The 72089-nt window shown below is 42.7% G+C and overlaps 1 protein-coding gene across 1 annotated transcript; it reads right to left on the bottom strand.

Annotated features, from left to right (window-relative positions):
• Positions 1-2320: 2320 nt before the first annotated feature.
• On the bottom strand, positions 2321-52962 carry si:ch211-214p13.7 (uncharacterized). The gene is made up of 4 exons (XM_067992823.1): positions 52814-52962; positions 26845-26867; positions 17209-17234; positions 2321-5095 (listed from the first exon to the last, which is right to left on the bottom strand). Exons 1-4 carry the CDS (start codon positions 52840-52842, stop codon positions 4919-4921), a joined length of 255 nt encoding a protein of 84 aa, XP_067848924.1. The 5' UTR covers positions 52843-52962; the 3' UTR covers positions 2321-4918.
• Between the last annotated feature and the right edge of the window lie 19127 nt (positions 52963-72089).

The following is a 72089-nucleotide window of genomic DNA, read 5'->3' on the forward strand; positions in this document are numbered from 1 at the left end:
AACTAGAGGGCACAATTCCAAAAGGGGTACAGGAACAGAGAGATCTGGGGGTATATGTGCACAAATCATTGAAGGTGGCGGGGCAGGTTGAGAAAGCGGTTAAAAAAGCTTATGGGGTCCTGAGCTTTATAAATAGAGGCACAGAGTACAAAAGTAAGGAAGTCATGATGAACCTTTATAAAACACTGGTTTCAGCCACCACTGGAATATTGTGTCCAGTTCTGGGCACCGCACTTTAGGGAAGATGTGAAGGCCTTAGGGAGAGTGCAGAAGAGTTTTACTAGAATGATTCCAGGGATGAGGGAATTTAGTTACGTGGATAGACTGGGGAAGCTGGGGTTGTTCTCCTTGGAACAGAGAAGGTTGAGGGGAGATTTGATAGAGGTATTCAAAATCATGAAAGGTCTAGACTGAGTAGATAGTGCGAAACTGTTCCCATTGACGGAAGGGTCAAGAACCTGAGGACATAGATTTAAGGTGATTGGCAAAAGAACCAAAGATGACATGAGGAAAAACTTTTTTACACAGCGAGTGGTTAGGATCTGGAATGCACTGCCCGAGTGGGTGGTGAAGGCAGATTCAAAAGGGAACCAGATAAGCACTTGAAAGGAAAAAAATTTGCAGGGCTACGGGGAAAGGGCGCAGGAGTGGGACTAGCTGGATTGCTCTTACATAGAGCTGGTGTGGACTCGATGGACCGAATGGCCTCCTTCCATGCTGTAGCCTTTCTATGAATCTATGGGCTCAATTTTAAACTTAAATTGCGGGTGCGTTGGGGCTGCAAAAATTACAAAAAAGCAGAGTGGGTTCGGAAGCCGGCTTCAACCCACCGACTTCCAAGTTTCCCACAGACGTACCTGTGTGCACGTGGGCTTCCCGAATCCGGAAGTCCCGCCAGCAATTAAAGCCAGCAGGATGATAGTTAAAGAATCAAATAACTTAAGGCACTTTATTTGTGACATATTAGGTAGTTAGAACGATTTTTAACTTACCTGGGTGGCTTTCCCACGGTTTCTGATTCATGCCTGGTTTCACCAGGCGTGAAGGGCCAGATCAGTCAAAAATAAACAAAATAAATTAAATAAAAAACCATTGCACAAAGTTAAAACACAAAATCAACCTACCTTTCCACCCTGGTCCTATGTCCCTCTCAGCCCCCAATATCTCCCTCTCCGATCTCCCCCTTTTCCTCCCCCCGATCTTCCCCTCTCCACCCCCCCTCGATCGTCCATTCCAGCGCCAGTTGACATCTCACCCTCTCTCTTTCTCTTCCCCCCTCCCTCAGCGTTGCAGCTCCTACCGGCAGCTAGCCTATCAATCAGAGGCTGCCCAACATGAAACCCTGAAACTTTAATCACCATCAATTACATTGCGATCAAGTCGGAAATGGGAAGTTTTTTTTTAAATTCGGGTTTGCCACGCGCACCTTCACCCCCCACCCCACCCGCTGCCAACTCGCCGCCATTTCAAAATTGAGCCCTATGATTCATTTCACATCTCCACCCTCAACCAGACCTTGGGACCCTATGGCCCTTATAGCAGCCAGGTCATGATCACACTCTCCAATTCTCACAGATTCAGACACTACCTACTAAAACTGAGACCTTTCCACAGTGGAACCACAACCCTGCCCTCCTTCCACACCCCACTACCCCTTTTCAATTGCTGTTGGCTCTAAGGATACTTTGCCAATTTCTGACTCACTCTAGGACTCCGCTCAATATTTCAGACCTTAGCACCCTCCCCAATGCTGCTACATCCTGGGATCCTCCACTCCCACTGTGGCCAAACCCTGACATTGCTTCCCAACCCCTCCCCCCCAATGCCGCATGCCAGGAATCTTCCCATATTCCAAACTACAGGGCTACGGGGCTAGCTGGCTTTCTCTTGCATAGAGCTGGTGCAGAACTCGATGGGCCGAATGGCCTCATTCCATGCTGTAACCTTTCTATGATTCAATCCTGTATTTAGCCAATGTCTACAGCTGCACTTTCTAGCTAGTTTCACTGGATTGTGATTAGGATCAGGAATTCAATTATCATCATTGTTGGCTCATAATCCTGGTATTCCCTACCGAACACCATCATGTGAGCACCATCACCACAGGGACTACAGCAGCTCAAGAAGGCCCACCACCACCTTCTATGAGCAAATAGGGATGGGCAATAAATGAGGACTTCCCAGCACGGCCGCATACTCAGAACAAATATATAAAACAATCAATAGCTTTGTGCCACTGAAGCCAATTGTTGTACTTCTACCACCTTTCTGGATGAGATAAGCTCACAATACACAGGACATGAATCAAACCTAGTCAATATAGCCAAGTACCGCACTACACAGCACATTTATTCACTGAGCCATCAGGGAAGCCTATAGAATATATCAGCTACATTAAAACATATTTAGCTAATGAATGTCCGCCTATATACATGTAACAAATTTTAAAAAGACTTCCAGAAGCCGGGCATATTACCAATGTCATATCACATTGGTGCTATTAGATGTTTTTTTTGTAGAGAGTCATGCTCAAAAGTACACGAGTCAGGAATTACTGCTACATGGTTGCAGTCCTATCTTCAACCTGCATTCCCTTTGAGCATGGCTCCCTGCTGGAAGGGTTGAATTGGTGAATTGTAGCGTCTGCTGCTCTATTGGACGTAGACATACTTGCTGCGATAGAGTGGATAAAAGGCCCTTTGACCCAAGATAGCAGATCTAATAAAATCCATTCTTCACATCCATTTGTAAATAAAATCTACTGTTTTCAAACTAAAATAAAACTATTACCATAACTAGTTTACATGTATGGAACATTTTTGAAAGCCTGCTCTGAACAAATAGGGCACTTTTTAAAAATGACATTCCCTTCAATTATTTTTCAAAACAAGGGTCACATTTATCAGCAGTCCAATCTTAGTTTATTTCCAGCCAGGCAGGTTGATTAATTGGACACTTCCTAATCATGTGGTTTGGTCAAAATCTTTTGATTACAGTAGTTACCTGAACAAGCCACTTTTAATAACCTATTAGAGCTGTATTGCCACTCATCGGTCCATAAATAAGTATTCCTCGCATAGGTAGCAGCTAATCATATCTACCTCTGAAGATTACGAGGGATGATTTTCAACTGCCGCCTTCCTATTTCTTGCCTGAAAAACAGGTGACCGGCAATGGAAAACAGGAGGTGGGGCAGGGGGCACTTCGACCACCCCTTGGACTCCCAAGGCCCAACTGAAGCAATTTTGAAATGGGAGCACATGCCCGCCCAAAACAGACAGGAGGCTGCTTATATATACAAATCAGGGTCTTCTGCTGGTTGTAGGAGCTGGTTTACAATATTACGGTGCAAAATGAGTGGAGTGAGCAATGCTCAAGCTCCGTCCACTTGCACCAGGCGACGGGCGGCCTAACCAGAGGTCCAGAAAGGGCATGGAATTTTCTCTGGGGGCCAGGAATGTTCCTTCTGGCCCCACAAAATACTGCAGTCCGCTGTCGGCCGCTGGGTGCAGTCCAATATGCTTCCCTGCCCCCTCCCCTTTAGCTCGCTCATGAAGCCGCTAGATTTTTGGCCCCCTGGTGTGTCCAGAATGAAGTGTGCAGGGAATGGAAGATGTAGTCTGCCATGACAAATATGGAATGAACACCATGATAGATAGGTTGCATCGTTCTTGTATATTAGCTTAAAAATACATTTACTATTTCAGCTGTTGAAATACAAGAAGTCTGTGACTTAAAAAAAAATACAAATCTTTGTATTTTCAGTGTTTGCACATCTGCACAGAAAATTCCCAAAAAACTATTTCTGGTTTAAAAATGATTTTAAATCATTAACATTGTCACCTCTTCATTTAGAGACTAGGATATCACGAGAAAATTTTGTGTAAAAATTATTTTAGAGAACCGTTCACATTTTTTAAATTCATACCTTCACTTGAATGAAGGGCAACAGATATTTTCTTTTTTAAAATCAAGAACACCTGAATCCTAATAAATCTACAGGAGGTGAAATCAGTCTTGGGTGGTAGGGCTAAACAGGCAACAGCGCAATGGCAGCTCGTTTTACATTTTGCTTCAATGACTTTAATGGAAAAGAAAATCGGCCAGGGTGCAAAATGGCTGCCGATTCACTATCGTCCATTTTGTTCTATTGCTCAAGACTAATTTCACCCCCATAATTTCCTTGCCAAGAACTGTCAGGATTTCTATAAACTTCAGGCAAAAAAAAATCACTTTACCAATCTTTGTAGCTTACCCCATTTAGATCAAAACAAAAACAGAAAACATTGAGATTTAAAAAAAAGCTTTCACTAAATTGCACCAGTGTCTCTAGGTAAAATGCAACCGGGGTTGACTACATTGAGTGTGTTAAGCATTAAAAAGTGAGATGGTGGGAAACATTTTATGCTTGAAACAGGAATTCTATACAACATGAATGAGTAGGAAGTGGATGTATTGTCAAATCTATCCTTGGATCACTTATGCATCTGTCTGAAGTCCACTGCAAAAATGAAGTTAGTTTTCAATATCCTAGATTTCTCTCAGTTTGGCTCAATTCAATGTCATCTGGAATCAAGCAATATGTCAGAATAGTCAACTTATTGTGTTGACTGATGTCTGCTTATCAGCAGAAATGGGAGGCAGAGGTGAGGGGGAGAATGGGGAGCACTACTCCTCCCCGATAAAATATCAATCGCAGTCCAAATCAACAAAAAAACATCAGGAACAATTCTCATTTTTTGAATTCTTCCTCTCGCAAAACAACATAATAAAACAATTTTTATATGCCCTTAATGGACAAAGTCACTAAACAGCATCTGTAGTTTCTACAATCACCAGCAAAGCTGAGCAGACTGCACCATTAGAACGCAGCTGACTAAGCTGTAACCATATGGGACTGTTTCTCTTTTGCAATCCATTAGTTGGGGCTAACTTCTTCATACTCTTGAGTGTCTTGTTCTGAAGTGGTGGTTTCTTGCTTGCAATTGTAGTTAATCACTGCATATTCACAAGTGTTGTCATTCCTTGGATTCTCTTCATTAGAAGCACTTGGGTTGGTGTGTTCTATTGTGGCATACAAGATTTCTTCATTTTTCTGCATTATAAACATAACAAAAATGAATACTGTATGCAGTACATCCACCTAGTATGAAACCTGGGTATTAACAATGAACACTTCAACCAGTGAATTTCACACAAGTTGCAAGTTTGAATGTGGTTTTGCACATTTAAAGCTACCTTTTGATGTGGCGCCAGCTCTCAAGAGTCACTGCAATATTTTCCAACATTTTCATGGTCAGTATAAAACAGTTGATCACAAGTGGATTTACTGTATACACAGTTGCAACTCTGACCATTTTGCCTGTGAGGCAAAAAAATTATTATTATGCTGCTCTTTTCCTTTGCAACAACTCTTGTGGGATGGAAAGTGACTTAGGCAGAACGAAGGCAATTCTATTTATTTAAAACCGAAGCTACTGAAAGTATGAGAGCAAGTGGATAAAGCCATAAAAAGGCCAACAGCATTTATAAATAGCGCCATGATAAATTAGTACAAAACACTGGTTAGAGTTAGAGTATTTTGCACAGTTTTGGGTGTCCCCTTATAGAAAAGACATTCAAGGCTTGATTCAGCAGGATGATAGCAGAGATGGGAAACTTAGTTAAGAGGAGAGACTGGAGATACTGAAACTATCTCCACAGAGAAAGAAGACTAAAAAGAGATTTAGAAGAGGTTTTTAAAATTATGAAGGGTCAGTGACAATTTAAGATTGATAGTATGACTGAGGAGAAGATTAGGAGAAATTTCTTTACACAGATGGTTGTCACAGCACGGACTGCTTTGCCACAGGGAGTAGATGTGACAGAGACCATTGCATCCTTTTAGGAGAAAGTGGATAAATATTTGAAGCAGAGGAATGTACAGGGCTATGGGGAGAGAGCAGAATAATGGAATTAGTTTTTGTTTGTTCTAACAAAGAGCCAGCACTGACACAATGAACTTCTGAGTTTCTATCACAAAATGTTTTGCTGCTTCATGGAATATTGCCAGTGCATTAATAAAATTGCAACTTAACAAAAAAATTGAATTTACAATTTTAAAGTTTAATTACAATATGAGATACTAGGGCTTGTAGTTGAATCTAAATTAAATCTTTTTTTACTGCAATTGACAAAAAGGCATTGTTTTTACCACAGGGATGAAAAAGCTGTAGCATATGTGCTGCTTAACACAGGCCATCCTGGCTAATGTCTATCTGTAATTCTGGGTGACTTACTGGAGAGATATTGAATGTTTGTTCAGAATGAGTAAGTTATGCCTATGCGGTGGTGCTTAATACTAATCAGAGGAATTGCCCAGACAGCATCTCATGGAAAACTATTAAGTGATTAATGTAGCCCTTCACTGCTTGTGCATTAGTCTGTTGAGCTGCTTATTAAATAAAGTCAGCACACTGGCAGCATTTAGCTATTCTTTACTGATAAGGTATTTGTACTATACTCATTCTTTTTGTTTCTGTTCTTGAGATCTCCCCACCTCATAGATCATACTGTGAACTAGAATTTGGGAAGGAGACACACTCCCATGCCTCTATCAATGCTGATTTGCAGCCAATAAATAGGAGATGGAGATAGCAGCTTGGGTGACTCCCTCTGTAATTTCCCCTCCATTCCTCTGGGAGGCGCTTAGCCTTTGCTTGGCACCTCCCCTTAGCAGCATCATTGAGATTGAACACTCAATTTGCAGGGGGGGCATAAATTCACAATTTACCTCAAGACATAGGTATCCAACCACCACCATCACCACCCCCACCCTCCCAAACCCCCACCCCATCCCTTCACCCACCACCACCCCCCCAACAACTCCCAACACCCACCCCAAACCTCCCACCCCACCACTATCAACCACACCCCCAAACCAACCCACCCCAGCCTCTCACCAACCATCACCCCCCACACTCCCAACCCCCACCCCAATCCACCTCACCCCCACCACCCCCCAACCCCCACCCCAATCCACCTCACCCCCACCACCCCCCAACCCCCACCCCAATCCACCTCACCCCCACCACCCCCCAAACAACACACCCCAAACCCCCCAACCCCCACACCCACCTCCCACAACCCACCCCCCCCCACACAACCCAACCCCTCCCCTCACACCACCCCAATAACACCACCCCCCCCCCCCCCACCACCAACCGATAAGCCAAGAGACAGTGCTGCTTCTTCCTTGGTATTGAATAGGGGATTTATATTTGGTCTCACTCTAGTGGTATATTTTAACTCCTTTTATATCAAGGCATCTGTACAATCAGACAATTAAACTAAAAAGGGGGGGAGGGGTTAGGTGTGGGGAAATTTAGAAATCTAATGACAAAAGTCAAGGCAACAGAGCAATGTAGTTTTTTGGGTAAAGATCAGCAGAGTGTGACAGGAAGGGAAAGAGAGTTTACCAATAACAGAGCATCAACAAGTAAGGTCAAAGCAGGAAAAAATGGTAGAAAGTCAAAATTAAAGGCTCTTTATCGGAATGCAAGGAGCATACGTAACATTAGTTGCACAAATAGAGATAAATGGATTAGTTGCACAAATAGAGATAAATGGGTTTGATCTAATAGCCATTATTGAGACATGGTTACAAAGTGACCAAGATTGGGAACTAACTATTCCAGGGTACATGACGTTTAGAAATGACAGGCAGAATGGAAAAGGAGGGGGTGTAGCCCTAATAATAAAGGATGACGTAAGGACAGTGGTGAGAAAGGATCTTGGTTCAGAAGATCAGGAAGTAGAATCAGTATGGGTGGAAATTTGAAATAACAAGGGGCAGAAAACATTGGTGGGAGTAGTTTATAGGTCCCCTAATAGTAGCTATACTATTGGTCAGAGTATTAATCATGAAATAGGTGCTTGTAACAAAAGTAATGCAGTAATCATGGGGGACTTTAATCTTCATATAGACTGGGCAAATCAAATTGGCAAAGGTAGTTTGGAGGACGAGTTCATGGAATGCATTCAAGACGGTTTCCTAGAGCAGTATGTCCTGGAACCGGCTATTTTAGATCTTGTATTGTATAATAAGACAGGGTTAATTAGTAATTTCATAGTAAAGGATCCTCTGGGGAAGAGTGATCATAATATGACAGAATTTCACATTGAGCTTGAGAGTGACGTAGTTAAGTCCAAAACTAGAGTCTTAAACTTCAATAAAGCCAATTAAATAGGTATGAGGGGTCAGTTGGTTCAGGTAGATTGGGAAATTAAAGGGTATGATGGTTGAAAAGCAATGGCAAACATTTAAAGAAATATTTCAATATTCTCAACAAATATATATTCCACTGAGAAATAAAAACTCCACGGGAAAAATGATCCACCCATGGCTAACTAAAGAAGGATAGTATTAGCTTAAAAGAGGCCTATAATGCTGTCACGAAGAGTAGTAAGGCTGAGGATTGGGAGAGTTTTAGAAACCAGCAAAGGACGACCAAAAACTTGATAAAAAGGGAGAAAATAGAATGTGAAAGTAAACTAGCAAGAAATGTAAAAATGTATTCTAAGAGCTTCTACAAGTATGTAAAAAGGAAGAGAGTAGCAAAAGTAAATGTTGGTCCCTTAGAGGCTGAGACAGGAGAAATTATAATGGAGAATCAGGAAATGGCAGATGCGTTAAACAAATATTTTGTATCTGTCTTCAAAGTAAAGGCCACACAAGCATACCGGAAATAATGGTGAACCAAGGGGCTAATGAGAGTGAGGAACTTAAAGTAATTATTAACAGTAGAGAAAAAGCAGTGAAGAAACTAATGGGACTAAAAGCCGATAAATCCCCAGGACCTGATGGCCTAAATCCGAGGGTTCTAAAAGAGGTGTCTACAGAAATAATGGATGCATTGGTTGTGATCTTCCAAAATTCCCTAGATTCTAGAACAGTTGCAGCGGATTGGAAGGTAGAAAACATAACGCTGCTGTTCAAGAAGGGAGGGAGAGAGAAAACAGGGAATTACAGGCCAGTTAGCCCGACATCAGTCATCAGGAAAATGCTGGAATCCATTATTAAGGAAGTGTAACAGGGCATTTAGACAACCATAATATGATTAGGCAGAGTCAACATGGTTTTATGAAAGGGAAATTGTGTTTGACAAATCTATTAGAGTTTTTGAGGATGTAACTAGCAGGGTAGATAAAGGGGAATCAGTGGATGTAGTATATTTGGATTTTCAAAAAGCATTCGATGGGGTGCCATATGGGGACTTGTTGCACAGGATGGGAGTTCATGTAGTTGGTGTTGGTGTAATGGCATGGATGGAGGATTGGTTGATAGACAGAGGACGGGGAGTGGGGATGGACGGGTCATTTTCAGGTTGGTAGGCTGTGGCTAGTGGGGTGCTGCAGGGATTGGTGCTTAGGCCTCAGCTATTTACAATTTATATTGATGACTTGGATGAGGGGACCGAGTGTGGTCTATCCAAGTTTGCTGGCGATGCAAGGCTGGGTGGGAAAGTGGGTAGTGAGGGGTGTCTGCTGGGGGATGTGGACAGATTGGGTGGGTGGGCGGGCAAGAAGGTGGCAGATGGTGTATAATGTGAAGAAATGTAAGATTATTCACTTTGGTAGGAAGAACAGAAAAACAGTGTTTTTTGAACGGTAAGAAACTATTGAATGTTAGTGTCCAGAGAGACTTGGGTGTCCTGGTACAGGAGGCACGAAGGGTTGGCATGCAGGTGCAGAGGGCAATTGGGAGAGCAAATGGCATGTTGGCCTTTAGTGCAAGGGGGTTGGAGTACAAAAGAAAGGAAGTCTTACTTCAATTGTACAGAGCTTTGGTGAGACCTCACCTGGAGTGCTGCAAGCAGTTTTGGTCTCCTGATCTAAGGAGACATGTGCTTGCCTTGGAGGCGGTGCAGTGGAGGTTCAATGGATTGATTCCTGGGATGAGAGGGCTGTCCTATGAGGAGAGGTTGAGTAGGGTGGACCTATGATCTCTGGAGTTTAGAAGAGTGAGAGCTGATCTTGTTGGGGTTTGACAGGTTTTTTTTTATTCGTTCATGGGATGTGGGCGTCGCTGGCAAGGCCAGCATTTATTGCCCATCTCTAATTGCCCTTGAGAAGGTGGTGGTGAGCCGCCTTCTTGAACCGCTGCAGTCCGTGTGAAGGTTCTCCCACAGTGCTGTTAGGAAGGGAGTTCCAGGATTTTGACCCAGTGACGATGAAGGAACGGCGATATATTTCCAAGTTGGGATGGTGTGTGACTTGGAGGGGAAGGTGCAGGTGTTGTTGTTCCCATGTGCCTACTGCCCTTGTCCTTCTAGGTGGTAGAGGTCGCAGGTTTGGGAAGTGCTGTTGAGGAACCCTTGGAGAGTTGCTGCAGTGCATCCTGTGGATGGTACACACTGCAGCCATGATGCGCCGGTAGTGAAGGGAGTGAATGTTTAGGATGGTGGATGGGGTGCCAATCAAGCGGGCTGCTTTTTCCTGGACGGTGTTGAGCATCTTGAGTGTTGTTGGAGCTGTACTCATCCAGGCAAGTGGAGAGTATTCCATCACACTCCTGACTTGTGCCTTGTAGATGATGTCAAGAGCAGTCACTCTCACCTCATCTCTGGAATTCAGCTCTTTTGTCCATGTTTGGACCAAGGCTGTAATGAGGTCTGGAGCCGAGTGGTCCTGGTGGAACCCAAACTGAGCATCATTGAGCAGGTTATTGATGAGTAAGTGCCGCTTGATAGCACTGTCGACGACACCTTCCATCACTTTGCTGATTGAGAGTAGACTGATGGGGCGGTAATTGGCCAGATTGGATTTGTCCTGCTTTTTGTGGATAGGACACACCTGGGCAATTTTCCACATTGTCGGGTAGATGCCAGTGTTGTACCTGTACTGGAACAGTTTGGCTAGAGGCGCAGCTAGTTCTGGAGCACAAGTCTTCAGCAATACAGCCGGGATGTTATCAGGGCCCATAGCCTTTGCTGTATCCAGTGCACTTGGCCGTTTCTTGATATCAGGTGGAGTGAATCGAATCGTCTGAAGACTGGCTTCTGTGATGGTGGGGATATCGGGAGGAGGCCGAGATGGGTCATCCACTTGGCACTACTGGCTGAAGATGGTTGCAAACGCTTCAGCCTTGTCTTTTGCACTCACGTGCCGGACTCCGCCATCATTGAGGATGGGGATGTTTACAGAGTCTCCTCCTCCCGTTAGTTATTTAATTGTCCACCACCATTCATGACTGGATGTGGCAAGTCTGCAGAGCTTCGATCTGATCCGTTGATTATGGAATTGCTTAGCTCTGTCTATAGCATGTTGCTTCCGCTGTTTAGCATGCATGTAGTCCTGAGTTGTAGCTTCACCAGGTTGGCACCTCATTTTTAGGTACACCTGGTGCTGCTCCTGGCATGCTTTTCTACACTCCTCATTGAACCAGGGTTGATCCCCTGGCTTGTTGGTAATGGTGAAGTGAGGAATATGCCAGGCCACGAGGTTACAGATTGTGCTGGAATACAATTCTGCTGCTGCTGATGGCCCACAGCACCTCATGAATGCCAAGTTTTGAGCTGCTAGATTTGTTCTGAATCTAACCCATTTAGCACGGTGATAGTGCCAACAACACGTTGGGTGGTGTCCTCAGTGCGAAGACGGGACTTCGTCTCCACGAGGACCGTGCAGTGGTTACTCCTACCAATACTGTCATGGGCAGATGCATTTGCAACAGGTAGATTGGTGAGGACGAGGTCAAGTAGGTTTATTCCCTCATGTTGGTTCGCTCACCACCTGCCGCAGGCCCAGTCTGGCAGCTATGTCCTTCAGGACTCGGCCAGCTCGGTCAGTAGTGGTGCTACCGAGCCACTCTTGGTGATGGACATTGAAGTCCCCCACCCAGAGTACATTCTGTGCCCTTGCTACCCTCAGTGCTTCCTCCAAGTTGTGCTCAACATGGAGGAGGACTGATTCATCAGCTGAGGGAGGGCGGCAGGTTGTAATCAGCAGGAGGTTTCCTTGCCCATGTTTAACCTGATGCCATGAGATTTCATGGGGTCCAGAGTCAATGTTGAGGACTCCCAGGACCACTCCCTCCTGACTGTATATCACTGTACCGCCACCTCTGGTGAGTCTGTCCTGCCGGTGGGATGGTGATGGAAGAGTCTGGGACGTTGGCTGAAAGGTATGATTCTGTGAGTATGGCTATGTCAGGCTGTTGCTTAACTAGTCTGTGGGACAGCTCTCCCAATTTTGGCACAAGTCCCCAGCTGTTAGTGAGGAGGACTTTGCAGGGTTGACTGGGCTTAGTTTGCCTTTGTCGTGTCCAGTGCCTAGTGATCCAATGCCGGGTGGTCCGTCCGGTTTTATTCTTATTATGTCTTTTTTTTAAAGCGAGATTGTACAACTGAGTGACTTGCTAGGTCATTTCAGAGGTCAATTAAGAATGAACCACATTGCGGTGGGGTCTGGAGTCACATATAGGCCAGACCGGGTAAGGACAGCAGGTTTCCTTCCCTAAAAGGACATTAGTGAACCAGATGGGTTTTTACAACAATCCGGTAGTTTCATGGCCACCATTACTAATACTAGTATTTTTAATTCCAGATTTTATTTAATTAATTAAATTTAAATTCCCCAGCTGCTGTGGTGGGATTTGAACTCATAACTCCGGATTATTAGTCCAGGCCTACATGGATTACTAGTCCAGTAACATAACCACTATGCTACCATACCGATACGGAGAGGTTGTTTCCCCTGGCTGGAGAGTCTAGAGCAGGAGGGCGTGGTCGCAGGATAAGGGGTCAGCCATTGAAGACTGAGATGAGGAGGAATTTCTTCGCTCGGGGCGGGGGAGGAGAGGGGGGTTGTGGGTCTTTGGAATTCTCTACCCCAGAGGGATGTGGATGCTGAGTCATTGATTATATTCAGGGCTGAGGTCAATAGGTTTTTGGATTCTGGGAAAATCAAGAGATGTGGAGATCGAACGGGAATGTAGCCGTGATCTGATTGAATGGCGGAGCAGGCTCAAGGGGCCGTACGGCCTACTCCTGCTTCTATTTCTTATGTTCTTATCAGTAACTTCCTATTTCGATGTACTTCTTTAAATCTTTCTTCAGATGAACTTAACTTGACTCTGAGCAAGAGGCTTATGTGGAGCAAAGTGGGATGGCGGCCAAATGAATAAAATACATTTTGAATTTATTCAAATTTACTAATTTGTAAGATAAAGATGCAACATTTAACAGTTTATAAAGAAACACACATGAGCAAGGGGACAAAGGTGAGCACTGCACATTAAATAACCGATCACTTTCAGTATTTTTCAATCTGGGTCTTAGAAATGGCTGATATATATTCTAAATTTAAACGCTTCAATATTATTATGACACATATAGAAAAGTATCATGCACAATTCTAGAATCGAATCATTTCATTCCTTCAGTGACATGCTGTGGCAGACAGAGGTCTACAGCTCTTGAGAAAATAATGACCAAATGTATTTAATTTTATTAGCTGCTGGTTGCAGAATATATTAAATATATCCAAATAAAACAGGATTTTATGTCCATGTAAACACCACTGCTGTCGTCACCAGAAAAGATGAAAATAAAAGTAAAATAGAAATCAATAGTTCTGCACTCAGCTACCAAGTAACGGGTGGAATTATTCTTGAGTATTTTGGAGGAATCGATTTATTTTGCTTGTTTGTTTTTCATTTTGATATTTTTTTTAAAAATCAATGCTAAGAATTCCAAATACTCAGTCAGAAATAGTATAATAAAGTCATTTTGTGCCTATCTGTTTCACTCTCCCTCCCTGAGCCAGTTAAAGAGCCACTTTTTAAATGAAAAAGTATTTGGCAAAACTTAAAACAAAATACTGCAGATGCAGGAAATCTGAAATAAAAAACAAAAATGCAGGTCAGGCAGCATCTGTGGAGAAAGAAACAGAGTTAACGTTTCAGGTCGATGACCTTTTATCAGAAAACCTTACCTTCCACTTTCCACAGATGCTGCTTGATCTGCTGAGTGTGTCCAGCATTTTCAGTTTTTATTTGGTAAAACTTGTAAGAACATAAGAAATAGGAGCAGGAGAAGGCCATACGGCCCCTTGAGCCTGCTTCGCCATTCGATACGATCATGGCTGATCTTCGACCTCAACTCCACTTTCCCCTCCGATCCCCATCTCCCTTGATTCCCTTAGAGTCCAAAAATCTATCGATCTCAGCCTTGAATATACTCAACGACTGAGCATCCACAGTCCTCTGAGGTAGAGAATTCCAAATATTCACCACACTCTGAGGGAAGAAATTCTTCCTCATCTCAGTCCTAAATGTCTGACTTCTTATCTTGAGACTACGTCCCCTAGACTTAGACTCTCCAGCCAGGGGAAACATTCTCTCAGTATCTACCCTGTCAAGCCCTCTTGGAATCTTATATGTTTTAATGAGATCACCTCTCATCCTTCGGAACTCGAGAGTATAGGCCCAATCTACTCAATCTTTCCTCATAGGACAACCCTCTCATCCCAGGAATCAATCTAGTGAACCTTCGTTGCACCACCTCTAAGACATGTATATCCTTCCTTAGGTAAAGAGACCAAAACAGTACACAGTACTCCAGGTGTAGTCTCACCAAAACCCTGTACAATTGCAGCAAGACCTCCTTATTCTGATACTCCAACCCCCTTGCAATAAAGGCCAACGTACCATTTGCCTTCCTAATTGCTTGCTGCACCTCCATGTTAACTTTGTGTTTCATGTATAAGGACATCTAAATCCCTCTGAACACCAGCATTTAATAGTTTCTCACCATCTAAAAAATATTCTGTTTTTCTATTTTTCCTACCTCACATTTCTCCACATTATACTCCATCTGCCACCTTCTTGCCTACTCACTCAACCTTTGCAGACTCTTTGCGTCCTCCTCACAGCTTACTTTCCCACCTAGCTTTGTATCGTCAGCAAACGTGGGTACATTACACTCGGTCCCTTCATCTAAGTCATTAATATAGATTGTAAATAGCTGACTCCCAAGCACCAATCCTTGCGGCACTCCAGTACTTACAGCCTGCCAACCTGAAAATGATCCTTTTATTCCTACTCTTTGTTTTCTGTCTGTTAACCAATCCTCTATCCATGCTAATATATTACCCCCAACCCCACAAGCACTTATCTTGTGTAACAACCTTTTGTGTGGCACCTTATCAAATGCCTTTTGAAAATCCAAATATACTACATCCACTGGTTCCCACTTATCTATCCTGCCTCAAAAAAACTCTAATAAATTTGTTAAACACGATTTCCCTTTCATAAAACATGTTGACTCTGCCTAATCATGTTATGATTTTCTAAATGCCTTGTTACCACTTCTTTAATAATGGATTCCAGCATTTTTCCAATGATCACTGTCAGGCTAACTAGCATGTAATTCCCTGTTTTCTCTCTCCCTCCTTTCTTGAATAGTAGTGTTACATTTGCTACCTTCCAATCCATTGGGACCGCTCTAGAATCTATGGAATTTTGGAAGATCACAACCAATGCATCCATTATCTCTGCTGTCACCTTTTTTAGAGCCCTAGGATGTAGGCCATCAGGTCCAGGCGATTTGCTTTATTCCCATTAATTTCTCCAATATCTTTCCTAATATTACTTAAAGTTCCTCACTCTCATTAGACCCTTGGTTCTCCACAATTACTGGTATTTTTTTGTGTCTTCTACTGTGAAGATAGATACAAAATATTTGTTTAACATCTCTGCCATTTCCTTATTCCCCATTATAATTTCCCCTGTCTCAGCCTCTATGGGTCCCATGTTTACTTTCACTACTCTGTTTCTTTTTACATACTCGTAGAAGCTCTTACAATCTGTTTTTATATTTCTTGTTAGAATATGAGAGTAAACTATTTGCTCACTTTTTAAAATCAATTTTTTGGTCATCCTTTACTGGTTTCTCAATCTCTCCCAATCCTCAGACTTACTACTCTCCTTGGCAACATTGTTGACCTCCTCTTAACTTCTCTGGATCACTTTTCCCATGGAGTTTTTATTTCTCAATGGAATGTATGTTTGTTGACAATTTTGAAATATTTCTTTAAATGCTTGACATTGCTTATCTACTGTCATATGTTTTAATCTAATTTACCAATCTGCCTTAGCCAATTCAACCTTCATATCTATGTAATTGGTTTTATTTCAGTTTAAGACTAGTTTTGGACTTAAGTACATCACTCTCAAACTCAATGTGAAATTCTATCATATTATGATCACTCTTCCCTAGAGGATCCTTTACTATGAGATTATACTAATTAACCCTGTCTCATTACACAAGACAAGATCTAAAATAACCTGTTCCATGGTTGGTTCCACAACATATTATTCTAGGAAACTGTCTCAAATGCATTCCAAGAACTTGTCCTCCAAACTACCTTTGCCTATTTGATTTATCCAGTCTGTATGAAGATTAAAGTCTCCCACAATTATTGCATTACCTTTGAAACAAGCTCCTATTATTTCTTGATTAATGCTCTGTTCAACATTCTAGCTACAGTTAGGGGGTCAATAAACTACTCCCACCAGTGTTTTCTGCCCATTGTTATTTCTTATCTCCACCCATACTGATCTACTTCCTGATCTCCCCAGCCAAGATCCTTTCTCACTACTGTCCTTATGTCATCCTTTATTATCAGGGCTACCCTCCACCCCTCCTTTTCCATTTTGTCTGTCTTTTCGAAACATCAAGTATCCTGGAATATTTAGTTCCCAACCTTTGTTACCTTGCAACCATGTCTCTGTAATTGCTACTAGATTAAAGCCATTTATCTCTATCTATCTCCATTAATTTGTCCATCTTATTACAGAAGTTTCGTGCATTCAGATAAAGCACCTTTAATTTTTTACAATTTTCCCTGCTTTGACCTTATTTGCTGATGCTCTTTAACCATTAAACTCTCTGTCCCTAGAGTCTTATTTTGTTATGGAGGGAATCTTATCGCAATGATATATTATGCAAGAAATTCAATGGCGCGTTACGACACAATCTGCTTCATTGGTCATGAAAAAGGTTCATCAAGCACTTTCAGGAAGACCGTGCCCCTTTAATCAACTGCCTGGCATAAAAGAGAGAAGGGAAAAAGAACTGCATGCTGTAAATTTCAGATGACGAAAGCACTAAGTGGGGGAAAAAAAGCACACAGAAATAAAGCACACAAAAGTATGTTCATACTTACTCTTGGTTTGTTATCCTCCAGTTCACCTAGAATTGATAATATGATTTATTAAACCGCTGAACATGCAATTGCTTATATAAAAAACTAACACAAAAAACTACCGATAAAAATCAAAGAGACTGACTAAAAGCATACAAAGACAATGCATGAAAGTCACAATGTTCCACTGTAAATCACATTACCTCTTTTAAAAACATAAATGTTTAAAAACAAAAAGTAGCATCATGTTACGTGGAATTATTTTTAGAACTTTAAATAGATTGTGCTGAGGCATAAGCAGCAAATTAGAGACATCATGACAGCAGTTTATTAGAAATGCTTCCTTATTGACAATTCTAAAATCTGTTCTTCCGTTAATAGGGCAGATTATTTGATTTTCTTAATTCTCACCTTCATTTAGATGGTCAGACCAACCCTCCCACATTCAATGGGAGGCTCGCATGAGATTTTGATCTCTTACGCTCCCGCCTCTAGGCCATGATCGCACAGGTCTATGTCAGTAAATTCCAATATTTCAAATGGACAGCAAGAGAATGCTATGGAGATAGGGCTCCCTCAGCATTCATAGCTGTAGTGGAAGCTCTCGATTAAAACTACAGACACCAAGACTGCGCCCTGAACACCTATCTATCTAAATATACAGATAAAAAAGTCTTGCATCCAGCAAGTACCACATTTCAAAGTATCACACTTCAAGGTGTCACACATGGAAGGCATGTCATACTTGCATCTGATTGGCTCAAATGAATTCATTAAAAAAATTATTCATTCATGGGATGTGGGTGTCGCTGGCAAGGCCAGTGTTTATTGCCCATCCCTAATTGCCCTGGAGGAGGTGGTAGTGAGCTGCCTTCTTGGACCGCTAGGTTCTGTGTGGTGAAGGTTTTCCCTGTTAGGGAGTTCCAGGATTTTGACCCAGCGAAAGTTGGGATGGTGTGTGACTTAGAGGTGAATGTGCAGGTGGTGTTGTTCTCATCCGCCTATTGCCTTTGTCCTTCTAGGTGGTAGGGGTCGCGGGTTTGGGAGGTGCTTTTGAAGAAGCATTGGCAAGCTGCTGCAGTACATTGCTACCTTCAGTGCTTCCTTCAAGTGGTGCTCAACATGGAGGAATACTGATTCATCAGTTGAGGGAAGGCAGTAGGTGGTAATCAGCAGGAGGTTTCCTTGCCCATGTTTGACCTGATACCATGAGACTTAATGGGCCACTTCCTCTCGACTGTATACCACTGTGCTGCCACCTCTGGTGCGTATGTCCTGTCCCACCAGGGATGGTGATGGAGGAGTCTGGGACATTGGCTGAAAGGTATGATTCTGTGAGTATGGCTATATCAGGCTGTTGCTTGACCAGTCTGTGGGACAGCTCTCCCAATTTTGGCACAAGTCCCCAGATATTAGCGAGGAGGACTTTGCAAGGTCGACTGGGCTTGATTTGCCTTTGTTATGTCCGGTGTCTATTAGTCCAGTGGTTTTATTCTTGTTGTGACTTTCTGTAGCGGGATTGTATAACCAAATGGCTTGCTAGGCCATTCCAGAGGGCAGTTAAGAATCAACCACATTGCTGTGGGTCTGGAGTCACATATAGGCCAGACCAGGTAAGGACGGCATGTTTCCTTCCCTAAAGTGCATTAGTGAACCAGATAGGTTTTTACAACAAACCGGTAGTTCCATGGTCACCATTACGGATACTAGCTTTTATTAAATATTTTATTTAATTAACTTAATTTAAATTCCCCAGAGCAGGATTTGAACTCATGTCTCTGGATTACTAGTCCAGTAATATAACCACTATGCTACCGTATGACAATAGATAAAGAGGAGGTACTTAAAAGGTTGGCAGCACTCAAAAGTAGAAAAGTCACCGGGTCCAGATGGGATGCATCCTAGGTTACTGAGGGATGTAAGGGCAGAAATTGCAGAGGCTCTGACCACATTTCATGGTGCATATGATAGGGAGAATAAGGAGGCTACATACTGCTTGGATAATAAGAGTGTAAATGGGATAGAGGAGCAAAGGGACCTAGGGGTACAGATTTACAAATCACTAAAAGTAGCAATGCTGGTTAATAAGGCCATAAAAAAGGCAAATCAAGCACTAGGGTTCATTTCTAGAGGGATGGTGCTGAAAAGCAAAGAAGTTATGTTAAACTTCTATAGAACCGTGGTTAGGTCACACTTGGAGTTTTGTGCACAGTTCTGGTCTCCATATTATAGAAAGGATATAGAGGCACTGGAGAGGGTGCAAGAAAGATTTACAAGGATGACACCAGAACTGAGAGGATATCCTCATCAGGAAAGGCTGAACAGGCAGGGGCTCTTTTCTCTAGAAAAAAGAGAAGGCTGAGGGGTGACCTGATAGAGGTCTTTAAGATAATGAAAGGGTTTGGTAGGGTAGAGGTAGAGAAAATGTTTTCAATTGTGGGGGAGTCTAAAACTAGAGGTCATAAATATAAAATAATCGCTAATAAATCCAATAACGAATTCAGGACAAACTTCTTTACCCAGAGTGGTTAGAATGTGGAACGTGCTACCACCAGGAGTATTTGAGGCAAATAACATAGATGTATTTAAGGGAAAGCTAGATAAGCACATGACGAAGAAAGGCATAGAAGGGAATCGTCATAGGGTTAGATGAAGTAGGGAGGGAGGAGGCTCATGTGGAGCATAAATGCCGGCATCGACCAGTTGGGCCAAATGACCTGTTTCTGTGCAAGATGCAACTCGATGTAAGCAAAATTAAAGCCCATGGGATCAAAGGGACAGTGGCAGCGTGGATACAAAATTGGCTACGGGACAGAAAGCAGAGAGAAGCGGCGAACAGTTGTTTTTCAGACTGGAGGGAAGACAGTGGTGTTCCCCAGGGGTCGGTATTAGGACCACTGCTCTTTTTGATATATATTAAAGACCTGGACTTGGGTATAGAGGGTATAATTTCAAAGTTTGCAGATGACATGAAACTCAGAAATGTAGCAAACAATGTGGAGGATCGTAACAGACTTCAGGAGGACACAGACAGACTGGTGAAACGAGCAGACACGTGGCAGATGAAATTTAACAGAGAAATGTGAAGTGATACATTTTGGTAGGAAGAATGAGGAGAGGCAATATAAACTAAATGGTACAATTTTAAAGGGGGTATGGGAACAGAAAGACCAGGGGGTGTATGAATACAAATCTTTGAAGGTCGCAGGACAAGTTGAGAAGGCTGTTAAAAAAGCATATGGGATTCTTGGCTTTATTAATAGAAGCATAGAGTACCAAAGCAAGGAAGTTATGCTAAACCTTTATAAACACTGGTTAGGCCTCAACTGGAGTACTGTGTTCAATTCTGGGCACCACACTTTAGGAAGGATGTCAAGGCCTGAGAGAGGGTATAGAAGAGATTTACTTGAATGGTGTCAGGGACGAGGGACTTCGGTTACATGGAGAACACTGGAGAGCTGAGGTTGTTCTCATTAGAGCAGAGAAGGTTAAGAGGATATTTGATAGAGGTGTTCAAAATCATCAACAATTTCGATAGTGTAAACTATTTCCAGTGGCAGAAGGGTCGGTAACCAGAGGACGCAGATTTAAGGTGATTGGCAAAAGAACCAGAGGCAACATGAGGAAACAATTTTTTTAACTCAGAGTTGTGATGATCTGGAATGCACCGCCTGAAAGATTAAACACAGTTTTGCTTTAGCAGCAGATACCTTCCTGAAGCCAGTCCCTTTACATCTATTAGGAAAGAGGTATCAAGATGTAACTATTTTGTTACTTATTATATAATGTTACATTTTCTGCCAAAAGTGGAAAAATGTCACTGGTACAGAGATTCACGCACGTCCACTAGACTGTAAAGACGACCATTCAAGTGATCAAAATTCAACACTGGGTACAGTGAAACATGGGCAAAAATTGTTGCAGCCTTCACAATAGCTTTAAGTATTTTATAAACATATTTAGCCTTTAAAAAGGCTGCAAGGGGCAAAAAAAGTAAATGTGGAGGTAGGAATTGAAGTCTATGGACAAGTGATGGAACAGTGAAGCACCCAGTTTGTTGGCTGAAGTGAATGTGTTGCTGCATGAGGTGGGGGGTAAGGAGTGTTCCCCTGTTTGACATTCCAGATCACCCTTCCCAGAGCAGAACATCTGGCAGGAAGTGACAACAAGGATCAACACTGCGTACGGTACTGACATGATCTGGAAACATACGTGGAAGAATGTAGCACATCTTAAGCACTATCTCTGCTATTTATCAGGTGGCCTAAGTATGTATGTCACAAAGTGTTGCCCGTCAAACTATTCCACACTTATTACTGACCTATAGCAAGCCCTCACCAACCTGACAATTCTTTCTTTGGTTAAGATGCAACCAGCAGGCCACACATTCAAGCTGAAACTTACAGTAGACACCCTAATCACACCCACATCTTTCAAAATGCTTCACACATTAAATTGTTGCAGCAAAACTTGCCTGTACGAGGCACTTACAGGGTTGCAGGGTAACCACATGGTTGCCATCAATGACCCCTCTACTTTGGGAAATGCAGCAATGTGGTTACATTGAGCAGTCATGTCATGTTGCTGTTGTTATTCAGAGAGCGTGCTAGCCTTGCTGACCAATGTATCATTTACCTGTTGGATACATGTGTGTGCAACACATTGGCTGATACTACAGGTAATCACCATGCTAACCTAGAAGGAGGCAGAGACAAAATGTTGAACAGGGTGGCCTTGATGTCTATCAGCAGTGCTGTCCCTATGATGCAGGTTGGCTTATAGTGCTCTTACAGCACATGGCACAGGTCAATAGCTGGCACCATGTTGCCCCAGAGCTTGTGGAGCCAGCTCCTCATAGTCATTGCCAAATAGCTGTGCCAGGACTTGCAGATATGGTTAATTAAATAATGTCCTAATCGCTGCTGATCTCCCTAGCACGTCTCTTTCATCTTGTAGAATTTCAACCCTTACACGCTATAAATCTTATGCTTCAAAACCAACCCCAAGATATATGTTATAATAAGCTTGACTTGCTGACCACCAAGGGATTCTTTACTTAGATACCTTGTTTCTCCCTGAGCTCCCATAAAAGCTTGCATTGTAAAAGTTCCTGTTCATGTCCTATTTTAGCTCTTACTAAACATAACATATGAAACAGGAGCAGGAGTAGGCTATACGGCCCCTCGAGCCCGCTCTGCCATTCAATAAGATCATGGCTGATCTTCGACCTCAACTCCACTTTCCCGTCCAATCCCCATATCCCCGATTCCCTTAGAATCCAAAAATCTATCAATTTCAATCTTGAATATACTCAATGGGGCCGATTTTCGGATGGCCGAGCGGGTATGTGGGGGGCTCGTAAAATGGGGGAATTGCAGAGTGGGTCCGGAGCCTGGCTCCAACCCGTCCACTTCCGGGTTCCCCAATTCCCCAATTAAAGCCGGCGGGATGGCAATTCACATACTTATTTAGATAGTTGAGGTCCTTGACAGACCTCATTGACAGGAGATTTTGGCAAGGGTGCAATTTTCAAGTATCCTCAGCGTGTTTCCCGTGCTGTGGGAAACACTCCCTGTTGAAGCAGACGTGTTTCAGCAGCAGCCAGCGGGAGATGCAAAGGATTATTTGACAGGTTGGGGGAAAACCTCATTTATTGCAGCAGGGCACTCTGTCACTTCAGACAAAGTTTTGGCCGCAACACCTTTGTCTTTCCACTCAAAATTATTAATTTATACCCTAAACTCTGCTGTGCAAACAAATTTACCGACTTTGCGGACCCCCTCAAACTCACACTGTCAGAATGGGGGCGCCATAGCTGCATTCATCACTTCATCAGAGGACGAGCAACATCACCAGCCTCGCCAGTCAAGCCGTCCGCCTTCTTCACGTGGAGCTCCACAACACAGTGCTGCGCCACAGACACCTGCACAAGAGCACAGAGGGCAACAACAGAGAGAGCGGCGTCGCAGGAGGCACTACCCTCGCCACAGTGTCTACAGACCCAGGCTCAGCTTCCTGGACCTCTCTGAGGAGCAGTGCATACGGAGGCTCAGAGTCAGTCGCCAGGTAGTCGTGGACATCTGCAGTCTCCTTCATGCAGAGCTGCTCCCGGCTGGCCCGAGCAGCATCTTCTTACCTATCGCTGTCAAAATCACCACTGCCCTCAACTTTTTCGCCTCCAGATCCTTCCAAGATGCCACTGGGGACATCGCCGGGGTCTCTCAGTCGTCTGCACACAAGTGCATAAGGCAGGTCACCGAAGGCTTGTTTTGCAGGGCCTCGCACTATATCAACTTCCCCATGGATGACCTCAGCCAGACGGAGAGTGCAGTTGGATTCCATGCTGTGGCTGGCTTCCCACGGGTGCAGGGTGTAATCGATTGCACAATAATCATTGGTATAACGACAGCCACATCGCTACCAGGTCTACAACTGAGCAGGCTATAGGGCTGCTTAAGATGTGCTTCAGGTGCCTTGATCGTTCTGGGGGAGCGCTTCAATACGCGCCACACAGAGTTGGACGCATTATAGTCGTCTGTTGTGCCCTGCAGAGAGCAACAGAGAGAGGTGCTGCTGGAGGAGGCCCCATCCACATCTGCCACCCATATTGAGGAGGAGGAGGAGGAGAAGCAACCCATGAGCAGAACAGCGGCTCACCTGGCTGCTCGTGAGGCCAGGGAGTCACTGATACGTGAACAGTTCTCCTAACATCAGACTGTGTGAAGAGTCCAGTCCTCACCACCTGGACAGAGGAGCGGCCACACCAGCCCCCTCCCCCGCCCCCTGTACAGTGGTGCAACTACACATACACCCACTGTAGAGTGACCCAATGGGTGGCATCAAGTGTGGGTGTTCATGGTGAACCTCATGAAAGGGATTTATGGCACAAGCCAGTCAAGAATGGGCAAGACATGGCAGTAGTGGTGATAATAAGATTTATTGTGAGTGGAAAAAAAATTAAATATAAATAAAAAACATGACAAAGCGTCAAACACCCTTATGCATCCCCTTTGTCCTCACACAACCTTTGCCTTACGCTTCCAGCTACTCCTACGTGGTACTTCCCCTGTGGCTGCAGCAGAGGTAGTGGCAGGTTGCTCTTGTTCATGCCCTGATAATTAGATGCTTTGGGCCGACGCCCTCTGGGTTTCGGTGCCTGTGAGGGCCCCTCCAAAGACTGTTCCACTTGCACCTGCAGACTCGACCACCTGGAGAGGAAACAGCATTGTGGGTACTGGTTGAGAGGGGGGAAATGGGTGAGACGTGGAAGCGCTTTGAGTGGCGTCCCTGCTTCCATGTCCCCTTTCGCCATCATCCCTCTCCTGGGCCAGGCCCACATCACTCCTACCACTCTGCTGGATGACAGTTTGGAGGACATGTGTGAAGCCTTGTAAGGCCAGTGCTCGTGTACCTGTCTGCCTGTTTAAGGCGGCAGAAAGTTGCTCACCCTGAGTCCGAACGGCCGTTGGGGATGGTGATGTGGCCAACTGCTGAATGCATTGGTTTGGGTGAGGCTGACCATGAAAGAGATACATCAGAGGGTGAGTATGAGACATTGCCATGACACACTATGAGGATTGGGTTGAATGGTAGTGGTGGGATGAGTACTGGGGAGGTGAGTAAGTGCAGGTAAGTTGAGGATGAGGTTTGAGTGAGTGGGTGTGAGGGGTGATGTGACAGAGTTGGCAGTGCAGAAGGAGTTGTGGGGTGGGGGCGGTGATGTGGAAGACGGAGTGTAATAGAATGAGTAAGTGTACTCACTTTGGCTGACCTAGTTAGGTCATTGAAGCGCTTCCTGCACTGGATCCAGCTGCGGGATAGGTTGCTGCTGCTGCTGACCTCCTCTGCCACCTTGAGCCAGGCCTTCTTGGTGGCAGAGGCAGGCCACTTCCTCCCGTCCGCAGGGTAGAATATCTCTCTCCTCCTCCTCACCCCATCCAGTAACACCTGGAGTGAGGCATCATTAAACTTGGGAGCAGCCTTTCCCCTGGGCTGTTCCATGCTGCTCTTTTGGTTCTTTGCTGCAAGAGCAGCACTGGAGAACTGCCCCTTTAAACAGGGCTCCTCCAGCTGACAGCCTGCGATGCGGGTGCGCAGTCTGCCTGTTGCGCTGGAAACCCAGAAGCCAACTAAGTGGCTTCAATTTACCCGCGATTGCGTGCGGAACACACCGATTTTACTGGGCGCGTTACCCACGCGTCCAGTCGCCGCCCCCCCGCTGCCAACCCGCCTCCCTGGTAATATTGGGGCCAATGACTCAGCATCCACAGCCCTCTCGGGTAGAGAATTCCAAATAGTCACAACTCTCCGAGTGAAGAAATTGCTTCTCATCTCAGTCCTAAATGTCCGACCCCTGTTCTGCTGAAATCTTTCCGGTGAATTAGCAGCCTGCATTTGGCTATTTTAGAATCCACATAAGCATTATATACTGTTATGAGAAAGAAAACAAAACTCCCCAATATTTTATAAAAAACAGATGAAGAAAATCATTAAAATGCCAAAAATGAACGTAAGCAAGTACTAAAATGTATAGTAAAACTGGAAAGTAAATAAAGGCTAAAAGGCCTCAGACCCTTGAAAAGTTACAATGCCTTAAGAACCTTCACTTAGTACACTTCAGGAGGGTAAGCAAGAGCACCCAGCCTAACTCCAACCCAACTCCAACCCACATAAATGGAATATCACATTAGGCTTCGCCTCAACGCATTACAATATTTAGAAGGAGATATGTCTAATTTAAAAAAAGCCTGGTTTAAGCCTGTCTAAAAGATCTACTAGAAAATTGCACTTGTGATTAAGGTTGCACAGATCTGTCTATGAATTTAAGACAGGTTTTCTGATTCTCTGGTGCCTGTTCTGATCCTTCGCCACTGGAGAAAATCTCCGATTGTGCATCAGTTTGTTTGCAGTCTTGTCTGGCTGGAGTCCCAGATCAACACACACGGAATTATATATGCTGGTTCTTTCACACCCCGATCAGCCTCACTGTCAACTTCCCTTTGTGAATTAAATGTTAACATTCTCACCAGATAGAAGCAGAGGTGTTACTGGTTGGTGAGACAGAGAGTTGATAAGCCTCTCCTAAATGTTATTGAACAGAGGTGGTGGCGGGGATGGGGTGGGGGGGACATCTGAGATTATTTGAATGTTTAAATATCATCTTAACAGTGGGATTTTCAACACCATCTCCAAATTTTCACTTTTTGTCACATATCTGCTCTGCTTACATTGTTCAGTCTGTTTCTCAATGCTTTGTGTAATGTTTCTTAAAAAAAAGCCTTCAGTTCGAAATAAGAGTCAGTATGGTAGATTCTCCACAGGGCTAGGGAAATTGGAGTAGCAACTCTGTGGTGAGCACAAGACTCACTCGTTTCGAACAGGGTCAATCTCCTGGAATTTTCTTGGGACAGCCCTAATTACACATTCTTGGCAAGCTCCCTGTTGAAGAGCTTGCCAAAGGGAGGAGACAGAAAATTACGTGCACCAGCAGTTCTTAAAGAGGCTGCATTTTCAGCAAGGTTCACTACTCAGGAGCAGGATCATGGCCAATTTTCCCTCTCACTAATCCAATGTGTTTAGGCCATTTTTACCACCCCAACCACTGTCTAGGCTGAGATCAGCTAAATTAGCATAGAAATTATATTAAATGAGACTTACCCAATTCTTCATTATTATCCTTTCTGAAAAGAAAGAAAAAATAATTAATATACCCTCAGTTATGCAAGACTAACTTTCATCTAAATAATTTAACTTGTCCTGCCACCTTCAAAGCTTTGTGCACATATAGCCCCAAGTCGCTCTGTTCCTGCACCCCCTTTACAATTGTACCATTTAGTTTATATTGCCTCTCCTCATTCTTCCTACCAAAATATATCACTTCACACTTCTCTGTGTTAAATTTCATCTGCCAAGTGTCTGTCCATTTCACCAGTCTGTCTATGTCCTTCTGAAGTCTATTACCATCCTCCACATTGTTTACTACATTTCAGAGTTTCGTGTCATCTGCAAATTTTGAAATGATACCCTCTATACCCAAGTCTAGGTCATTAATATATATCAAAAAGAGCAGTGGTCCTAATACCAACCCCTGGGGAACACCCTGGTACACTTCCCTCCAGTCTGAAAAACAACCGTTCACCACTACTCTCTGCTTTCTGTCCCTTAGCCAATTTTGTATCCATGCTGGCACTGTCCCTTCAATCCCATGGGCTTTAATTTTGGTAACAAGTCGATTTTGTGGTACTTTATCAAATGCCTTTTGAAAGTCCATATGCACAACATTAACCGTACCATCCTCATGAACCCTCTCCGTTACTTCATCAAAGAAGCATATGGTTTCTTCAAATTTATGTTAGCTGTTTTAAAATTGGTATATAAGAAAATCTCATTTTTCAATAAAAAAAACCACAAAAGTAAACAATATATAATTGAATTAATATTGCTTTTAGTTTAAGTTTCAAAAAACATTTTCATATTTAATTTAAAAATGTAAATCCTTCTGATAATTGAAAGCTTGAGGATTCACATTCCTTGTTAGTATTGTAATCAAACTCCACTCATTTCTTTAAATTCATATTCTTTGCACATTTCTCATACGCATGTGAATGTTTTTCTCCGTTTTAGCCAGTTCACACAGAATTCCCCTATTTTTTTTTAAAATAGTGTAATGAGATATTTTACATCCACCTGAGAGGGCAGATGGGCTTTAGTTTAACATCTCATCCAAAAGACAGCACAGCACTCCCTCAGTACTACAGTAAAGCTTCAGCCTAAATAGGTGTTCATGTCCCTGGAATGAGTCTGTGAACCCACAACCTTCTAGGCTTAGAGGCATGAGTACTACCACTGAGCCAAGGCTAACATGCACCGCTAACTTGACTATTTTACTGATTATACTGTGGCTTTTGAGTCAATGCAATGTGACAGCTGTGCTGTGTTGCCACAATAGCTGAGAAGAGTGCGATTCAAGGTAATAGAATAATCTGGAAACATGACTAAATATAATCTATCTTTTCTTCATATAATAAATAAAATAATTTTAAATGTTTAAGTCAAGTTTTTTTATGATTTAAAAGGGCAGTGACAGCAGCTTATTTTGTTGAAAGTATTATCGAGTTACATCGAAACCACAAAGCAGAAACAGGCGATTCAGCCCAACTGGTCCATGCCGGTGTTTATGCTCCACATGATCCTCCTCCCTCCCTACTTCATCTAACCCTATCAGCATACCCTTCTATTCCTTTCTCCCTCATGTGCTTATCTAGCTTCCCCTTAAATTTATCTGTACTATTTGCCTCAACTACTCCCTGTGGTAGGCATTCCACATTCTAACCACTCTTTGGATAAAGAAGTTTCTCTTGAATTCCCTATTGGATTTATTAGCGACTATTTTATATTCATGACCTCTCGTTTTGGACTCTCCACAAGTGGAAACATTTTCTCTATGTCTATCCTATCAAACCCTTTTATTATCTTAAAGATCTCTATCAAGTCACCCCTCAGCCTTACATAGAAACATAGAAAATAGGAGCAAGAGTAGGCCATTCGGCCCTGCTCCGTCATTCAAAATGATCATGGCTGATAGTCTAACTCAGGACCCTGTTCCTGCCTTTTCCCCATATCCCTTGATCCCTTTAGCATTAAGAAATATATCTATCTCCTTCTTGAATACATCTAATGACTTGGCCTCCACTGCCTTCTGTGGTAGAGAATTCCACAGGTTCACCACCCTCTGATTGAAGAAATTTCTCCTCATCTCAGTTCGAAATGGCATACCCCGTATCCTGAGACTGTGACCCCTGGTTCTGGACTCCCCAGCCATCGGGAACATCCTCCCTGCATCTAGTCTGTCTAGTCCTGTTAGAATTTTATATGTTTCAATGAGATCACCTCTCATTCTTCTAAACTCTAGTGAATATAGGCCTAGTCGTCCCATTCTTTCCTCATAAGTCAGTCCTGCCATCCCAGGAATCAGTCTAGTAAACCTTCGTTGCACTCCCTCCATGGCAAGGACATCCTTCCTCAGATAAGGAGACCAAAACTGCACACAATACTCGAGATGTGGTCTCACCAAGGCCCTGTATAACTGCAGTAAGACATCCCTGCTCCTGTACTCAAATCCTCTTGCATTGAAGGCCAACATACCATTCGCCTTCCTAACTGCTTGCTGCACCTGAATGCTTGCTTTCAGCGACTGGTGTACAAGGACACACAGGTCTCGTTGCACCTCCCCTTTTCCCAATCTATCACCATTCAGATAATAATCTGCCTTTCTGTTTTTACAACCAAAGTGGATAACCTCACATTTATCCACGTTATACTGCATCTGCCACGTTCTTGCCCACTCACCTAACTTGTCTAAATCACATTGGAGCCTCTTTGCATCCTCCTCACAGTTCACATTCCACCCCAGCTTTGTATCGTCTGCAAGCTTGGAAATGTTACATTTAGCTCCCTCATCCAAATCATTGATATATATTGTGAATAGCTGGGGCCCAAGCACTGATCCCTGCGGTACTGCCTGCCACCCGGAAAAAGACCCGTTTATTCCTACTCTGTTTCCTGTCTGTCAACCAATTCTCAATCCATGCCAGTATATTCCCCACAATCCCATGTTAATTTTGCACACTAACCTCTTGTGTGGGACCTTATCAAAAGCCTTCTGAAAATCCAAGTACACCACATCCACTGGTTCTCCCATATCTATTATTCTAGTTACATGCTCAAAAAACTCCAGTAGATTTGTTAGGCATGATTTCCCTTTCATAAACCCATGCTGACTTTGTCCAATCCTGTTGATGCCTTCCAAGTGTTCTGTTATCACATCTTTTATAATAGACTCTAGCATTTTCCCCCACTACTGATGTTAGGCTAACTGGTCTGTAATTCCCTGTTTTTTCTCTCCCTCCTTTTTTTAAATAGTGGGGTTACATTTGCCACCATCCAATCTGTAGGAACTGTTCCAGAGTCAATGGAATTTTGGAAGATGATCACCAATGCATCCAATATTTTCAGGGCCACTTCCTTTAGTACTCTGGGATGTAGATTATCAGGCCCTGGGGATTTGTCAGCCTTTATCCCCATTAATTTCCCTAGCACTATTTTTTTTTAATAATACTGGTTTCCTTCAGTTCCTCCCTCTCACTGGACCCTTGGTTCCCTATCATTTCTGGCAGGTTATTTGTGTCCTCCTTTGTGAAGACAGAACCAAAGTATGTGTTTAATTGTTCTGCCATTTCTTTGTTCCCCATTATAATTTCCCCAATTTCTGACTGTAAGGGACCTACATTTGTCTTCACTAATCTTTTTCTCTTGACATATTTATAGAAGCTTTTACAGTCAGTTTTTAAGTTCCCTGCTAGTTTACTCTCATACTCTATTTTTCCCCTCTTCATCAATCTCTTTGTCCTCCTTTGCTGAATTCTGAACTGCTCCCAATCCTCAGGCTTGCTGCTTTTTCTGGCAATTTTATATGCCTCCTCTTTGAATCTAATACTATCCCTAATTTCTTTTGTAAGCCACGGTTGAGCCACCTTTCCGGTTTTATTTTTGAGCCAGACAGGAATGAATAATTGTTGTAATTCCTGCACACGTTCTTTAAATATTAGCCATTGCCTATCCACCATCATCCCTTTTAGTAAAGCTCCCCAATCGATCATAGCCAACTCGCACCTCATACTTTCATAATTTCCTTTATTTAGATTCAGGATCCTAGTTTCGGATTCAACTACTTCACTCTCCATCTTAATGAGGTGGAGATGCCGGTGATGGACTGGGGTGGACAAATGTAAGGAGTCTTACAACACCAGGTTATAGTCCAACAGCTTTATTTAAAATCACAAGCTTTCGGAGGCTTCCTCCTTCATCACCTGACGATGGAGGAAGCCTCCGAAAGCTTGTGATTTTAAATAAAGCTGTTGGGACTATAACCTGGTGTTGTAAGACTCCTTACATTCATCTTAATGAGGAATTCGATCATGTTATGATTGCTCTTCCCTCAGGGACCCCGCACAACAAGATTGTTAATTAATCCTTTCTTATTGCACAATACCCAGTCTAGGATCACCTGTTCTCTAGTTGGTTCCTCAACGTATTGGTCTAGAAAACCATCACATACAAATTCCAGGAATTCCTCGCCCACAGCATTATTGCTAATTTGGTTTGACCAATCTATATGTAGAATAAAGTTGCCCATGATTATAGTTGTACCCTTCTTGCATGCATCTCTAATTTCCTGTTTAATGCCCTCCCCTACATCCCCACTACTGTTTGGGGGCCTATAGACAACCCCCACCAACGTTTTCTGCCCCTTGGTGTTTCTTAGCTCCACCCATACAGATTCCACAACGTGATTTTCCAAGCCAATATCCTTCCTCACTATTGCATTGATTTCCTACTTTACTAACAACGCTACCCCACCTCCTTTCCCTTTTTGCCTGTCCTTCCTAAATATTGAATACCCCTGGATGTTCAGTTCCCATCCTTGGTCACCCTGCAGCCATGTCTCCATAATCGCAACTATATCATAACCGTTAATATCTATCTGTGCTGTTAATTCATCTACCTTATTGCGAATGCTCCGCGCATTAAGACACCATGCCTTTAGACTTGTCTTTTTAAAATTGCAAGTCATCTTAATTTTATTTTGCACTATGACCCTATTTGTTTTTCACCCTTGTTTTCTCTGCTTTCCACTATTGCTTCTTCCCTTTCTGTCTTTTGTTTCTATCCTTGTTTCCCCCTCCTCTGTCTCCCTGCTCAGGTTCCCATCCCCCTGCCGTTCTTGTTTAAACCATCCCCAACAGTACTAGCAAACACCACCGCGAGGACATTGTTCCCGGTCCTGCTCGGATGTAACCCGTCCCGCTCGGGTGTAACCCGTCCCCCTTGTACAGGTCCCACCTTCCCCAGAACCGGTCCCAATGTCCCAGGAATCTAAATCCCTCCCTCCTACACCATCCCTGCAGCCACGCATTCATCTGGTCAATTCTCCTGTTCCTATACTCACTAGCACGTGGCACTGATAGTAATCCTGAGATCACTACCTTTGAGGTCCTGCTTTTTAATTTTGCTCCTAACTCCTTAAATTCACCTTGCAGGACCTCATCCCTTTTTTTTTAAACCTAGATCATTGGTACCGATATGGACCACGACTGCTGGCTGTTCACCCTCCCCCTCCAGAATGCCCTGCAGCCGATTAGTGACATCCTTGACCCTAGCACCAGGGAGGCAACACACCATCCTGGAGTCACGTTTGCGGCTGCAGAAACACCTATCTGTTCCCCTTACAATTGAATCCCCTATCAATATAGCCCTGCCACTTTTCTTCCTCCCCTCCTGTGCAGCAGAGCCACTCGTGGTGCCATGAACTTGGCTCTTGCTGCTTTCCCCTGATAAGCCATCTCCCCCAACAGTATCTAAAGCGGTATATCTGTTTGAGAGGGAGATGGCCCCAGGGAACTCCTGCTCTACCCGCCTAGTCCTTTTACTCTGCCTGGCGGTCACCCATTTCCTTTCTGCCTGTGTAATCTTTACCTGCAGTGTGACCACCTCACTGAATGTGCTATCCACGTAATCTCAGCATCATGGATGCTCCACAGTGAATCCACCCGCAGCTCCAGCTCTGAAATGCGTTTCTCTTTTCTAGAGAAAAGAGCCCCAGCCTGTTCAGCCTTTCCTGATAATGATATCCTCTCAGTTCTGGTATCATCCTTGTGAATCTTTTTTGCACTCTCTCCAATACCTCTATATCCTTTCTATAGTATAAAGACCAGAACTGTGCACAGTACTCCAAGTGTGGTTTAATCAAGGATAGAATCATAGAATGGTTACAGCACTGAAGGCGGCCATTTGGCCCATCAAGCCCGTGCCGGCTCTTTGTAAGAGCAATCCAATTTGTCCCACTCCCCCATTCTTTCCCGTGGTCCTGCTATTTTTTTTCCCCTTCAAGCCTTTATCCAATTCCTTTTTAAAAGCCATGATTGAATCTGTTTCCACCACCCTTTCAGGCAGCGCATGCCAGATCATAACTACTCACTGTGTAAAAAAATGTTTCCCCATGTCGCCTTTGGTTCTTTTGCCAATCACCTTAAATCTGTGTCCTCTGGTTCTTGACCCTTCCGCCAATGGGAACAGTTTCTCTTTATATACTTTATAGAAACGCTTATTGATTTTGAACACTTCTATCAAATCTCCTCTTAGCCTTCTCTAACCTTCTGGAACCATTCTAGTAAATCTTTTCTGCACCCTCTCTAAGGCCTTCACATCCTTCCTAAAGTGCGGTGCCCAGAATTGGACATGATATTCCAATTGTGACTGAACCAGTGTTTTATGAAGGTTCAACATAATTTCTTTGCTTTTGTGCTCTATGCCTCTATTTATAAAGCCCAGGATCCCATATGCAGGTTTATACAAGTTTAACAAAACTTTTCTGCTTTTCAATTCTCTCCCTCTAGAAATAAACCTCTAGTGCTCGATTTGCCTTTTTTAATGGCCTGATTAACCTACATTTGAACATATTATTTATTACATACTGAAAAAGTGTCATGAAAAGGTAATCCCTCATTCACATCTCCAACATCTTTCTCTCTCCCTGTCACAATCTTCTTTGTCTTTCTCTGTTCTAGCAATACTATTATGTTCAGAGGAGCATTGACTTTTCCTCTCTTGTTCTGCCCAAGTGGCAAATATTCTCTCTGGCTCCTCTCAACATACTCACTTTAACCAGTCGCAGAAACTCAAAACATTTCATTCCCTTAGCTCCTCGGTCTTTTCTTCCTGCTAGCTCCAAGCATCAGCGAATCACTACTCCCTGATTGATCTTCTTTCCTCTCATTTTTCTGATGGTGTCCTGCATTATTAGCCTTGGTTCTTTACCTTAATTTCTTGATTTAAAAACATTTTAAAATATTTTAAAATGGCACAGATGCAAATATAATGATTTTCTAACTCAGCAATAACTATTCCTTTTGCATCAGAAGCAATAGTCATCTACCTCAATTTAAAAGTATTTTTTATATTTAATCCATTTGAAAATATTTTATAATACTTGGCATCTTCCCCAGCATGGTTCACAGTTCACTTCAGGGAACAGGGTACAGGAGTAGGAATTCTCAATTTCGCCACTAACAACAGTGAGCGCTGTTGAGCTCACCATTCTTTTTTAAGCAATTTCTGGGCCAATGACTCATCTGTATAGCCTTCAGGCTGGTTGGGAAGCAGCTTTATTCCTCATTAGTGCCAGTGTCCCTTCCCCCAGCCATTTAGTGGCTGTCTGTATGTATGTTGGGCAGTCATTTGTTCTGGTTTCTCATGGGCCTGCTTTCCCAGAATTCAGTGTTAACCCTACATGTTTCCCAGAATTCCATAATGCAGTTCAAGAGCTCACTATGCTATAGCTTTCGAGAATGCATTACTGTGGTTTGGTGCACCCACAATGCTAAACACTGTTTAGAAAAGATTTATAATAAGCTTTCATAAATGTTATAGTCTTATTTCCACTTCAACTTACAAAAAGCTTTAGAATATTTATTGTCATTTCTCTTCGGTGGCACGAGGCAACCCATATCGTCCACTGCTTTTCATCCAGTAGAACATGCTCTGGACTGTTTCCATAGCAAAGTCCCCTTTTATGTGGACAGGTCATTAACTTGACTCACAACGTCCTATCAGAGAACCAGCTAGATGCGATAGGGAGGTCCCATTGGACGCGAGTACTCCACTGGATGCTAACCCAGTATTCAGTGACAGGGACTCTCGTCTCTGGTCACCGGGGCTGTCTGGAATGGGCCTCGAACCCATAACCTTTCAACTCAGGAGGCAGGCATGCTACCACTAAACCAAGGTTCATTCCCTTTTTTTTTGTCATTTACTCCTACAATAACTTATAAACATATATAGGGGTATATTCTCATCCTTTTCTAAAGTTGTGTTGGTAAACCATATTGTTGGTCATGTCTAATGCTACTGGTTTTGTGCTAACCACGAACAACGGAAATGGGTCAGTCAGGGCACACCTGCTACGAAGTTGAATGTCACATTTCTGAAGCAGTTAACTGTTGTCTAACTGGTAAAAATGACAAAAATGTAGTAAATCCAGCTGTGAAAAGTGAAGAGCTGACAGTTTTCTAAGTGATTGGCTAAAATGTTTGCAAACCCTGGTCGATGCCATTCCCGACCTAGCCTTAATCATCGGCGAGAGTTGAGCTAATAAATGGGATGTGGTTGCTGCCCCTGCAGTCCTCCCAAAAATCCCCTACTTTCTCAACAATAATTACCAGTTATGCTGACTGTGCCCTTCTCACAGCTTACTCCCATTCTGAATGAAACATCATTGAGAGATGATGTGGAGATGCCGGTGATGGACTGGGGTTGACAAATGTAAAGAATCTTACAACACCAGGTTATAGTCCAACAATTTTATTTGAAAATCACAAGCTTTCGGAGATTATCTCCTTCTCTCGCTCACCTGACGAAGGAGATAATCTCCGAAAGCTTGTGATTTTCAAATAAAATTGTTGGACTATAACCTGGTGTTGTAAGATTCTTTACATACATCAATCATTGAGAGATGTTAAGAAAAACATCATTGCACCATCAGTTACAACAGCTATGGCAGCAAAAAGGGCTATTAGATGCTCCTATGGTCTTTTCTGGCCTTGAGATTTTCTGTGTTACCATATTAGGGTGCACCAATAACAGAGCCTCTGCCCTGAACAGTAGCCTTTCCCCAGGCTCTCTACCTCCACACTCAGCCACGTCAGGCCCAACGCACAGCTTCCGCCTAAGCCTCCATCCATACCTGCAGCCTTATACCCACACCCAGGCCTAGGCCCCCAGATACTGACTGACCTGGGGCCCAGCCTGCAGCTCCATTCAGAATCTGTCTTTCCCTCTCGCCCCACCAGACCCATAGCCTGGCTTCATCCCAGCCCCATAAGTAATGACACAGCAGACGTACTAGTAATTTACCTTTCACCTATAGCAGCGGTTTTGAAACCTTTAGGTGTGAACGACTTTTGGTAATATTCACAAGCTCTGCTAACTTTTAAAAGATTGTTTTGCTTTGGGTAATCAACACTATGATACCATTGCAATAAATGTTTTTTTTTTAATCAGTATATAGCTAATAAGTTAACTAAAAAAAGAGAAATACAGAAATCTATTAAGACAGAAATCTGATGCTATCAAGGAAAATAAATGACATGTAGACTTAGTTCTTAATCCTGCACAGACTGTTGGGATGGATTTTTTGTCTCCTTTGCTGGCTTCAATAAAGTGAAGTAAAATTAGTTTTAGAAGTTTACCTGCCAGGAATTGGCAGTTGAGGAGAGAGCAACATAAAACTGCTCATAATTGGCACTGATTTGGGATTTCTCACTCAGACAGGCCCAAAGACTGAATGGTGTGAGATACTGAAAATTCACACCGCGATAGGAGATAATCTTCCAAGATTAGGTCCATAGCACATCGTTGGTGCTCTGAAGAGTGGAAGGAGTTTAATCTGCCTTATACTGCATGTGCTGTTTGATACAGACACTCTGAGTACATCAGAAAACATACAATCAAAAGATAAATAGATAAAATGAGTTGGTGTCAAAATGATTTTTTGTAACATTTAAGCAAAGCCAGCAATTACTTTATTGCATCTACTCCTGTCAATTTTGACAACACATTTTCTACTTACAGCATCCTACATACTGCAATAAAATTGACGTAGGAATATTAGGCAGAAAAACTTCTTTGGCTTACTAGGCTTAAAATGCTTTATTTTAAACATAGCTAAAAATGTCCTTTTCCTCACAATGCCTGATTCAGACCAGTAAATGATGCAGTTAAACAATCCCCTACTGTGTTGGTAAACTTATCTGAAACATCATGAATATGCTGCACCTGATAACATCAGCTGCACATGCAACTGCGGGGTACCATTTGTGCAGAATCCCCTCTCAGTGAATTACTTGGGCTGAACTGCAAGCAAACTAAAACCACAGCCCTAACCAGGTGACACAATGCTAGTACTTAATTTTTGCAGCAACAGCATTTGGGCATTTTTGCAGCAACAATGATGGGCATTATGGAGGGAAATGCAGAGAAGAGCGGGTGATTGTTGGCAGAGTCCAAGAGGGCAGCAGCGGGTAGGATGAGCAGGAAGGGGAAGGAGGTTGGCGTGCTGGGTGGGAAGGTCTGTGAGAGATGATGGGGCATGTGAGGTTGCTGCTCGTAAGGAGGCAGTGATGGATGACTCGATGGGCCCTTTGGAGAACACCGAAAGAGCACAGAGGGAAACTGTGGGCTTATCCAGGAGGGAGTCAAGCCTGGGACTTTTTTTTTGTGCAAAAAATGCTTTAAGGCGTTTTCGCACTCTCTCCCATTCCCCCACTCTAATCTTTCTTGGTTTTCAAATTTTAATGCTTGATTGTTGGGATAATATTGAACTCAATAAAATCTCCACATCCATAACCTTCAAAATACTCTTTAAAAAGTTCAAGATCGAATATCACAAATACAGTCAAATGTCGCAACGTAACTTAGCTGTGCCAACGTAATCTGAACTCCCTGTGTCTATTTGACTGCTTATTTTGGCTGCCGCTCCGGACCCGAGCCTATAACTTCTATTTCCCTTTTCTCTTCTCTTCCCTTCCCTTCCCTTGACCCCCTAGGGCCCTGCTCTCCTGTCTCCTCCCCTTCCTGTCATGCTACCTTTCATTTGCTTCCCCCCCCCCCAATCCCTATTCCAAGCCTTCGCTATTCCTCTGCCTTCCTACTCTCCCATCATCCCAGGCTTGACTCCCTCCTCGATAAGCCCAGAGGGAAGCTGTGTCTCTCTCTGTGTTCTCCAAAGGACCCATCGAGTCACCCATCACTGCCTCCTTAGGAGCAGCAATCCAAAATGCCCCACCATCTTTCACCGACCTTCCCAACCAGCACGCCCACCTCCTTCCCATCCGGCTCATCCCACCCACCCTCCCTTCTTTGACTCTGCCAACAATCACCGCTCGCCTCTGCATTTTCCTCCAGAATATCCATTCACTTAAACAGGGTCCTTGATATTCACAACCTTATTGTGGATAATTGCACTGACATTATGGCTTTGACAAAAGCTTGGCTTATGGGTGTCAACACCTTTCCCCTTACTGAAGCCACCCTGCCTGGCTATACTTCCCACCACCTGCTCTGCCCAAACTGCCATAGCGATGGTGTGGTCGTCATCATCAAATCACACCTGGGTCTCTTTTCCCCTACTCCTCTGGCACATTCTCCTCCTTCAAGCACTTCAACTTGTTCCACCAAGTTCATCTCTCTCAAATCCTTGCTTTCTACTGTCCTCCCAAACTGCATCCTAAGTTTCACACTGAGAAATCCTCACTCCTTTCCTCCCTTTGCCTCTGCAGAGTGACTCCTCATCCTCCGCGATTTCAATCTCCATCTCAACTCAGCTTACCCTCTCTCCTGATTACACTGCCCTCTTGTCATCCCTTAATCTCTTCCTCCATAAAAATTCTCCTACCCATATTCCCGGCCATCCCCATAACCTTGTCATCTCAAATGGCCTCTGTACTCCTATCATCGCGAGCACAGTCAAGGCCATCTTTGATCACTTTGATGCAACATTCAAGCCCCTACATTAAACAAATATTTTGTATCTGCCTTCACAGTATAAGACACAAAAAAATACCGGAAATAGTGGGGAACCAAGGGTCTAATGAGAGTGAGGAACTTAAAGCAATTAAGATTAGTAAAGAAAAAGTACTGGAGAAATTAAGCCAACAAATCCCTTGGACCTGATGACCTACGTCCTAGTGCTTTAAAAGAAGTGGCTATGGAGATAGTGGATGCATTGGTTTTGATCTTCCAGAATTCCCTAGATTCTAGAATGGTCTCCGTGGATTGGAAAGTAGCAAAAGTATTCAAGAAAGGAGGGAGAGAGAAAACAGGGAGCTACAGGCCAGTTAGCCTGACATCAGTAGTAGGGAAAATGCTAGAACCTATTAAGGACATAGTAACAGGGTACTTAGAAAATCATATGATAAGGTAGAGTCAACACAGTTTTATGAAAGGGAAATTGTGTTTGACAAATCTATTAGAGTAATTTGAGGATGTAACTAGAGTGGATGTAATATATTTGGATTTTCAAAAGGCATTCGATAAGGTGCCACACAAGAGGTTGTTACACAAGATTAAGGCTCATGGGATTGGGGATAATATATTAGCATGGATAGAGGATTGGTTAACAGACAGAAAACAGAGTAGGAATAAACAGGTCATTTTTGGGTTGGCAGGTTGAAACTAGTGAGGTGCCGCAAGGATCAGTGCTGGGGCCTCAACTGTTTACAAACCATATCAATGACTCAGATCAGGGAACCGAATGTAATCTATCCAAGTTTACTGACGATGCAAAGCTAGGAGGGTAAGTAAGTTGTGAGGAGGGCGAAAAGAGGCTGCGAATGGATTAAGTGAGTGGGCGAGAAGGTGGAAGATGAAGTATAATGTGGGGAAATGTGAAATTATCCACTTTGGTAGGAAGAATAGAAAAGCAGAATATTTTTTAAAAGGTGAGAGACTAAGAAATGTTGGTAGTCAGAGGGATTTGAGTGTCCTTGTACATGAATCACAGAAAGTCAACATGCAGGTACAGCAAGCAATTAGGAAGGCAAATGATATGTTAGGCTTTATTGCAAGGGGGTGGGGGTATAAGAATAAGGAAGTCTTGCTGCAATTGTACAGGGCTTGGGTGAGACCACACCTGGAGTACTTCGTACAGTTTTGGCCTCCTTACCTAAGGAAGGATATACTTGCCTTAGAGGAGGTGCAACAAAGGTTCACTAGATTTATTTCTGGGATGAAAGGGTTGTCCTATGAGGAGAGATCGAGTAGAATGGGCCTATATTATCTTGAGTTTAGAAGAATGAGCAGCGATCTCATTGAAAAGTATAAAATTCTTAGAGGGCTTGACAGGGTAGATGCTGAGAGGCTGTTTCCCCTGGCTGGAGAGTCTAGAACTTGAGGCCATAGTCTCAGGATATGGGGTCGGCCATTTAGGACCGTGATGAGAAAAATTTCTTCACTCAGAGGGTGGTGAATCTTTGGAATTTTTTACCTCAGAGGGCCTTGGATGCTCAGTCGTTGAGCATATTCAAGACTAAGATCGATGGATATTTGGACACTAAGAGAATCAAGGGATATGGGGATAAGGCGGGAAAGTGGAGTTGAGGTAGAAGGTAAGCCATGATCTTATTGAATGGTGGAGCAGGCTCAAGGGGCCGTATGGCCTACTCCTGCTCCTATTTCTTATGTTCTTACCCCCTTCCAACCCCACTTCTTTCTGCATCCACCCCTGGAGGAATCTCTCCCCCAAGTTACTTACAATTGCACTTCTAAGCTCCCAGCTGTCTAGCCTTTGGCCCTCCATTCACCACAATAGATCTGCAACCGTCAATTAATCACTCCCTCAGCTCTGCTTTTGATGCCCTTGAATGCAGTAAAACCCTTACTCTTTCCCACCATGGTCGTTCCCCCATTATGGTCTCCACCTTCGCCTCCTGAAGTCCAAGGTCGCAGACAAAGGTATCTGGCGTACAACTGGTTCAACCATCCATCACCAGGTCTGGCTGGACCACATCAAGCACTATCAGGCCTTGCTCTCCTCTGCCAAAACTGCTCGCTACTCCACAATCATCCTGGAATGCAAAGATAACCCCCGGCTCTTTCTCTTTACAATCAACCATATCCTTTCAATCCCTCTCCCCTACCCCCTCCTCCCTCACTTTCAACAACAAGTGCAAGGAGCTCATGGACATATGCCACTAAGATTTAGATTATCCATTCAGCTGCCTCTATTGAAAATCCCCCCCCCCCTCCACCACCACCACTTCCTAGCAAGCCAAACTTCCCCCATAGTTCCCACATGCCCTTACCTATCCTTCATCTTTCTATGATTTCTCTCCTATCTCCTGTCATGCCCTTCCTGAGTTCATCTCATCCATGAAAACCACCTCATGCTCTCTTGACCCCATTCCCACAAAACTACTGACCGCCAACCTGCCCTCCCTCGCCCCATGCTAACTAACATAGTAAATGGTCCCCTCTCCTTAAGTATTGTCTACCTCCCTTTCAAGATCATTGTTAATACCCCCTCCTCAAAAAACCTACCCTTGACCCCTCTCTGTCCTTGCAAACTACTAACCCATCTCTGACCTCCCTTTTCTCTCCAAAGTCCTTGGAGGGACTTTATCTCTCTAAACCTCTCCCTCCATTAAAAGAGATCTATGAATTCCTGCTGTCTCCCTTTCCCTGGCCCACTATTCTTTTCAGAGTGGCCTTCACTTGTACTTTTCCCAGCCCATGTCCTTCGGTAAGGAAAAATAAAAATGATTGCTGCGATTACTACGACTGTTTTGAGAGTAACCACATGCTGCAGAACTTTCCACATTTAAAAAGTAGGCACAATAACTGAATGTGCAGTGGTTACTAGCTGTTTGAGCCTGAAGCATCACACATCCTGTAGTTGCAGTCTGCAGGTTCCTGTATCATTATCTACACATTTTAGTTTGACATATTTCTCTAAAACCAATCCAAAATACATAACTTCTCTATAGACAAAGGAGCAACCAGGACCTCTCAAAGGAGGCAGTATTTACTTTCCTACCTTATAAACATTGACAAGTACTATATACTGTACACACTGCAGATACTTGACTACCCTGGCACTAAGTAAGTGGATGTTTCTGTGTCACAGTTACACAGTCAGTGCAATGCCAGTACTGTTTTGACAGTAGAGTTGTATTGTCCATTTGAATATTGCTGACCTAGAAATCCCAAACAGATGCATTTGAGTTGATGCCTGGGACACTGGCACACATCTTTGACACCAAAATACACAGTGCACTGGGCTTCATAAATAGAGACATAGTCCCCAATATTACCAGGGAGGCAGGATGGCAGTGGGAGGGGGGGGGCGACTGGCCTCGTGGCCCCCCCCACTCACAATAGCAAATGATGTTAACATGCCTTGCCACCTTCAGCACCTCAACATCTGTCATCATGCTTAATATTGCTTTCTGTTCTCTTACAGGGCCTTCAGCGACTGCAGTGACGGCGGAGGGCAATTCCTCAGAGGACCTGCCGGGCTCTGAGGGGGCACCGTCATATCTGAGCAAGCCATCCATCAGCGCAAATACACACACCTTGGTAGGTCCCCATCCTCACTTAGTTGGGGTTGCACATGGTGAGTCACCACACACGAGCACGAGCAGACACTGGTGGCAGGGGCAGCTGTGGAGAGTCTGCATTGGTGGGAGCATTCTTCTCCAGGCTCTTCTCAGCTGGACTCAGATGCTGAACCCTGGGGGCCATCCTTTAAAAGGAGAATGATCGAAGGGTAGCAACACATTTGTGAGGTGCTGGAACAGGTGCCACGCACACTCTCCACAATCGCACAGAGGATGGAGGAGTCCAACTCCTGCATGAGTGGAATGGTGGCACAAATACAGGAGGGAATCTCAGATACTGTCACAGGGACATGAGACTAGCCTCCATCGAGCTTCAAGCACGGCTCACCAATGAGTCCATTGAGGCCCTGACAACGGCCCTTCGGACTCAGGCTGAACAACTTTCTGCCGCCTTAAACAGGCAGGCAGATACACTAGCAATGGCCTTACAAGGCTGCACACATGTCCTCCAAACTGTTGTCCAGCTGGGTGGTAGGAGTGATGTGGGCCTGGCCCAGGAGAGGGATGATGGCGAAAGGGGACATGGAAGTGGGGACGCTCTCACATCTCACCCATTACCTCCCTCTCAACCAGTACCCGCAATGCTGCCTCCTCTCCAGGTGGTCAAGTCTGCCCCTGCACAGGTGCAGGTGGAGCAGTCTTTGGTTGGGCCCTCACGGGTACCGAAACCCAGAGGGCGTAGGCCCAAAGCATCTAATCGGTCAGGGCATGACCAAGAGCGACCTGCCACTACCTCTGCTGCAGCCACAGGGGATGCACCACGTAGGAGTAGTCGTAAGCGTAAGGCAAAGGTTTTGTGAGCACAAAGGGGATGCACGAGGGTGTTTAACGGTTTGTCATGTTTTTTATTTATATTTGATTTTTGTTAATGGCACATTAAATATTATTGTCACCACTACTGCCACATCTTGGCCTTTCTTGACTAGCTTGTGTAATAAGTCCCTTTCATGAGGTTCACCATGAACACCCATACTTGATGCCACCCATAGGATCACCCTACAGTGGGTGTATGTGTAGTTGCACGACTATTTTGTGCAGGTGCCTGTGGCGCAGCACTGTGTCGTGGAGCTCCATGTAGCGGAGGTGGATGGCGTGCCTGGCGAGGCTGCTGATCTTGCTCATCCTCGGATGAAGTGATGAATGCAGCTATGGCACCCCCCCATCCTGACGGTGTGAGTTTGAGGGGGTCCGCAATGTAGGTAAATGTGTTTGCACAGCAAAGTTTAGGGTATAAATTAATAATTTTGAGTAGAAAGACAAAGGTGTTGCAGCCAAAACTTTGTCTGAAGTGACAGAGTGCCCTGCTGCAATAAATGAGGTTTTCTCCCCAACTGTCAAAAAATCCTTTGCATCTCCCACTGGCTGCTGGCTGAAACATGTCTGCTCCAACAGGGAGTGTTTCCCACAGCACGGGAAACACGCTGAGGATCCTTCAAAATTACACCCCTGCCAAAATCGCCACTGAATGAGGTCTGTCAAGTACTTCATCTAGCTAAATAAGTATCTAAATTATCATCCCGCAGGCTTTAATTGCCGGTGGGAGTCCCGCACGTGTGAGCTGCGCGTGCATCCAAGCGCGTCATTGGTGATCCTGGAAGTGAGCGGGTTGGAGCCGGGCTCCGAACCCGCTCCGGGATTCCGCCATTTTCGGAGCCCCCCCGCCCCCAACGCACCCGCTCGGCCATCTGAAAATCAGCCACATTGAGTACAAAAGCAAGGAGGTTATGATGAACTTTTATAAAACACTGGTTCGGCCGCAACTGGAGTATTGTGTCCAATTCTGGGCACCGCACTTTAGGAAGAATGTGAAGGCATTAGAGAGGGTGCAGAAGAGATTTATTAGAATGATTGAGGATGAGGGACTTCAGTTACATGGATAGGCTGGAGAAGCAGGGGTTGTTCTCCTTAGAGCAGAGAAGGTTGAGAGGAGGTTTGATAGAGGTATTCAAAATCATGAAGGGTCTAGACAGAGTGGATAGAGAGAAACTGTTCCCATTGGTGGAAGGGTCAAGAACCAGAGGACATAGATTTAAGGTGACTGGCAAAAGAACCAAAGGCGACATGAGAAAAATCTTTTTTATGCAGCGAGTGGTTATGATCTGGAATGCACTGCCCGAGGAGGTGGTGGAGGCAGATTCAATCGTGGCTTTCAAAAGGGAATTGGATAAGTACTTGAAGGGAAAAATTTTGCAGGGCTACAGGGATAGGGCGGGGGAGTGGGACTAACTGGATTGCTCTTGCAGAGAACTAGCCGAATGGTCTCCTTCCATGCTGTAACCATTCTATAGGCGGAAATTCTCTTGATCTTACATTTGCTATATTCACATTTCAGTTGATGTGCAAACTGTGCGAATAGTTCTAAACCACCTTCTTCACATGGCCTTGTTGCCAGTGGCCTTTTGTACATCAATGCATAAGATAGCATTGACCACTGCCAAATGTGCAGTATAAAAATAGCTGTAATGGTCTGAAATGACTCAATAAAATGCTCCCTGGGTTTCACAGTCCCTTTCACAGTTTTTTTTAAAACTTGACCACTAAGTAAAGAATGGCTTTGAAAACTTGCCTTCATGCAGCTTAATTTAGAGAATAGTGTCACTGTTGATTTTTGGTGATTTTCAATCATTTCTGACATAGTAAAATGAAGGGCAAGTTTAAATTAATATTTTGTTAGATAATTTAGTAATGGTAGGAGTAGAAGCAGCTGTTACATCAGAACAGCAACAACTGACTGCTGATAAGTTGAAGACTCTCGATCACAATAATTGAAAGAATAGAAGGAGAACAGAGGCAGGAAATCTGGAGCACGCAGGCCACTGAGAGAGAATGAGAAGAAAAAGGAATTTTGTTATTTTTAATTGAATTGTTAAATTTTCATTACAGAAACGGAGGTAATGCTAATCCAGTTTGTTTTATAAACTGTTTCCCTACATTACAACATTGACAACACGTCAAAAGTACTTCATTTGCTCTGAAATGCTTTGGGACATCCTGAGGTCACGAAAGGTATATAAATGTAAGTTCTTTCTTTCCTTATATTTTGAACTTCCTACATGTAGTTCCCATTGTCGTTGCTGGTTCTGCCTACTGCTGTGCACATTTGGCTGACAGGAGTAACTCCGAAGAGCAAAATGTTGTTTCTGCCATACCATTATATTAATACAAATACACGGATTAGTCACACGGAACTTAATGCATTTGCGTATTGTATTTGAATTCTTACAGCAGCTATTCTGTACTTCGATATAAAATCCGCACCTTTAAACAGGTTTAAAAGACTACTGTTTTCATGGAAAAATGTTTGATTTAGGCATTTTTTTGGGGGAAGAGAGTGGAAAGGAAACAAAACATTTTCATCACGGTGCTATCGTGGCATGTAACACAATGATGTGTTCCAATTCAATAGCATGATTTACATCACTGTATCATGTGCTTGCAAACAAAATGGGGAAAAAATGCCAAATGCTTGTTTTCATGTAGAGTATTGCTCTGAGGTCAATTTTACTGTAAGTGGATCAGTAAAGCAGTCCAATTCAATATGTAGGTGAAGAATGAAGCAGTTTTAAAAGAGATACACAAATTTGCCATTTTAATGGAGGATGCAGATCTTACTGTGCTAGAACTTGATCGGTGACTGAGAATTTAAAAAAAATAAATGTAAACTGCTTTCTGTGATCCTAAACTTTATGGTGGATAATGTTTTAACACTCAATCCAGAACTTTAGAAGCAGTGACAACTTAAAGTGACAGTGAACTTACATACAGATAGTTTTTAAATCAGGTGAAAATGGGCTACTTGAAACTGAATTACTTAGACCTACGATTTAGACTAGAATTTGGATTCACATTTTTGTGGAACTTCTCTCTTACTCAGTGGTACAAAGTGCAATATCTGTTTACATCAACTGATGCAGCTGTTGCATGATGATGGAGTATGAGTAAGGATCAATAAAGTCAGTTTTCACTGCCAATTTAAAAACCTGCAATTTTCAGGTTCTATTTGTGGCATCACAGGAGAGAATTAGAGGGGAAAACTGGACCCAAAAAAGAGATAAATTTGGAGAAAATCAGTATTTATTTGGAAGTTCCCTAAAACTCAAGAAAACAAGCAAGGGACTAGACTAAAAAAAGGCACTAAATTTCAAGCATGATACATAACGTAACTCCACTGCAGCATATCTTAAATACATTGCCAACCTCAAACTTATCACTATTGCCCAGACACTATTTCACAGTGCCATTGCTGAAAATATGAGAAACTGCTTGTGATTATTTTGGAGCTGAGTTGTGTTCTGTAATTTGATCCATGCCGCAACTTCCCAACCCACACACACACAGCTGACTTCTGCGATTTCCTGACAAAAAATTGTGCCCAGAGATGCACATGCATCATATGTATAATATTAGCTTGACACATACAACATGCAATGTGTGTGCTGACATCATTGGTACAATGCACCTTAAGTATATACAACTTTTCCAAATCCAAGGGCATGCCTGCATTTAATGGGAATCCTTTTGCAATTACAGATACCTGCAAGCCCTGATAATCTATAGGATTTTGCACTACAAATTTTACCATATGATTTGTAAATGTCTGCTGAAGCCTACTAACTTCTTCACACCAATGCTGATATTTCCTTCTTTGGTACGGTGTCAACTTTTGTCTGAATACACTCCTGTGAAGCGCCTTGGGACGTTTTCCTTTGTTAAAAGGTGCTATATAAATGCAAGTTGTTGTTGTAGTATAAATGCACCATAAGAAAATATTCTCAAAAGATTCTCAGCAACCATTTTAAAAGCTGAGATGTGTAGATGCAGTCAGTGGAATCAGGACAACAAAGAGCCAGAGCAGGGCTTGATTTCACAGGACTACAAACAATTTGTATGTAGAGTCGGCTTTCTTTACTACCATCTTACAGCATACTACTACTACTACTACCACCGAGATGTCATTCTCTCGTGTTTTATTTTCTTAGTTCCTAACAGCATAAGACACCAGAGATTAATTGCACAACCTGGTATATTCAGGATGAATGCAATCAAAATGTTTCCATGCAAAATTTTATTGTGCTGTACTGTGGTGTAATCTAATGTTCAGTCTCTCACAGTACACCAATATATTAATATAATTAGGTTAACTTGAGGGAGCAAGGCAGAGAGACACACTGGATAGAGACTGAACAAGAAAAACAGAGAGCAAGAGGAACAAAGGCAGAAAAGAGAGAAATCAATAAGGGTAAAACACAAGCTATAATTGCTACATTCTAATTTTGGATCAAAACAGTTTCTGTATGAGTTTCCTGGTGTGTTCTTATCCATCTGGGTACACAGACAAAAACATCAAGAAAATACAGGGGAAGTGTGACGATAGCTTTGGATCACTGATTATATCAACTACTTATCCCTGCTAACATTTTAAGTACGTAAGACTTTGTCAGCTTTCCAAATACACAATTCAATTTTGTCTGATGGCAGACAAATATTTTCCTTTGTGTAACATCTGCAAAAACAATTTGCTCTGAATTTCCAATGCTGAATGCCATAAAGTAAAATTAGAGGAAAGCACAAAATTCAAGAACAATTTGATGCATTGTATGCTTAAAATCAGTTTCAAAAATGTAATTTGGTTATATTTTTTATTGGAGCGCATCAACAGTAACTCTGGAAAAAAATTTAAACATAGCACTTCTTGTGCATCAGTTTCCCCTATAGTTAGTTAGTTTCATATTCTCAAATTCACACAAAATACAATATGGGTCCATAATTTATTCTCCCTGCTATTCTCCTAAGTCACCAGATACTTCTTGATGATCAAGCTAATTTTAATTTATATAAAGTAATTTAAAATAAGGTAAGCAAGCTGGAGAATACACAGTGTGTGCCATACAACATTTTCAACAAGCTTGGTGGTTTGGGACTGAAAAAAATTGGTGTGCTTTTATGAGGCATTCATTTCATTAGCCTGAAATTTCCATATTGCAAAAATCAAATTGCACATTGTCTCTATCAGCGTATGCCTTTCCTTGTTATTGCAATAAAAATGAGGAGCATATGAAGGTTAAATATATGAAGCAACATTTCTGAAATTTTTCCCTGAATGTTACTAAAATTTATACAAATTGTCATACTTTACTTTAAATGACTGTGGCCCTGAAGTTCCTCGGAAGTTATGTTGCTCTCCCGTTTTATATATGGACTTTCAAAAGACATTTGACATAACAGACTTATTCAGAAAATAGAAGCACTTGGTATTAAAGGATGGTGGTAACTTGCGTACGTAATTGGCTAAGGGATAGGAGGCAGAGAGTAGTGGTGAATGGATGTTTTACTGACTGGAGAGAAGTATGCAGTGGGGTCCCCAGGGGTTGGTATTGGGACCCTTGCTTTTCTTGTTGTATATAAATGACCTGGACTTGGGTATAGGGAGTACAATTTCAAAGTTTGTGGATGATACAAAACTTGGCAACGTAGTAATTAGTGAACAGGATAGTAGCAGACTTCAGGAGGACTTAGACAGACTGGTAAAATGGGCAGACACATGGCAGATGCAATTTAATGCGGATAAGTGTGAAGCGATGCACTTTGAGAGGAACAGCATGCAGAGGCAGTATAATCTAAATGGTACTATTTTGAGGGGGGGTGCAAGAGCGGAGGGGCCTGGGGGTGCATAAACATAAATCTTTGAAGGTGGCAGGGCATATTGATAATGTGGTTAAGAAAGCATATGGGATACTTGGCTTTGTAAATAGGGGCATTGAATACAAAAACAAGGAAGTCATGCTAAACCTTTACAAATCACCGGTTAGCTGGAGTATTGTGTACAATTCTGGGCACCACACTTTAGGTAGAATGTCAAGGCCTTGGAGAGGGTGTAGAGGAGGTTTACCAGGTTTTTACCAAGTTGATACTAGGGATGAGAGACTTCAGTTATGTGGAAAGATTGGAGAAGCTGGGATTGTTCTCCTTAGAGCAAAGAAGGTTAAGAGGAGACCTAATAGAGGTATTCAAAATTATGAGGGGTTTTGATAGAGCAAGTAGGGAGAAACGGTTTCCTCTGGCAAGTGGGTTGGTAACCAGAGGTCATAGGTTTAAAATAATTGGCAAAAGAACTAGAGGGGAAATGAGGAGAATTTTTTTTTAAAACAGAGGGTTTTTAAGATCTGGATTTCACTACCTGAAAGGGTGGTGGAATCAGATTCCATAGGAACTTTCAAAAGGCAATTGGACATGTACTTGAAGATGATTAATTTGCATGGTTATGGGACTAAATTGAACAGGTCTTTCAAAGAGTCGGCACAGGCACAACGGACTGAATAGCCTCCTTCTGAGCTGTGAGATTCTATGATTCCAACTCTATCAGGAGATCAGCGGAACTCCCAAGGAAATGGTAAGGACTCAGTAACGTCAGGTTCCCACTATGTCTAGGGGTTTCCTTTTTGACGTGAAAGGGCTAGAACTTCTGTTCTTACAAGGCAAATGACAGGCGGGGGGCAGAGCCTCTGCATAGTAGTGGCAACTGGTAAGCTAAGTGAGGTCAGGCATACCAGCCTCCACAAGGATGCATGTGGGCTGCACTGGTCCAAGCGACCTGGAGCCCCAAAGAATTTTTTTTTTTTAACAAAGCCAACCCCCTTTCTCAAGGGGCTGATCACACCAGTGCCACAAGACAGTTGCCTTAGGCAATCTCTTCCCAAGGTAAATTGGCAGCATAGTTTCCAAGGGCATGTGGCAGGCAGGTGCCAGAGGTGCGTCTAAAGTGGTGAGAGTGCTCACATGCCTCATGTAAATCAGTTGCCCTCCCACTGTCCTGGCAAGTTGTAGCAGGTTCAGTGCTGGAGGGTACCATCAGGTACAAGCCTGGCATAACCGTCAGTATTACATAGAGTATACAGCACAGAAACAGGCCATTCGGCCCAACTGGTCTGCGCCAGCATTTATGCTCCACACGAGCCTCCTGCCACCCTACTTCATCTAACCGTATCACCATATCTTTCTATTCCTTTCTCCCTTGTGTGCTTATTTAGCTTCCCCTTAAATGCATCTTTGCTGTTTGCCTCAACTACTCCTTGTGTGGTAGTGCATTCCACGTTCTTACCACTCTTTGGGTAAAGAAGTTTCTCCTGAATTCCCTATTGGATTTATTAGTGACTATCTTATACTTATGACCTCTGGTTTTGGATTCGCCCACAAGTGGAAACATCTTCTCTACCTCCACCCTACCAAACCCTTTCATTATCTTAAAGGCCTCTATCAGGTCACCCCTCAGCCTTCTCTTTTCGAGAGAAAAGAGCCCCAGCCTGTTTAACCTTTCCTGATACGTTGATCCTCTCAGTTTTGGTATCATGCTTGTGAATAATTTTTGTGCCTTCTCCAATGCCTCTATAATTCTTTTTATAATATGGAGACCAGAACTGTGCACAGTACTCCAAGTGTGGTCTAACCAAGGTTCTATGCAAGTTAAACATAACTTCCCTGCTTTTCAATTCTAGTCCTCTAGAAATTAGGTTTGTCTTTTTTAATGGCCTTATTAACTTCCGTCGCTACTTTTAATGATTTGTGTACCTGTGCCCCAAGACCCCTTTGCTCCTCTACCCAACTTAGGCTTATTAACCAAGCAATATGTGACCTCCTTATTTTTCATACCAAAATGCTCCACCTCACACTTATCTATATTGAAATTCATTTGCCAATTATACACCCATCCTGCAAGTTTATTAATGTCTTCTTGCATTTTGACACATTCTTACTCTATTAATTTGGTGTCATCTGCAAATTTTGAAATTGTACTTCTGATTCCCAAATCCAAATCGTTAATGTAAATTGTGAACAACAGTGGTCCCAGCACCGATCGCTGTGTGGAACACCACGTCCCACCTTTTGTCACTTTGAGTAGTTACCTTTAACCCCTACTCTGTTTTCTGTTTTGTAGCCAGCTTGCCATCCATTCTGTTACCTGTCCCCTGACTCCACATGCTCTGACCTTAGTCATGAGTCTACTGTGTGGTACCTTATCGAAGGCCTTTTGAAAATCCAAATATATTACATCTACTACATTACCCTTGTCTACCCTTTCTGTTACTTCTACAAAGAATTCAATAAGGTTGGTCAAGCATAACTTTCTCTTCTGAAATCTGTGCTGACTATTATATTTTTGTTTTCTAGATGTTTTTCTATTACATCTTTGAGCAAGGATTCCATTAACTTTCCTATCACCGACGTTAAGCTAACTGGTCTATAGTTCCCTGGACTTGTTCTATCTCCCTTTTTAAATATAGGAATCACATTAGCTGTCCGCCAGTCCTCTGGCACTTTTCTAATGAACTTTTATATATATGTAATAGAGCCTCTGCTAGCTCTTCCCTAACTTCTTTTAATATGCGTGGATGCAATTCTTCAGACCAGGGGTTTTATCCTCTAAGTTTGATTAGTTTATCAATTATTTCCCCACTATCTATCTTAAACGTCTTGTATTTTTTTTTGCTAACTTCTTCTAATGTCACGCTCACCTTGTTAGTCTGCCCCCAAAGAATTTTAGGGCAGTTGCTATATGCTTTTATGGCATTTTCTACCATTTATTATTGGAAGATGGTCAATAAAAATGATAAGGGTTTGTTGACCAGTCTGTATCAAGTAGATAAAGCTTAAAGCACATTTATACTGAAGGAGTGTCATTGATGACAGATTTGTAGCGTTCCTGTCAATGACACTCTAAGGAATCCAACCTCTAAAGGCCCAGTGGCAGCAGAGATTCATATTTACATGGATCACTCGAATTGCCATCCTGTTTCCACTTATCACTAAAATACAGAGAGCCAAATCCTCTCACTTTCAGCTAGAGGAATCACAGGTTTCCAATTGCCAACAGCCTTTGGTTGCAGTGGCATCAGGAAGTAAGATAAATAGGGGAGTGGTACTGACACTGATCCTTACAAGGATAATCCATCTGGGTCCCAGCTGTTCTCTCTCTCTGTCAGTAATGGTACCGCCTCTTTAAAGCAAATGGTAACTTTCAAAGTACTATTTCTGCTCATGTTTTAAGAATCAGTTATGCACCGTTTAAGGGGACTTTGTGAATTGTATGGCATCCACTGTCATTTTCCATATTAGGTTTAAATTTTTAAAAAATCATTGCCTCAAATGGTAGAAGTATGAAACAGACAATCAAAATTTCATTTTAAAAATGTATAATTGGCTACGGCTGTAATCTAATGTCCTGGAATCATAGAATAATACAGCACAGGAGGCCGTTCGGCCCATCGTGCCTATGCCGGCTCTTTGAAAAAGAGCTATCCAATTAGTCCCACTCCCCTGCCCTTTCCCCGTACCCCTGCAATTCTTTTCCCCGTGCGCCCGTTACAGTTTGTTGCTGGTTAACATTGCACTATTGTACTTACTTCTTTGTTTTCTTGCAACAATTTCCCATAACGCTTGTCAGTCGGGTCGGCGCAGCACTCCAGGAGCTGCACCTGAACACTGAAACTCACAAAGTAGTGTGGCAGGAACTGTAAACACAAGACTAATATTCGTTAGACGGAAGTCATAGACGTGTCCGGGGGAAAATTGCGTTACATGTTTAAGTAAGATAAGAGCGTCATTTCCTCTCATCTGACAGTTTTGAACGGCTGTAAGTCGTGTATAATGTTTTATTTTGGGGGACGGTTTGATGTATGCTCTGAAGCGTATCCATAAAGCATCTTTTCTCATACTTGAAAAGGTTCTTAGAAGCTTTTTCAAGAGAGAAATTAATGCTGAAACAAGATCAGCAAATGTGCAGATCAGCCAACATATGTAGAGAGAAAGGACATGTTAAAGTTGGGAAAGTAACTTCTTTTCTCCTCACAAATACCGCGTGATCTGATGTATTATCATCATGTTCTGTTTCAGATTCCCAGCATTTGTAGTTTTTTTTTCTATTAACAATACTGAAATGTGCAAATTAGAAGAAATAAATCGTTTTTATTGTAAAGATGACAAGGTGGGATTTCCACCAATTTTGAATGCCTGAGTTTTTTTAAAATCTGATGAATTTCAAATCCTTGCAGGTTAAAAGGATATTGGCACTGCCAGCACCACCAAGAGTTTGTGAAGCTCTTTTCAACATAATTAACCTGCATTCAAAATAAAACATGAATCCATTTTTACCTCTTTTTCATATTCTTTGTGGTACTAGAATCATAGAAAGGTTACAGCACCGAAGGAGGCCATTCAGCCCATCGAGTCCACGCCGGCTCTATGCAAGAGCAATCCAGTTAGTCCCACTCCCCCGCCCTTTCCCCATAGCCCTGCAATTTTTTTCCTTCCAAGTACTTACCCAGTTCCCTTTTGAAAGCCATGATTGAATCTGTCTCCACCACCCCCTCGGGCAGTGCATTCCAGATACTCCTGCTCCTATTTCTTATGTTCTTATGTTCTTAACCACTTGCTGTGTAAAAAAGTTTTTCCTCATGTCACCTTTGGTTGACCCTTCCACCAATGGGAATGGTTTCTCTCTATCTACTCTCTCTAGACCCTTCATGGTTTTGAATACCTCTATCAAATCTCCTCGTAACCGTCTCTGTTCCAAAAGAGAACCACCCCAGCTTCTCCAGTCTATCTACGTAACTAAAGTCCCTCATCCCTGAAATCATTCTAGTAAATCTCTTCTGCACCCTCTCTAAGGGCTTAACATCATTCCTAAAGTGTGGTGCCCAGAACTGGACACAATATTCCAGTTGTGGCCGAACCAGTCTTTTATAAAGGTTCATCATGACTTCTTTACTTTTGTACTCTATGCCTCTATTTATAAAGCCCAGGGTCCCGTATGCTTTTTCAAACCACTTTCTCAACCTGCCCTGCTACCTTCTACGATTTGTGCACATATACCCCCAGATCTCTCTGTTTCTGTACCCCTTTTAGAGTTGTGCCCTCTAGTTTATATTGCCTCTCCTCGTTCTTCCTACTGAAATGTATCACTTTGCATTTTTCTGTGTTAAATTTCATCTGCCACGTGTCCGCCCATTCCACCAGCCTGTCTATATCCTCTTGAAGTCTATCACTATCCTCCTCACTGTTTATTACCCTTCCAAGTTTTGTCTCATCTACAAATTTTGAACTTGTACCCTGTACACCCAAGTCCAAGTCATTAAAATATATCAAGAAAAGCAGTGGTCCTAGTACCGACCCTTGGGGAACACTACTGTGCACCTCCCTCCAGTCTGAAAAACAACCGGTCACCACTAGTCTTTTTTTCTGTCCCTTAGCCAATTCTGTATCCGTGTTGCTACTGTCCCCTTTATTCCATGGGCCTCGATCTTGATGATAAGCCTACCATGCGGCACTTTATCAAACGCCTTTTGAAGTCCATATACACCACCTCAACTGCATTGGACTCATCCGCCTTCTCCGTTACCTCATCAAAAAACTATCAGGTTAGTTAAACACGATTTGCCTTTAACAAATCTGTGCTAGCTTTCGCTAATCAATCCGCACTCGTCCAAGTGACTGTTAATTCTGTCCTGGATTATCGTTTCTAAAAGTTTCCCCACCACTGAGGTTAAACTGACTGACCTATAGTTGCTGGGTTTATTCTTACACCCTTTTTTGAACAAGGGTGTAACATTTGCAATTCTCCAGTCCTCTGGCACCATCTCTGTATCAACGGATGTTTGGAAGATTATGGCCAGTACCTCCGCAATTTCCACCCTTACTTCCCTCAGCAACCTAGGATGTATCCCATCCAGACTGGGTGACTTATCTACTAGTCAGAGTAAATGCCATTTTGTGGTGGTCTGGTGAAATAAATCAATGGACTCTAGGCATCTGGAACATTTCTACAGCCCAGTAAATGTAGCTTCACAGGAACAGGAATAGGCTATTCAGTCCCTTGAACCTATTTCGCCATTCATGGTTGATCTGTATCCTAACTCCATCCACCTACCGTGGCTTCATTTCCCCTAATACCCTTGGTTAGCAAAAATCTATCGATCTCAGATTTAAAATTATTAATTGAGCTAGCATCTACCTGTTTTGAGAGAGTGTCACACTTCTACCACTCTTTGCATGAAGAAGTGTTTCCTAACTTCTCTCCTGAATGTCCTGGCTCTGATTGTAAGGTTATGTCCCCTTGTCCTAGACTCCCCCACCAGTGGATAAAGTTTCTCTCTACCTACCCCATCAATTCTTTCAAAATCCAAAAAAACTCAATCAAATCATCCCCAAATTCCAGAGTCTACAAGCCTAGTATATGTAATCTCTCCTCATAATCTAACCCTTGGAGCCCTGGTAACTTTCTGCTGAATCTGCACTGCACTCCTTCCAAGACCAATCTATCCATTCTAAGGTGCACTGCCCAGAAATGTAAATGTTGCTTCAAATCATCAGCCCAACGTAATGAAGGAATCAGGACACTGCATTGGCTGCAGATTCACATAGAACTGTTCCTCACATTCTCATTAGACTTTTCTGAAATTGTCTGATTTCAGCAGTAAACTTCAGAATGATTATCGGACAAAACCCTCTTCACCTTCACACCACAGAAATAGTCTCATTTCATTTCTGAAATTTCTATTTATTCTTTATTGGGCTTTACCCGCTATGAATTTGCTGAATTCAATAAACCTTTAAGCAGAACTGTCAATAATGGAGAGATCCTAGCTAACATATTCAATCATGAGCCATAAACTTGAGGCCTCCACTCAAGTCAAAAAAAAAACCACGATAAAAAGGTTTTGTCACATGGGCAACAGGGGGATAGCTAACATTTAGCAATGCATTCTTACATAGAATTTACAGCACAGAAACAGGCCATTCAGCCCAACTGGTCTATGCCGGTGTGTGCCCCACTCCAGAGATGGGCCTCTATGTTACGTCTTCAAAGAATTCAATATGGTTGTTTAAATATGACCATCCTTTTATTTTTATTATATTGTCTGTCTCTTTCCTGTCTTTCTTCTCTGTCTCCCTTTTACTATATTTCTCTTTGTCTCTTCACATCTCATCTGTCTGTGGGATTTGTAAGTGTTTTATTTTCCTAGCTTATTAGGCCTATCATTTTAATAGAGGGCTTTCACTATTGCTGTGAAAGCTGGGATAGCTTCACCTACAGCAATCTCTTCAGCAAAAACAATGCTGGCATAATCAAATTACTGTCCACATATAAGTGAAATTGTAATCCTTAGGCAGGAAGATAGGAGATTTTAATCTCCTCCATGAGACTTCTGCCGAATATGGGACAGTTGGTGGACTTATACTATAAATAGTATATAGAACCTCATCACATCTCTCAAAAAATCCCAAAGTGCTTCACATTGGAATAAATCACATTGAAGAATTACGGTTTTTATGTGGGTAACATAACTTCAGAAAAAAGTTGTGCATAATTTGGGGATTTTTTTTTTAAAAATTAGATTTCTGATATTTTCAGTGAGGTTATGCAAACAGTCTTAAAACAGTGAAACCTGCCATATTTACTTTTCTGGCACAATTCATAATGTTCCCCATTTGTTGATTTTTTTTTGTATACTAGCTGATCTGTTTTGGTGTTATTCATGTTAAGTCAAAAAATGTTGTTTTAAATTGACGGGAGCATTATACTATGTAAGACACAATGTATTTCAAAACTGAGATGAGGAAAAACTTCTTCACTCAGAGGGTAGTAGGTCTGTGGAATTTGCTGCCCCAGGAAGCTACATCATTAAATAAATTTAAAACAGAAATAGACAGTTTCCTAGAAGTAAAGGGAATTAGGGGTTACGGGGAGCGGGTAGGAAATTGGACATGAAGCTGAGTTCGGATCGGTCAAGGCCCTGTGGGTGGCGGAGCGGGCCCAGGGGCTGAGTGGCCGGGTCCTGCTCCTACTTCTTGTGTTCTTTAGATTTGAGGTTAGGATCAGATCAGCCATGATCTTATTGAATGGCGGAGCAGGCTCGAGGGGCCGATTGGCCTACTCCTGCTCCTATTTCTTATGTTCTTATGTATTCTTCTGTTGCTAAGGTGAAGTTGTATTTTATATAGCCTGTCCCTTAAAGGCCACAAAGTCTAATTGCTGTAAATAGGCATAGCCTGAGATGAATTAGAGGCTAATTACTGTCACTGAGGGAAGCTTGTAGATTGGCAGCTGCTTGTAAAGCTTTGGTTCCTAGTCAGAAGAGGTTAGCAGGAAACTAATAAATATATAACGATAGAGCAAAAAAGTTAACAGTGTTACTAGAGTAAATATGTGCAAAAATACACAAGCAAATGCCATTGTGTAATAACACAACTATTAACAGCATCATCCCAGGAAGTTAAAAAGGCATCCGAGGCTTAAAAGTAGATGAAAAGTACAATCTCATGAATGGAGTAAACACCTGATAATATTTCATGACTACTTTAAGACTTCTCTGCCTTCAATCGTTAAGGGTCATTTTATCTTCAGTTATCATTCACTAATTAAAAGAAGTTAGTAACATTATCTGCTAGCCCCTGGTTCAATATCCTAACATACTACGATGGAATCTTCTAAAGACCACGCACTACTTAGGGCCAAAGAGGAGTATGATCGATTCTTATTACTGACATAAATAATTGTTTCTATGTTTATGTGCTTTTTGTTTTATTTGTTTACAAGGTGTAGGCGACGTCGACAAGGCCAGTGTTTATTGCACATCCCGAGTTGCTCCAAGAAGGTGATTGTGGGCCTTGATCTTGAGCCACTGCAGTCATTATGATGGTGTCACTACAATGACGTTAGATGGTGAATTCCTGATCTTGACCCAACAACAATGAAGGAACAGCAATATCTGTCCAAGTCAGGATGATGTGTGACTTGGAGGGGAACTTGAAGGTAATGGTGTTCTCATGTCCTTCTTGGTGGTAGAGTTCACAGGCCTAGGAGGTGCTGTTAAAGCAAGCTTGGTGAATTACTGCAGCACATCTTGTAGATAGTTCAAATTGCAGCCACAGTGTGCTGGTGGTGGAGGGAGTGGATATTGAGTCTAGTGGCAGGGACGCTGACCAGTTATAGTTTCACTCTCTAAAAACAGTAAAAAGAAGAATTGGCAGTATGATGTTGGTATACTAGAAATAAACTGTTTACTCTTTTTCCTAGAAGGGCAGTAAATGTAGAACTGGAAGCAGAATTACCACTAGTGGTTTTTGAAACCACAAGGATGACACCATTTCTCTTTGTTATTTTATCCTGCAGAAGCTGCTCTCTTTATTAATTCTCCTTTATTGAAGAGGGTAGGATAGTCTGAGCCACTCATTGCACTACAATATTGTCAGCTGAGACTGATAACCAATGGCCAAGAGTTGCACTTAAATCAATGTGAGCTAATTCCTCTGTGTTTCCTTACTCAACATCAGATTTGCCATTACAAAGTAGCAGTGGCTTCTCAGCAGTTATGGTTATGTTACAGCAGTGGGAGAAACATGCATACAGCTATGTCACTGAGTTAGTTCAAAGCCTATTTCCAGATCCAATTATGGTTGGTAGTCTTTAATCATTGACAGCTCTGGGACGCAAAACAACAATGTGATTGGGCAGATATTTTACCAGCTGTAATCCTTGGCCACTCAAAATTACTTCTTTTTTATATCTTTCATCCCCTTGTTTCTGTTTACTGCATCTAATGAACAGGTCAAAGTGTTAATCAGGCAGAAGAATTACTGTGGAATTATGGAAATAAGAACATTTCTGTAGTATGATGATAATAGAAGAAGGTAATTTAACCCATCTAGCTTGCACCATAGTGTGTAAAACCAACTCAAACAATTTCTATTTCCCCCTAGTAGTACCAAACTCTTAAACATCTGCTCATTTTTGAATCAGAATTATTTGTTTGAGTTTTGAATGTTTTTTCTGAGTTTCACATTGGCCTTGACCAATAGAATCTTTCTTACCCACTGCACATGGACAAATAAATAAAATTTGTTCCCATCACAGATACAAAAATGAATTTCAGTCTCTCATTGTCCATATTGGTCTCTCTCTTTGACTCCCGTTCTGTCTGCCTGTCTCTCTCTCTATGTTTCCCTTTCCCTCTCTCTGTCTTCCTGTTTGACTTGGCCTCTCTGTCTCAGTCTGCCTGTTTTGCTCTCTCTTCTCTCATTTTCTCTATCTGAGTCTGTCCCTCTCTCTGAATCTCTCTCTCTTTCGAGTCCCAATTTTAACTTAACTCGCCCAGCAGGAACAGATCGGGTCCGGGTCAGATACCCGTTTTATGTAAAATCGGTCGGGGTGTAAAACCTAAGCCCTCCCATTAAAATCAGCGCTATGGTCTCTCTGTCTCCCTCTCCATAACTTTTTGTGTCTCCATCTCTCTTTTTCGCTGGCTGCCTCTCTCTTACCACCTTAGCCACTCTCTTAGTAGTGACATAAATAAACCATCTCTTGAAAATAATTTTCTGCCAAAATTCAAAACTCACCTCACATTGTGTTTAAAATTTTATGCTTTACCTTGTTGATCTCTTTAGGAAAAACAAACTCTTTCAGATTTACTGTAACATCTCCTGCTCCAACTAATTCGTTCCAGAGATCTCAAAACTATCAAACTCCTTGCTTCCCTCAGGGGATAATTTTCACTTTCACTACTTGGGCAGTAAACTGTTGTTGTTTCTGAACAGAAAAGAAGGCTAAAGCAACTAAATCTGTTCTTATTGGAAAAAAAAGAAGGACCTAAGCTAAGTTTCCAACTACGTTAACTTCCCCTGCGATGACATCAGCCAGAACAAGCAAGCAGTGGGTTTCAGCTCTCTGGCTGGCAGCAATATTGAAGAGGACGCGGAAGAGGAAAATGAACATGGAGAACCCATCGCCAGACCAGCCACACACATTACTGCCCGTGATGCCCTCATCTATAACAGGTTCTCATGATGAGCGTTGCAAAATGAAGGATTTGAGATATTGGAACAACCACCACCACCAAAACCACCAACCTTTGCACAAAACATTCCTTCAACCACACATAAACCCATTGCATACCCACACAATGGGTGTCGTCATGTCTTATCATTTCTTATCATTCATGATGAAGCCAATGAAAGGGCGATTTCACATTTGGGATGCAATAATGGCCAAGACGTGGAAGTGGTGATAATCAATAAATTTAAGGTGCCAATATAAAAAATAAGATAAAGTAACAACTTCTGCTCGTGCTCACTGTGAGAGGTGAATCACTAGGTGACGACCCTACTATCTGGCTAGCTGGACCCAAAGTGCCAGTATCTGCGCTGGTGCATGGCTGTATGTCCTGTGACAGTACTTCCTCAGGAGGAATGAGCTCCTCTGAGGAATCAATGTCTTCTATCTCGCAGTCGTGAAGGTCCTGGAAGATAACAGAAAGTGATATTAATTATTCAGCAGAAAAGTGACAATCTTTCCAATGACCAAACTGAGGTCTGTCACAATTCACTCACTGATAAAATCAATTCACCATGTGTGTGAAAGATGTTAAAGTTCTGCCACCAGCCATCTGCGGGTTCCCAGTGTCTCCATCTCCGATGGATAGTGATGCAACTGACGCACTTATTTCCACGGCCTCCTCCTCCACATCTGTTAGCTCCACTATATGCAGTTGACCATCTCCAGTTCTCATCCTCTCCCTTACGTTTTGCGCTCTCTTCTACAAGGGGAGAAAGAACAGACAGTGACTAAAGGTGACTTATTCACCCTATGAATGCATTGCATTGGGTGAGGCTGACAATGAAACAGATGCATCAGAGGGTGACTATCAGACAGATACATCACATTGCACCAGAATTGGGGTGAGTGGCAGTGGTGGGGAGTTGAGGATGTACATAGAAAGTGAAGGATGGTTGATGCTGAAACTTAAGTGGATGTGAAGAGTTATGCGATGGAGTAGGCGTGCTAACACAGAGTGAGGGGGTGGCGTCTTGCACAACACAGGATGTGGGTGAATCAGCAAATGTGCTAATTTTTCCTGACCTGGTTAGGTTATTAAACCGCTTTATGAACTGCAGCCAAGACCTGCGCATCATGCTCCTGACCTCTTCTGCCACCTCCAACCATGCTTTCTTGGTGGCAGAAGCAGGCTTCTTCCTCCTATCACTTGGGTATATTACCTCCCTCCTGCTTCTCACAGCAGCCAGCAGTACCTCAAGGGATGCATCTGAGAACCTGGGTTCTGCCTTTCCTCTATGTCCTGCCATATCTGTTTTTCCTCCTCTCTTCTTCAAAATCTATGTTTGCATTGGCCCTTTAAATAGTGCACCTCAGATCGCGTCTTGTGGATGCGCAGTACGCCTGTTGCATAGCTTGGAGATGCGAAACCCAGAGTAAAATTAAGTGCCTTCAATTTAGCCGTGATCGCACATTCCGACTCGCTCAAGTTACGTCCGGGTTTCCCATGTGATTATTTACCCACCCGCTGAGTTCCCGGCTCCAAGTAAAAATCATGTCCAAGAAGTGAAAAAGTATGGCCCTTGCACCATCTTTTGGCCATCTTGTGCTATTACATCTACAGTAATGCCACAATTTCTTTTCCACCATTTGCTGCTGAACTGGGATTTCTGCTTGCAATTCACTCCAGTGCTGAATCAGCTGTAAGTCACAGCCAGTGCTGAACCCGTTGTAAGTCACAGGGTCAGTTAATTGCATATCTACCGGTGTTGGCTGAGTATAACTCCCATGTAACACAGGAGTACCATGCTGGGCAGGTCAGTTAGAAATTTAAAGTGCAACCTTTAAAAAGTACAACTTTTAAATGGCTGAAGATTTCAGCAGCTGGCTAGGGGTGCAGCAGGTAAGTATTAGACTTTCTGAAAGACTGACTTGACTGTCATATCTGTAATGGTTTGCTCATGTGCAATTTTGTGGCACTTTTACAAACTATCTTTGGACACAGGCAGAGGTGCCCCAGGGAGGAAGCAGAGCACTGGCAGGACACAGAAAGGAGAGAAAAATTGCAGCAAAAGAGAGAAAGACTGCTAGGTGCCCATGAGAGGAAACTTCAGAAAAAAAGTGTCTTGTGTGCCATATGGAAGGAAGTGGCAGTGGCACTGAGTGGCACCTCACCTGCAGTACTGCAGATGGTGCTGGAAAAAAATCAATGATCTGATGAGGGCAGGCAAGGTAGCATAGTGGCCATTGTCCCCTTACTTTCTTGGGCACCATCACATATTTTTACTGGCTTAGGCTCTCCCTCTGTTTCTGAGCACGAGGAGATAAAAATAGGGACAAAAATCACACAATAACAGTTAGGTTTTTAAACACAAAGCTGCTAGAGCATGGTTTAGCTCTGGCTCAGAAGATTAAGATGTAGGGGAGTAGTTAGAAGTTTCTTTTCTATAAAGGCAAGCATGACAACCCACTGATGTAGGGAAATGTAACATGTTCATTATTTTATATTATGAGAAGCCAACTAGTACTGATTGAAATAAGTGAGTCCGACCAGAATAGTTTTCATCTGTATGTTCTCTTCCAATCTGTGAAATAAAACAGCTTAACAACTTATATCTGGCCTTGCCTTATCAAATGCTTTCTCAGTCCACCTTCAAAAATATTGGAGAGGTGGATATGAAAGACATGACATCCAGTTGAGAGCACAACGGAGGCCTATTGTTACACACCTGGGTTACACTATTGTATATTGGGCCTTATGGGCACTCCCTCAATCTGCTTACAACAGTGACTTGCACTGCTGTAACTGAGAGAATATCTAAGGTAAGACCCGACTGGTAACTTTGCCATTCATCAGGACAGAAGTGCATGCCAGGCATTGACCTATCATCTCAGATCATCATGCAAGTGGAATGTAGGAGGGGACACCAGGCTGCCCAGGCAGAGGCTCAAGAGATGCAGCCTGCAGCAGCTCTCCCCAAGGACCAAGCAGCCATTACTGGAAGGCCAGATCAGTCCCATGAACTTTTGGTACTGCAAGAGCACCAACCACTGGGCCTCAAGTTGTATTTAGGAGGAGCACCAGAATAGGAAAAAGAAAGGTATGTTTAGACACCCAAGGAAAGCACGGTGTGAGGAGAGAGAGGATGGCTAGTGTTCACTCTGGAACTTATTGCAAGATGTGCTTCTCTTTAATCTCCATTAATACATGAGCACAAGAGAGGGAGCACTTATTCCATCTTCATGTATTCATGGAGATGATAAAGACCCCAGGGTCAGGAAGTGGCAAAGTCTGAGGTTCTAGGATGTGTACTGCATTAAAGAATGTGAAGGTGGGGCATAAGGAGACATGGCAGTGGTGACAATGTGAGACTATTAAATAGATGAAAACACTTCATTAATAAGTTGAGTTGTGATGCTCCCTGCAGCAGTCATTGAGGAGTCTTCCAAGTGACAGTGCTCCCAATGCTTCATTCCATGCTCCCCTGCTCCCCTGCCTCCAAAGCAGTTGAGACCTCCTCCCCAGGAATATCCAGATCTTTTTGGATGGAAAGGTTGTGCAGGCACAGAAAGTTATATCTAAGAGAGGTATATTCTTTGAAGAATAATGCAGAGCCCCTCCTGATCTCTCAATGCAGCAGGAGCACCCTGTTAAAAACCCCAATGGTTCTTTGTATCACACCCTAGTAGATACCTGTGTTTCATTTAGTGCTCCACAGCTGCTATTCTTGCTACTTGCAGAGGGCCATTATCCATGACTGGATGCACACCCCATGCTGTCACTTGACTATCTTCCTTGAAAAGCTCAGGGAGGGCAGAATTACTGAGGATAAAATAATCATGGCAACTTCAAGGAATGCAAAGAATCTTCCATGTCATCTCACATTGACATGGAAGATTCTTTGCATCTGGTCACACACAGTCTGGATATTCAATGAGTGTTGCCCCCTTATATTAAGAAAGTTGAGAAGGTTAACTATAGGAGCACACAATGACTCAGAATTTGCTGTAGCAGGCCAACAAATGGTGTCCACCATTAGTTAGACATGCCCTTACCCATTTAATCTAGATGATATTTTGTGCTGCAAGTTATTGGAAGTCAGAGATGGAAATGGCACGCGCCCTCTACAGGGCATCTGGGATCTGAATGAACAGGGCAAGCAACTGTCTCCTTAACCAATTATTAGATTGAAGGATTGTGAAAGTAACAGCGCAAGGACTGAGAAAGAAGAGTAAGTTAAAATGGGTGAATTCAAGTCAAATCAGGTACAGAAAGAAATAAAGAGAGAAAGATTAGATTGAGAGAGAGAGAAAAGAGACAGAAAGGAAAAGTAAAAAAAAAATTAAACATGAAGGAATGAGACTCCACACTTGTAATAATTAATTGTCAGTGTCAGAGAGGTTGTCTGGCAATAATTAATATCTTGGCCTTTCCCCCTACTCATCTGAGCATCTCACCTTGTTCCACCCCTCTCACCTCTCCTTTAAAATCCTCGTTCAAATACTGCCCAGCCAAGTTTCTCACCGAGATATCTTCACTGCTTTCCTTCCACAGCCTCTGCACCGAGTAATTTCCCATCCTCAATGATTTCGACCTCCATCTAAACTCAACATGCTGAGTCTCCTGAGTTCACTGCCCTCCTATTCTCCCTTAATCTCTTCCACCATATAAACTCCCCTATTCATACTCATGGCCATCCCCTTGACCTTGCCATCTCACGTGGCCTTTCTACTCCCATCGTGTCAATCACAGATAAGGCCTTCTCTGATCATTTCCTTGTATCCCTCACCATTTACATCCCCCATCCCCCTTCCCCCTCCCAACCCCACTTCCTTCTGTGTCTGCCCCTGGAAAAACTCTCCCCCAAGTCACTTACAATTGCACTTTCAAATTCCCAACTGCCTAGCCTTTGGCCCTTCATTCACCACGATGTTTCTGCAGCTACCAATCTGCCCAATCTTACCCTCACCTCCACCTTTGATGCCCTTGTCCCCATTAAAACCATTACTCTCTCTCACCCTGGTCATCCCCCGGTACAGTCTGCATCTCCGCTCCTTTAAGTTCAAGGGATGCAGACTTGAATGTTTATAGCAGACAAATGGTTTAGCCATTCATCGCCAAATCTGGCTGGACCACATAAAATGCTATCTGGTTATGCTTTCTTCTGCCAAAACTGTTCACTATCCTGGAATGCAAAGATAATCCCCGGCTTCTCTTCATTATAAACCATCTTCTTAAACCCCTCTTCCTTGCCTCCTCCACCCTCATCTCCAACAAGAAGTGCAAGGAGCTCATGAACTTCTTTGTCACTAAGATTGGGACCATCCATTCAGCTGCTTCTATCATGTCTCTCCCTTCCCCTTGCCCAGCAAGCCAAACTATTCTTAAGATTCCCCCTGCCCTAGCCACAAACTTGCATCTTTCTCTAGTTTCTCTCCCATCTCCCCTCACGTCCTCTCTGAGCTCATCTTGACCGTGAGACCCACCTCCTGCTCCCTTAATCCTAATCCCACCAAACTGCTGACCACCCAACTTCCCTTCTTGGCCCCCATGTTGGCTGATATTGTTAACGGTTCCCTCTCTGCAGGTACTGTCTCCCTCCCCTTCAAATCTGCCATCATCAAAAAACCAACCATTGACCCCTCTGTCCTTCCAAACTACTGCCCCATCTCCAACTTCCCTTTCTTCTCCAAAGTCCTTGAACGTGTTGTCGCCCACCAAATCTGTGCCCATCTTTCCCGCAACGCCATGTTTCAATCCCTTCAATCAGGTTTCCGTCCCTGCCACAGTACTGAAACGGCCCTTATCAAAGTCAGAAATCCCATGTGACTGTGGTACACTATCCCCCCTCATCCTTCTTGACCTGTCTGCAACCTTTGACATGGTTGACCACACCATCCTCCTCCACCACCTCTCCTCCGTCATCCAGCTGGGTGGGACTGTGCTCGCCTGGTTCCATTCTTAACTATCCAGTCGTAGCCAGAGAATCACCTGCAATGGCTTCTCTTCCCACACCTGTACCCATATCTCTGGAAGCCCCCAAGGATCTATCCCCCTCCTATTTCTCATCTATGTGCTGCCCCCTTGGCAACATCATCTGAAAACACGTCAGGCTCCACATGTAGACTGATGACACCCCTCACCACCACCTCTCTCGACCCATTCACTGTCTTTCATTTGTCACACTGCTTGTCTGACATCAAGTACCGGATGAGCAAAGATTTCTTCCAAATAAATGTTGGGAAGACCAAAGCCATTGTCTTTGGTCCCCACTGCAGACTCTGTTCCCTAACAAACTCCATTCCTCTCCCTGGCCACTGTCTGAGGCTGAACCAGAGAGTTTGCAACCTTAGCATCCTATTTGACCGAGATAAGCTTCCAACCACACATCCGCTACATCACCAAGACCGCTATTTCTACCTCTAACATCGCCAGTCTCCAACCCTGCCTCTGCTCATTTGCTGCTGAAACCCTCATCCATGCCTTTGTTACCTCTAGATTCAACTATTCCAATGCACTCCTGGCTGGTCTCACATCCTCCACCCTCCACCCTCCATAAATTTGAGCTCATCCAAAACTCTGCTGCCTGTACGCTAACTTGCACCAAGTCCTGTTCACCCACCACCCCTGTCCTCGCTGACCTACACTGACTCCCAGTTGGGCAATACCTGATTTTAAAATTCTCATCCTTGTTTGCAAATTCCTCCATGGCCTCCCCCTTTCTTTTCTCTATAACCTCCTCCAGCCCTATAACCCTCGGAGATCTCTGCACTCCTCCAATTCTTGCCTCCTGCGCATCCCCGATTTTAATCGCTCCATCATTGGTGGCCATGTTTTCAGCTGCCTACGCACTAAGCTCTAGAATTCTCTCCCTATACCCCTCTTCTCTTTTAAGGCGCTCCTTAAAACCTACCTTTTTGACCAACCTTTTGGTCACCTGTCCTAATATCTCATGATGTGGCTCGGTGTCAAATTTTGTTCGATAACGCTCCTGTGAAGTGCCTTGGGTCATTTTACTACATTAATGCGCTATATCACTGCAAGTTGTTGTTATGTTGAAGTGGTACTTAAGATTTGAAATGACTTAACTTTCTGTGGTGAGTTTAGTTCGTATCTACCATGCAAATATAGGAACTTCATGCTGTTCAATGCATTTGAATGGTGAGGCAGAACGAGAGATGCCGTTTTCGCGAAGCTAATGGTAGAGCGGTACATCTTGGACTGCAACTTTTGGATTTCCGCACTTGACCATGCATCTGCCCTCGCCTGAAGTTGCTGTAGCATTTTTGCATAAATAACAGCAAGCGCCATTAGCCTCACTGTTATTTTGACAACGAATTCTGGGCCAATGTTAAATGTGTGCCATCAATTGCATCCTGCATTTTGGGGAACCCAACAATGTAGTAAACCTGGATGGCCCGTTCATGCTGCTGCCTTGCTGTCGCACTAAACTGGATGAATTCCCCAGCTTTCCTAAAAAAATGTAGCAGTTCACTTGATGAATGCATGCCTTGGTTGGCAGTCTGGGCAATATTATATAGATCCTCCATGGCTGCCTGAAATGAGCTAGCAGCATAAAAATTCAGTAAGGTGGGTACCTTTCATAGCCACTCGCAGAACTGTTCAGGCAGATGATCTTGACAGTAAATCTTCATACGGAAATTGGCAGATGTGTCCTACAGCCTCTTTGGTGAAATACACTCCTCTCACACAGAGTGCCACACCGCACGGCCTATAAATTATTTGGGGGAGGGGGGCAATATCTTGAAGGCTGCAACGTCCTCAAATGCTGCTTCACTCCTTTCCCCCCAACCCTTACTGCTGTTCCTCCATCAAAATAAAGAAGAAAATGTCCATTAGGAATCCCATGACTTTAACTCAGACCCTTTTACTAGCTATGGGAGGGAAAGTATCCAGGTGGTCTCACAGGCTAAGGAACAGTCAGAGACTAGGTCAGCTCTCTCAAATTAAACACTCCAAAATCTCTACTGTAAATCAAGGAATTACTCTTCAAAGTTTCTCCAGGCTGCAGGCTCCAAAGTAAAACACTTCTGCCATTATCAACTGATGTTGGGAACAAGTACTTCTCCTTTATTTCATCCTAAGTTACCCTTGCTCCATTGGGGGGGCACAAGTCAGAGGTTTCAGTCACTTTTTTGCTAGTCATCCTCATTTGCATTTATTACAATGAGCTTCAGGCAGCATCGGCAAGCAGATGGCGGGAAAGCGCCAGACCTTATCGGGAAAGGCAATACAGCCATTACGGGTTAGAAACCTGATGGTGTGTAAAATGAAGGCCATTAATTTATCCCTTTTTTGCCTTGATCTTCCAAGGACCACACTTCATTCCCAACTCAAAATGCAGACAGATCTTGTGTTTCCAGATCATTCCTGAGCTAACTTCTGCGTGAGTGTGGTCCAGGTGACTCGTTTTCCAACCTCCTTGATCAGGAACTAGCCATATGGGCAAACCTCATGTTTTTCTACTGTATATCACAATGAATTGGAATATTATTACGCTTTGTCAATATGCTACAGAATCTCTTATAATTATGAATTTGAAATCCTTTACATTTTAATAGCTTGCCTATTGTCAGAAAAATACTGAAGAAATCCCAAATTCAAAGAAATAAATCCTAAAAAGTTTACAGTGCTAGAGAAACTTTATAGGACTATATAATATTTCTTTATAAAGACTACAAGAGAAAACATTGCTGTCTTCAAACATGTGGTAAGGATACAATAATAGACCATAATTCTGAAGTGGACGCTAAGACACTCGAAAGCTGTATGTAAATCCGAATGTTATTCCATATTTATCAGGTAAATTTCCTCCTGAAATAAACAAATAACTATTTGGCAAGAAATATAATAACCCTGATAGAACAAAGCAGGAGCAGATCACAAGCCAGATACGGATGAGTAAGGCTATTCTTACTCATCCATTTGGAAAGACCAAATAGTTCTCCTATCATAAGTTACACAGAAGTCCATTCCAGGTATTAATTACTTCTTTGTGTGAAGAATTTCCTGGTGCCAGTCCTAATTTTGAATTTTGCCAGTTTGAAGTATGTCCACTTGTCCTACTATCATGGCTTCATTTGAAGTATACCAAATTTACCTTTTCCTCAATGAGACTCCCTCCTCCTAAGACTGAAATGTTTCTCCAGCCATTCTTGATAGCTCAGGCCTCTGATGCTAAAAGTCAGTTTCATGGCTTTTGCACCACTTCCAGCATTTGAAAGTCTACTTTGTGTCAGTGTCCAAATTTGGACACAGTATCCTAGGTGCAGTCTGAGCACAAAACAGTTTTAGCATGATATCCTCCAACTTCTACTTTCCTGTTTTGACCATAGTTCAGCTTTCTATTTGCTTTTTGTAGTGACCTCATACGCCTTCACCCATAGATACTTCAATACCATTCATCGAATATGTACGTTGCCCATTCTTTTCCCTTATTGGCATTTTACATTTACTTATCTGTTGTGTGTTTCATCATCCACTTAGAAAAATAATTCTATTTATATAGCACCTTTCATGATCTATGTCTTTAAGTGCTTCACAACCAATTAAATACTTTTCAAATGTAGTCACTGTTGTAATGTAGGGAAAGATGGCGGCCAGTTTGCATACCAAAGGTCCTAAATTTCCTCTGTTCATTAAAGCATGGACATATGCTATATTGTAATGCCAAGTGTGCATTTTAAATGTAACAACCTCTACAGAGATTGCAAGAATAAGGCGATATAAACCACCAATCAATATAAATTACAATGTCATCTCAATGCTATTTTAACTTGTATGATTAGATTACTGTCTTATAATCACTCCCAAATATTAATTTTCTCTACATGAATAAATCAACATTGCAGTCACAATTTCTGCTTAAGTGTGAACAGTTTTCGTTTTTTTCAAGTATACAATATATTTATATATTAGTAAAAAAAATCTTGTTGTAATTTTTGGTCATGTTTTAATGGCAACATTGATACTACCCATGTAAAGATTTAGAATGGAATCTTGAGTATAGATAGTTGCCTGTAATTTTAGGTTCTAGCCAGTAGATTGTGCTGGGAGTGAGTTCTGAAGTCTCTCTCCCAACTCCATCACCATCTTCTATATAAAGAAATAAAAATAGAAAATGCTAGAAACACACAGCAGATCAGGCAGCATCTGTGGAGAGAGAAGCAGAGTTAATGTTTCAGTCAATTACCTTTCCAGCACCCATGGTATTTTGCTTTTGTATATAAATAAACTTGTATTCTTCAACTTACTTACACCACAAGCAATTTACTAGTAAATGATGTCTATTATATACATTAAAAATGGTGAGTAGGTCAACAGCATTCATCTCAAAATATGTTGAAACTCTCATGTCAGGCTTTGTCAATGGGAAAACCCATTTCAAAAGTATCAGTATTTACTTGTTATGCCTGCAGGTGGTGCTGTGATCAAAGGTGGGTAAATGGAGAGGTACAGATCAGTCATAATCGAATGGTGAAACAGGCTTGAGGGGCTGTAAGGCCTATTCCTGTTCCTATGTTATCTTGCCTTGTTTTACAATTGTACCCTTCTCCTCTCGAAATCTAAGAGAAAAACCTCTATGTTTAAGATTGTACATGATATCACAGTCAGTCTAAACTGATGCCATTTTCTAAGCAACATCCCAACAAAAATCCCATCAATTCTCATATCCACAGAGATGATTGCATCCTTCCTCCTTAGGCAATCTAAAAAGTTTTCCTAACCAAGTTGGTTAAAAAAAGTGGTTAAGATACTTTTGAATCCTATTTTAAAAATTGTGTTTCACTAACAATTCTACAGAAAGTCGATAAATCCCAAGCATCTGATTATTTACATCCCAGGGTTTTGAAAGAGGTGGCTATAGAGATAGTGGTTGTCATCTTCCAAAATTCTATAGATTCTGGAACAGTTCCTGCAGATTGGAGGGTAGCAAATGTAACCCCACTATTTAAGAGAAGTGGGAGAGAGAAAACAGGGAACTATAGACCTGGCAGCTTGACATCAGTAGTAGGGAAAATGCTAGAATCTATTATAAAGGATGTGATAACCGGACACTTAGAAAATAATAATAGGATTTGGCAGAGTCAACATGGATTTATGAAAGGGAAATCATGTTTGACAAACCTATTAGAGTTCTTTGAGGATGTAACTAGTAGAATAGATAAGGGGGAACCAGTGGATGTGGTGTATTTTTATTTTCAGAAGGCTTTTGATATAAGGTCCCACACAGGAGGTTGGTGAACAAAGTTAGAGCACATGGAATTGGGGGTAATATACTGGCATGGATTGAGAATTGGTTAACAGACAGAAAACAGAGAGTAGGAATAAACGGGTTTTTTTCCAGGTTGGCAGATTGTGACTAGTGGGGCTCGACAGGGATCAGTGCTTGGGCCCCAGCTATTCACAATCTATATCAATGATTTGGATGAGTGGACCAAATGTAATATTTCCAAGTTTGCTGATGACACAAAACTAGGTGGGAATTTGAGTTGTGAAGAGGATGCAAAGAGGCTTCGAGGGGATATAGACAGGCTAAGTGAGTGGGCAAGAACAAGGTAGATGGAATAAAATGTGGAAAAATGTGAAGTTATCCACTTTGGTACGAAAAAAAAAATGCAGAGTATTTTTTAAAATGGTGAGAGATTGGGAAATGTTGATGTTCAAAGGGACCTGGGTGTCCTTGTACATGAGTCACTGAAAGCTAACATGCAGGTGCAGCAAGCAATTAGGAAGGCAAATGGTATGTTGGCCTTTATTTCTAGAGGATTTGAGTACAGGAGTAAAGAAGTCTTACTGCAATTATATAAAGCCTTGGTGAGACCACACC

The sequence above is a fragment of the Heptranchias perlo genome, chromosome 11 (genome assembly GCF_035084215.1).
Source record: "Heptranchias perlo isolate sHepPer1 chromosome 11, sHepPer1.hap1, whole genome shotgun sequence".
Lineage (NCBI taxonomy): Eukaryota > Metazoa > Chordata > Chondrichthyes > Hexanchiformes > Hexanchidae > Heptranchias > Heptranchias perlo.

Bases quoted from the DNA above. Each gene is read 5' to 3' on its own strand.
- si:ch211-214p13.7 (XM_067992823.1), bottom strand. From the start codon at position 52,842: ATGGGAAATTGTTGCAAGAAAACAAAGAA. The intron at 26,868-52,813 runs GTAAGTACAATA...CTTTCTTTTCAG, and splicing joins TGTTGCAAGAAAACAAAGAA to AAAGGATAATAATGAAGAAT. The intron at 17,235-26,844 runs GTAAGTCTCATT...TATCAATTCTAG, and splicing joins GGATAATAATGAAGAATTGG to GTGAACTGGAGGATAACAAA.